The sequence below is a fragment of the Adiantum capillus-veneris genome, chromosome 10 (assembly GCF_014529385.1).
Source record: "Adiantum capillus-veneris isolate H3 chromosome 10, ASM1452938v2, whole genome shotgun sequence".
Classification (NCBI taxonomy): Eukaryota; Viridiplantae; Streptophyta; class Polypodiopsida; order Polypodiales; family Pteridaceae; genus Adiantum; species Adiantum capillus-veneris.
In genome coordinates this window covers 133409739-133481827 of record NC_140940.1, presented here as the reverse complement: position 1 = coordinate 133481827, position 72089 = coordinate 133409739, and the positions used below count along the sequence as shown (strand labels likewise).

Below are 72089 nucleotides of genomic sequence, written 5' to 3'. Positions count from 1 at the left end.
GAGAGGTTTGATCAAGGTACGAGAGAGATTAAGGTTGCGTGTGAATGGTGGAAAGGGAATTTTTACTACAAAGGGAGGCTCTTTTGATGTGGGTTTCTTCATAAGGAGAGAGTCTCTGTCATTGTAGGAAATAAGGGAGAAACAGTTATGGAGAAGATCTTGTGGGTATCCCCTTGCTCTAAGTCTATGGAAAAAATGGGCACGAATGGTAAGGAACCCATCTAAGGAGCTCTCTCTAATGACATATCGTTCCAGTTCCGAGATTATAAAAGCGACTTTCTGGTGGGTGGGGTGCCAAGATTGCCAGGGAATGTAGTTGTAAGAGTTAAGGCTTTTCTGAAAGCAGTGAGAATCGACAGTCCTTGAATGAGAAAAGGAGGGTCCTTTGAAGAATTGAATGTCAAGGATGGAAGCTTATATGGAAGAAATGACTGGAGAAATTTTGATATGGTTCTAAAGTGGTGACCCATAAAGCTTTAGGATTTTTTCAAGAGCAAGAAAGGAGCCTTGCCAAATGCCAAAGGCATCGTCGATGTATCTTTTGAAATAGACGAGAGAGGGATGGGAGGGAAGATTGATACTATCCTCTAAGTGACAAAGAAATAGGCAGGCATAAACGACAGCAAAATTAGACCCCATGGCAGTGCCTTTGATTTGTCGCCAACAGTTTCCTTGGACAGAAATCTAATGGTGGTTAAGGACAAGAGAGGCCAAAGAGAGGATGAGGTTCCTTTTGGGTAAGGAAAAGTGGTGTTGGATAGAGTCAGAGAGGGCAAGCAAACCTTGTTGTATGGGGATGTGTGTGTGTGTGTGTGTGTGTGTGTGTGTGTGTGTGAGAGAGAGAGAGAGAGAGAGAGAGAGAGTATCTAGGCTATGGCGATCGTGTGTGTGTGTGTGTGTCTGAGAGAGAGAGAGAGAGAGAGAGAGAGAGAGAGAGAGAGAGAGAGAGAGTTTCTCATCTATAGATTTGCCAAGTTTTTGGGGGAAAAATTCAAGCATTGCTCTCACCTCTAGAGAGAGAGAGAGAGAGAGAGAGAGAGAGAGAGAGAGAGAGAGAGAGAGAGAGAGAGAGAGAGAGAGAGAGAGAGAGAGATAGGAACAGAGGCTCTTGAGCCCTTAAAAAAGCTAAGTTATAGTTGTAGTTGGTGCCAGACATGGTTTGTTATAGCTCAGTGCTAATCCATATGTGGTCGAGTGCAGAGCTGTGTATTGTGGTTGGATGGTGTATCAATTGATGGAGTCCGTACTGGTGCATGAGGGTGGATAGCGTTTTGTATGTGCTGGGTTGATCAAGTGCGTCAATGTTGAAATCTCCCATTATGATCAGTGGGGACGAATGATGCTCGTTGAATGAAGGAGGCTAGAGATGCTATCTAGGAACGTTGGGAGTGATGACGTCGGTGCCCTGTAGAGCGAGACGACTATCGCCACGCGCTTGTTTGTGCAATGGAAAGCTGCACGAACTGTTTCAAGAGTGTGGTTTATGGATTTGTGTGTTTGCGTGGGTATTAGGTTGCTTTTGTGGAGAATTGACACGCCGTGTAGTTGTGTTGAGGATATGTTCTGGAATCCTGGAATGGTGATCGCATGTAGTCGAGTCTCTTGGAGACAGAGCACGTCACAGGCCATTAGACTTGTGTCATGGATGATATTGTCTGCATGCTTTCTAAGGGAGACGACGTTCAGTGATTGTACAATGTAATGTGTATCTTGGTGGAGATGTAATTGCTTTTGGATGGGAGAATAAGTTGCTTCTGTTCTCAATCTATGGAGCTCTTCAAGGACACTTGGGTCGATACAGACATTGTTGGGGAGTATGCTGTCTATCAAATCATTAAGACTAAAAATTTTCAAGGCCAACAGATCCCTCCATGCATAGTCTGTTAGAGCAGGCTACAAAAAATGGATGTTGCATGTGATCACGTAGCGTACCTGAGGAAAGTTTGGTGCATTTTCTTGGTGTTGAGCTATTAACATGAGTTGCATCCTAGCACATTGCACCCTCGCCTGCCTGACTTCGTCTTTGAGAGAGAGAGAGAGAGAGAGAGAGAGAGAGAGAGAGAGAGAGAGAGAGAGAGAGAGAGAGAGAGAGAGAGAGAGAGAGAGAGAGAGAGAGAGAGATGGGGGGGGGGGGGGAGGTAGGGAGCTACGGACATCAGCTTTTGTGGCTCCTATTGGACAGAGAGAGTTGTTGCCAGTGTGTGCAGAATCTAGTTAGATTCAGAGTCTATCTTGAAGAAAACCAATGAAATTCTACAAGATTTAGAGTAAGTATTGACATACCTCAAATTATGACCTAAAAACTCAAAGAGTTTTAAGTGTGCCCTAGTTTTCTTTGGCTAGGGGAAATGTTTTTTGGCATGCTCTATTTGCAACTACATCAGCTTTTGCAGCACCTCATTGAGAGAGAGAGAGAGAGAGAGAGAGAGAGAGAGAGAGAGAGAGAGAGAGAGAGAGAGAGAGAGAGAACACTCCCTTATGATATGCTTAGTGAGGACTCCCCATAGGTCTTGTGAAGGGCATTTTATTTGGAGGGCCCTTCATCGCTTAACACAATTTCTTACAAGTTAGAGCCATAATAGCTGCTTTGGCACACGCAGAGAAGCGCATGCCAATCAAGCATCTTACTTGAAGCAACCAATTTAGAAGGAGTATCAAGAATGTGGAGGGTGGTAACACATAAGAAAACAGAAGGAGTCACCAGACTTGGCATTGTTATGCATGTTAGTTGCACATCGAGAAAATCAAAAGCATATGGACCCCACATCATGCAAGTAAAGGGCCCGACAATGGTGCCTTTAGAGGGCCGATGGGGGATCCCTCTATTCGCTCCACCCATTACAATTTAAAATTTTAGAGAGAGAGAGAGAGAGAGAGAGAGAGAGAGAGAGAGAGAGAGAGAGAGAGAGAGAGAGAGATACCCTACTTGAATATGTGTGTATGAGAGCAAGAAAGTCCATACTTGTGTACAAGATGGTACGACTGCCAACCAATATGTATAGACGCAAATTGGAGGAGAAAAGCCTCTATCTCTTAATAAGTGTAATAAGGTGTGTGTGTGTGTGTGTGTGTGTGTGTGTGTGTGTGTGTGTGAGAGAGAGAGAGAGAGAGAGAGAGAGAGAGAGGTGGGGGTGAGGGATTGAAAAAGAGTACTAAGAACAATAGCACAAGGTCACAAGATCTATGCTGCAAGTCTTTGACGATTTGAGTGCCCACACACACACACACACACACATAGAGTGACATTGGAAGAACAATCACAAGTACTCTGAAATTTGTATCCATAGCCTTGAACTGAGGTGCATATTGTGCGTGTACGTGTGTGTGTGTGTGTGTGTGTGTGTGTGTGTGTGTGTGTGTGTGTGTGTGAGAGAGAGAGAGAGAGAGAGAGAGAGAGAGAGAGAGAGAGAGAGAGAGAGAGGAGGTGGAGGATAAGAAAAGATATTCCAACATAGTTGGAACAATCCCAAAGATTTGGGGGATCCACTTGAAACTTTAACTCAAGTTTTGGAGAGAGAGAGAGAGAGAGAGAGGAGATATGATAAAATTGGATCGATACAAGGGATGATACAGACAAGTTGAATGCAAATTTTGTGTGGTGTGTTATGTTGTGTTGTGTGTGTGTGCACGCATGCACACATGTGTGTGTGTGTGTGTGTGTGTGTGTGTGTGTGTGTGTGTGTGTGTGTGTGTGTGTGAGAGAGAGAGAGAGAGAGAGAGAGAGAGAGAGGACACATGATATAATTGGATCGATACAAGGGATGATACACACAAGTTGAAAACGACTTTTGTGTGGTGTGTTGTGCACACACACACACATGTGTGTGTGTGAGTGAGAGAGAGAGAGAGAGAGAGAGAGAGAGAGAGAGAGAGATTCATTGGAAAACAAGTTGTGTTGTGTTGTGTTCAATGATACACACAAGTTGAACACAACTTTTGTGTGGTGTGTTTTGTGTGTGTGTATGAGAGAGAGAGAGAGAGAGAGAGAGAGAGAGAGAGAGAGACAGAGATTCATTGGAAAACCCTAATAGAACTTATGTATTATCTGACAAGTGTTGAAATTAAGAGCTATTACAAGTGACCTCAAAGATCTAGCCAACAGGCCTTCTTTAACTCAAGATGTGTAGAGAGAGAGAGAGAGAGAGAGAGAGAGAGAGAGAGAGAGAGAGAGGGAGGGAAGAACTTCTAAATTTATATGAACACTTTCAAGATACCTCAAGACCTATGTGCAGAGTCTTCAACTTAAGGGCATGTGTGGAGAGAGAGAGAGAGAGAGAGAGAGAGAGGGGGTCTTTTATGATCTTCATCAAAAGTAACCCTATAACGTACTTGAGAGCATTCAATGGTGCATAATCCCACCTTAATTCCTTTGTTATGTTGGTGTTATCATCATTAATTTTATAATTGATATTACATGACAAAAACATAAATCCATCATTGATTTTTTGTGCTTTTGAAATAGAAGTTATTTTCATAAGAATAAAGGCCTTTTTTTTTGGGTGCAACAACCCACAGGTTACTTACTAGTTACTAGTATGTGACCCGCGCGTTGCTGCAGCCAAGAAGGAGTATCATTCAATTTTGTGTAACCTCCCCTCCCCCCTTCTTTGAAAGGATAACATGTGTAAGTATTTTTTATGCATCCAATTGAAGGTAGTGACAACCATATCTTAAATGCTTTATTATGTGCAATAATGCATTATGGTATCAACCTAAATGACACTGGCTTTGTGCGACAATAGAAAGTGCATAGAGAATTAAACGAACATAACAACTACATAACATAAATTTAAAAGACTACACATGAGGTTGGGGGGAGATGAAGAGAGAGAGAGAGAGAGAGAGAGAGTAGAATAAGAACATGGTTTTTTTACCTTTAGAGAGAGAGAGAGAGAGAAAGAGAGAGAGAGACGGAAAAAGGGAAACTAAAAGAAAAACAACAATCCACTTCCATTACTATAAGTAGTCTTTGTAAGCCCTAATATTCGTCTCTAAAGAAAGTTTTTTACAAGCCACTAAATCTTAACTAACAAAACAGCTGTAACTTCAAAAAACGACAGCCTTCGGGATGTTGCATTTGGTACTCGTGGAATCCATGGACCCACACAATGAACGCTCCTACCAAAATGACGACGCCCCTCACACAGGGTGTATAATACAATCCTCCCATTCTCATATCTATCCCTATAAGAGTATTTTGCATTGGCCGGCAAGCGATCTCCGAGCTCGCGAACCGTATGTGAGTTGAACCTGCATCATGATTCAAAGCCACACTGATATGAAAGTACCCTTGGAGTCCTCCGAAAAACTCATGCACTTCCATTAAAATGTTATCACGATAATAGTGATTCCTGCAAGCCAATTGGTTAATTACAATAAGTTCAATAAGCAAAAAATATTTAAAAAAGCATTGTGCTTCATTGGTGTTCCTTACCTAACAACTTCAAAGTTTTCAATAATGTGTACTACATCATGCGTACTAAGTGGGCCTCTCCAACCAGGTGGATCTAAATGAGAAAATTGTTAGTTTGAACACCAAGCTAGAAAATTTTCAAAGGATATACTTAGATTCTACCATAGATAAGAAACGGCGGATGATGAAGCATCCAGCTAAACGTAGATACTGTCCAATGCCTTCTTTGACGTGGCATCTATAAATACAATATTTCAACCCCGTCCAAGAAACATCATAATATCAGCTTTTCATGACAATCAAAGTGTATAGAGAATCGAATCAACATAGCAACTATAGTATGCGATCCACATGTTGGTGTAATCCAAAAGAGCACACTATTGATACCATTGAAACTTTGAAATTTGTAACAAAATCTTAGTTCTCGATCACTCATAGACATGCATAAAGATCTACATAAATCTACTCGTTTATGTGTACATAAGCCATAAACTTTCAACATTTTCACATAATGAGATGGAAAAACATGAAAAATATCACGCATATGCAACAACTTAAAGCAGAGGCAACACATAGTTTTGAGATTTTAAGAAAAGAAAATAACTTCAAATGCAATACCGATAAACCTTCAAACACCGACAGACCTTATTTGCAATTTACATTTCCACTCCATGCAAAATGTCAAAACAATCAAACAAAATAGTTAGTGGCAAATGATGCTTTGGTGGAGTTTCAATTGGTAATATATAATAACTATAGTAACATTCAAATGTCCTACACTATCATACATCGATGACCCTTTTGTAAAAATAATTCCACAAACACTATCGTCTTGTTTGAACCTTCCACAATTAGGATACATTATACATACTTTGTGGATACACATCATAGTAGGGTCTCAATGGTCCCTAATTTCCAAAAGCAAAGGGTTTCATGGGAGGAAGTTTGTTGTTTGCAAAGAGAAAACAAAATTTAGACACGTGCATATGCATCAATACAATAAAATATCCCATTGAAGTGGTTTGATGTGCATGACCCCAATCTGAAGTTGTCTACAATGGTCATTACGAACTAATAATGGGGTCCAAAAAGTGCTACCCAATTATTTGAGAGTACAGAAAGTGAACCAAATCTAAAGGAGTAAGACAATTTCTACTTGTAAACCTAAAGATAACTTTCAGAATGAAATGTAGATAGTGGAAAAATATCATGGAATCTATCAAGCTTCCAAGTATTTCATTGCAACGTCCTTGAATCTCACATAGCTAAGCATAGTTGTAACGATGGAAGCCTCTTTTCTAAAAACATGCTACCTTATGTCCCCAAGCCACAAAGGTAGTACCTCATATTGTTTTGACCAAAAATATCATCTCAACCAAAGTCTCAAAACTTAATTTAAGTATACTATATGGCTTCATGCCATGTAGATCAAACAACACAAGTAATAAAAAAAAAAAAACAACATGTTCACTAATTTATCCTACCAACGCAGTTCAAAGCAAGGTATGCTTTAGTACATCAACATACTAAATCAAATTAACACACACAAGTACGTGCTTCAACTATTTCTAGTAGCCAAGGTTGAACGTTGTTGTATGGCACGGCCATTAGAAGCTCGAGCCATCTTTGTCATCAATGCATGCAATCGATTCAGATGGACCTTGAGCCGGGTTGCCTCTCCTTCTAAAGCAAGGACCTGGTCCTTAAGTGCATCAATTTGGACCTGGATTTCCCTATTGGACATGTGTGAGCTTTGCATTGATTCAAATTGTTGCTCCATGCACACCAGCGTGTTGAATTGGTTCTCCTCAACCTGGGCCATTCCTCATTAAAGCGTTGTGCACATAAACGCACCTCATTGCAAAGGTCTACAATTTGTTGGCCATTCGCTTGCTGAGCCACGTCCAAAAGCGCTTCCAAGTGTCGTTCAAAGTCCAATTGCCTAGACTCACTACGGACAAAGAAGTCCCATAATGCAGCCATGAATTCATGATTCCCATCATTTACCACAGGATTAATAGAAGAGGATTCCACACATCGAGCACTTCTCTTTGCCGCTCGAACATTGGCAAACCTTGGAGGAGTGGACTCAATACCATCCGACTCGGTCTCAACGATGGCATTTTTATTCATGTTTTCCATAGTTATACCATCAAAAACTACATCACAATGCATATAAAGTTGAACTATGTGTCAACTACCATAAAGGAAGCAATCCCTTGCACAATATTACGAACATAACATCTTATCATACAAAAAAACATAATCTACACAAAGCATAAGAGGTGCAAGTTTAGGAAAAGACACAGAGAGACTTTAATGTTTTCCTCAAGCAACATGCATGATTTTCTCCCTTCCTTATTACACATCTCTCTCTCTCTCTCTCTCTCTCTCTCTCTCTCTCTCTCTCTCAACATAGCAACCTTTCCTCTCACAAACGTGAGGATCAATGCATAGAATTTTTGTGCTTAAATAAAGATCTCTAAGATATGAACCTAATATCTTGGATCCCTCAAACTCAAATCGCAAGTGGAAAACTCTATTGCATAGAATTACAAAGTCATAATAAACACCAAGACATTTAGAAATGTAACCAGATTTTCAAAGAACATTGCCTAAAATGGATCACAAGCATAACAAAGCTATTGATATGTTTGTCATACACAATCAAGGACATTATCGTGCCACAAATGATCTAAGAGGCAACATCAACGTAGCTCGCTTCATCATGCAATTGGCAATCGGCTTGGAGTTTCTCCATTCCTAAATTAAGGACCGTTTTTCCATCCCAAGGTTGATTATCTCCTGGATTAACAAACAATAGTAGTAAAAAAGGGAGACTTTTTTTAAATAATACAATTGAAACACCAAACACAACAATTTACACATACCAGTTATTGCCACACACTCCTTCCTTACCGAGTAGACACCGTACTCAACGTCGGAGGAGTATGCCAAAATACGCAATGTAAAGATATCGATAGATGGCAACTTCGTAAGGTCCGTAACACATAAGGAAACAAAAAAACCATGAATCTTACTTTATGCCAAGTGATTTCTAATTTCATGCACACACACCTGGTTTTGTAGTGCTTGCGGATGGTTCTAACAATTTTTTTGTGCGGCAAAGGTGCACACCAAAAAAGTGGCTCTGCTTAAAATAATGGGAAAAAAAAATCAAGGTCCCAAAGATAACACAAAAAGTCTCCACATCATGTCTTAATGGTGGACAAAAACATACCAGCATGTGGATGATCTTCTACATTTAATAGAAAGGACACCTCGGAGATGTAAGTCATTTGATCCATGATCTATATACCCAAATGGAAACCACAAAATAGACAATGTGAGGAAGGAACAAAACCTTCACATGACATAGTTTAGTATATGTTATGGTGAGAGGTAGAAAATTAATTCACAAAATATTTTATGATTTGAAACATATACAAAGAAGAAGACAACGATGAGAAGGATTGGAGCCTTTATATGGCATTGATTGATATCTCATGGTACATAATGTTTATTGTTAGTGCAATTGTTTTGTAATTACATCAACGTCATGTAGGAGAATTTTCACTCCAGCAGTTGAGCGTGCACGTGACACTGCAACATACAATTGTCCATGAGTGAAGACCGTTGTCACCAGGTATAGGCCCAACATGGTAATGCTTTGGCCATGTGACTTATTTATCGTCATACAGAAAGAGGGATTGGAACCTTCATATGGCATTGTTTAATATCTCATGGTACACAATGCTTGTTGTTAGTGCAGTTGTTTCGTTTACATCAACGTCACGTAGGAGAATATTCACTCCAATGGTTGAACGTGCACGTGACAATGCAACATACAATTGTCCATGAGTGAAGACCGGTGTCACCAGGTATAGGCCCAACATGGCAATGCTTTGTCCTTGTGACTTATTTATCGTCATACAAAAAGCCAACCTAATTGGGAACTGCCTCCGTCTAAGAACGAATGGCAACTTTGTACCAGAATGCACAAAACATATTCGAGGGATGAAAACCCGAGTGCCTACCCGTGTACCTGTAATAACTTCTACCTCCAGAACTCTTGCATGAAATGCCTTGCACACCAAGCGTGTCCCATTACATAGACCTCGACTTGGATCAATGTTCCGTAGTAGAATTATTCGGGCATTCATTTTCAACTCCAAGCAATGTGTTGGAAATCCACCACCCAAGGTGAGACTATTTAAAAACTCCACAGAGTATAAGAAAGGATCGTGCATCGAGTTTTTTGCCACAGAGTCAGCACCAAAGTATTGCACAACATCACCTTTCATTGTGTACAGGGCCTTAGCATTGAGAATATCAACTTCAAAGTTTTTTGGAGCAAGGATGGCCCGCTCTCTGAAGTATTCTGCATGGACCACATCTTTATCAATTTTCGAATAGATGCAACCTATCAATACATCCAATGAGGATGAAGAAAGCACCATGTGACGGGGGATTTCTATCATTTGTTCATCACCAATTGTCAAACTCCCATTTCCTACATCCATAAGCCATTCTCTATAAGCAGAATTTGCAACATCACCACCTCCCACACTCATGTTATGTGCCAATCTAAGAATCTTAACACGATTCCATAAGTGCGATCGACAAAGTGTAGCATCAACAATGTCAGCACGCGCTCCCTAGAACACCACTGGTAAGATCTGTCTGAAATCTCTCCCAAGAAGCCACAACACTTTTCCACCAAATGGATTTGTTGAGCACATGATATCTTGCAAAGACCTGTCCAAAGCTTCGAAGGCATATCAATGCATCATAGGAGCCTCATCCCACACAATCAACTTGCACATTCTAAGCAATTCAACAAGTTGACCTTGAACAGGGATATTGCATGTGCTACAACTATCAAGGTCCAAGGGTATCTTGAATCTAGAATGTGCAGTGCATCCATTTCGCAATAGCAATGTTGAAATACCAGAAGATGCTGTGGCCAATGCAACTTCTCCTTCTACACAACAAATAATTATACAAATAAGTTTTCCCAGTCCTCCCTGCAGGACCATGTACGAAAAAAATAGCCCCACCATCAATAGTCAATCCATGCAACACTGCCTCAAAAGCAATCCTTTGATCTTCATTTAGACTCTGTTCCATTTCACGTGACATGGATAGCTCTTGCATTGTGTCAATGCATTGCTCTTGGAAAAGCAAGCTATTTTCATCACGTGTCACAAAACGTTCATCAGGCATTGGAATTCCAGGAAATTCAGTTAAACTTCATCCAAAAGTACCAAGAATGTTATGAAAATCTCTCAATGCATACCCTTCAGCAACCTATGTACAACCATCTAACGACTCATATCTCATCTCCAACATGTGTTGATAGTCCTCATACAAAAAATGTCAAAATATTTCCCATAAGAGATGAGGAGAGGAGGGTTCACAAAACAATAGAATGGTCACAAACAAATGTCTCAATTGCAAGCCTGTATGTGTATTGCAAGCTTCCTCCATGCATCCGAACCATTCCCCGTCATCTTCCAAGATACCCCTTGCAATGCATGCTGCCTCGAATGTTGGAAACAATACACCATTTGCGGAGCGTAGATCCTCAAATGATTTACATCCTTTACAAATAGTCAAAAGCAAATGGACATAATATCGTTCACCTGCAGAGGGCTGCACAAAATATATCCGCCCAATAGTGTCTCCATGACGTCTCTTTGTCTATTTCTTGGAACCCAAATTTCATACCCACTTTTGAGGAAAATCAATGTACAAACTATCGTTTGCTTCACGATTCTCCAAGTTGCATGTGAACCACTCTATCAAAGTGGTCTTCTCTGCATTATCTATTTGCAAGACATCATTAAGTCTATCATTATCTAGAAAAGTCACCATTTGACCAGTCGGAACATGCACGCTCAATCTCTGAACAACTGGTGCGTCATTGTGCAAAGTATATTCAAAAATTCTCCAGCAAGACTCACATGCAGATACATAGCGGCCATCCGTGTACATGTCTATCTCATCAATGTTCTCCCTTTCTGCATCACGTACCGATGTATGGAATCTTATAGTTGCCCTATCATGCCCCTTGTAGATGCACTTATAGACATCCTTGACGGCTGAAATTGTCAAGCATACCTCAACATTGATATGCGCATTAAATAGTGTTGACAAAACAGGATTATATGGCACAACCCATCGGTTATCAATAGTAGAACCCCTAACCTTGGCGGTGAAGCCATTGTTTTGTCGCACATAAATGGGGTAGCCATTATTATCCATGCTTGTTTGCTCACAAAATGAACGTGGATATTTTCTAATACATCGGCCATCAACCATGCAAGGAGATGAACTATTGAACTCACCGCATGGACCATGAATGTTCCAACTAACAATGATATCATGCAGCACTGGAAATCGATTTTTATATGGCAGCTCTGCACAAACCATCTTGTCATAGTCAAATGTTGATTGAGGCTTACATCGAGGATCTAGAATCAATAGTGTATGAGAATGTGGAAAGCCTCTCTTTTGGAACTCCACGACAGACATGTAAGCCACCACTTTCCCAAAAATATCTTTCTTTAAGATATACTTCATCATGCTCAAGTGTTTCAAGAAGAAAACCCTGGTGGTTATGTCTGGTCGATCAGAGGAAACCTGTCCTGGAAGTAATGCCTCATTTATTTCTGGCCATTTGGGATTACATGTGAATGTGATAAATAGGTCTGGCTTTCCCTTTGCACGCACAATTTCCATTGCATCTTGATACAATTGGTGCATGTGCCGATGAAAGATGAGGGTAAGACAATTCTTCGACCTGCAGACCGTCCAAGTACAACATCACTCCCAGACACATGCACCATGTCAACCAAGCCTGCATACATTTCTGCCCTCAATGTCTGCTGATTAGTACGGACCCATGCAAAAAGACATTCCTCGATGGCACAATATGCATCAACCATAAATTGTTGAGGTAAACCACCCCCACGAAGCAAGCATGACTCTGTATCAGCACGAACCTGTAGCCGATATGCATAGTACTCTCTTTGAGTGACACATTGTCGACCAACCAAGGCATCCAAAGGGCCATGCACATTATCATAAGGAAGCCTGATATGCCATCCATCTTCTCCCCGTGGAAAGAGAAGAACATACAATAGTGGCATGTACGACCTGTGTAGATTTGAAATCCTTTGCAGCCTTCCATTTTGACAATGTCTCGATGGCCAACTGTTTGTACATCCCCTTGACCTGGCATAATCGCAGCAACCTCATTGCCAACAGGTATCAAGTACTGCCTGGAAGTATTTCTTTTCTCACAAATTGTCATTTTGATCTCCACACCAGGACTGTCACGTAACATTCTACCAACATTGTAGAAGGCATTCGCATACGGATTACATGATCGCATCATCATTGATAATGCTTCAAGAGTGGACAAATTCAAACCATCCAAGGCACTCATACAATTCCGAACCTCATGCTCAATATCATATACATATATCTGTGCAAATTTTGAAGCCCCTGCTTCATGTGGTACAAAAAAACCAATTCGATGGTACACACCGCCATGTACACGAAAGCAATATGCACCAGACCTACCCATCAATGTCTCATCAATGGTAGCTCCAAGAGATGCAAATGCCATAGCACTATTGTAACTCCTGATGTTTCTTCTGAAAGACCTACTCAAAGCATCACTATTAGTGAGTAGCCTCTCCAATACATCTGGCGGTCTTGCAAGAGGAAAGAGGGATATTTTCCCACCTTTGCAACAATATTTTCCCATTGATGGTGTATCCCCCTTCTTCATTTCACACGGCCAAAGACGTGCACCACAAAACTCACAGAAGGAGAACATGGTTCCTGTATGATCTTTAGGCAATGAGACATGTATCAATGGTAGCATGGAAGGGTGGACACCTCGTAGACATGGATAGGCATGTAGAGTGCAAACAATTCCTCCAAGTGATGTGTCATGAACATACAGGACCTGTTCCTCATTTTGAGCGTCTATGAGAGGGCAAAAGTGTCCGTCATGTTGATGGCGCTACTGTCTTAAGTTGGAGGTGCATTGCCTTGCCCATTGTCGATGATATCTTCTTGTCGCATCCAAACATGAAAGGGTGTGTTGTCTTCATCCTTGTCCTTGCATGACAGTTTGCAAAGGAACTTGTGGAATAGTAACACCACCATGGATAGAACCCTCCACAAATGTGGAGGGACTCCTACCACGACCATGGCCATTTGTTGAGCATGGCAAGACATCCTCTAGCATATAATACCCTCAACACATCACCATATTAATTGGAGTATTATACCCAAGGAAGGAATAAAGAGTGCGCATGAGTTCAAGGCTTGTTTGATAGATCCTTTCTGTTGCTTTAACAAACCTTTCCTTTCATGCATCCTCCCACTTCTTCTATCAGTAAGATATATTAAATTTAATAGACATCATAGGATAAATTGAATATGAAATGACACCATTGGAGTTGAAGACTCAGTTGTGAGACTTCTTGAAGGTTATTTACCATTCCCTATCATTGGTTCTCTCTATGACATCAAGAACAGATTTTTCATGGGTTCTTGCATGAAGAAGGAGAGAAAGCTTGAACCACCCAAGTGTGGTAAGAGTGGTTTTGTTGGTTTTCTCACCCAATGTGGTAGATTGTCTTTTCCAATTCCTTCTCCAAATATTGTAGGTTGGTTCTCCCAATTCACATTGAAATAGTATGCTTAAGTATCAAGACTCATCGGCAAGTCTATTAGCATTGCCCATATGACATTCAAAACCTGCCCCGTAATGGGGTCTTCCTATTGTGCTACAAAACGTTCTTATCATGGCTACTTGCATGAAGAAGAAGAGGAATCTTAAAGTTTGGTAGATTGGTTATCAGAGTTTCTTGCTCCGTTGCAATAGACTGGCTCTCCCAACTCCCTCTCCATTTTTGACTACTATGCTAAGAGCAAGAGTTTCAAGGGGTCTTGCTTGTCTCATGCAATATTTCTCAGAATAACGTAAATGAGGTAAGGAGCTCTACGTTTTCCATTGTAATATGAGGAATCACTTGGGTTTCCTTTGAAATAGAAAATTTTGGGGTTAGTTTTTGTCATAAATTTTCTTGACCGCTCTCTCTCTCTCTCTCTCTCTCTCTCTCTCTCTCTCTCTATCTATCTATACCTCACAATGCTAGGAATTGCATGTGCCATGTGTTTTTTTTTTTTGAAATATAGAATGCCTTCTTTTATAGCAAGGAATGTTGAGATGAGGTTACATTTGGACTCTTTTATCTCTCTCTATGGTGCTAGAAAATGTGTTTATCATGGCTACATACATTAAGGAGGAGAGGAAGCTTGAAGTTTGGTAGATTGGCTATCAGAGTTTCCTGCCCCATTGCAATAGATTGGCTCTCCCATTTCCTTCTCCATTTTGGACACCTATGTTGCCCGTGATTAAGAGGAAAAGTCTAGTTCATTGACATGTGGACATGTGAAGGGGCCTTACTTGTCTCATGCAATATTTCTTTCTTAGAATAACACAAATGAGGTAATGAGCTCTACGTTTACGACTGTAGTATGAGGAATTACTTGGGTTTCCTCTAAAATAGAAAATATTCGGGCTAGTTTTTGGCACAAACTTTCTTGATTGCTTTGTCTCTCTCTCTCTCTCTCTCTCTCTCTCTCTCTCTCTCTCTCTATATATATATATATATATATATATATATATATATATATATATAGTTTTTTAGGAATTGCACGTGCCATGTAGTTTTTTAGAAATATAGAGTGCCTTTTGTCATGAGTGTGAATCATGCACTTGCCTGATGTTAAGATATGTTGAGATGAGGTTGTATTCGACCTCTTCTCTGTGTGTGTGTGTGCGCGCGCGCGCCTTACAAGGTTAGGAATTGCATGTTTCATGTGTAAAAAAAAAAGAAATAGAGTGGCTTTTCTCATGAGCGTGAATCATGCACTTGCCTGATGCTTGGAGATGTTGAGACGAGGTTCCATTGGGCCTCTTTTAGCAATTCAATATGTATAATCAATTTAGACATCATGGCAGCGTGATAGAACATAGGTGTAGTAGTCCCAGTGGCCCCGAAGGCTATGGCGCAAAGGTGTAGAGAGGTAGCTATTGGTCAAAAGTGAGAGAGAGAGAGAGAGAGAGAGAGAGAGAGATATTTTAGCAGGGCGATACACTAAATCACTCCAAAAGAAATCTTAAAGCTCTCAAGTATTGTAGCATTGATATTTTTTATCCAAGTGCTCAAAAAAGAGCTAGGTTTAGTGTAATCCCACATAACTTTTACTTTTGAAATCATTATTTGAAGCTGAGAAAACTCACAAAGACATAGAGGATAGGTCGTGGCCAAAAGTGGCTATGATAGAAAGAGGGAGGGGGGAGGGAGATAGTTGTCTCAAAAGCTATAATTTTCCTTTAAACATTGTTCAAACCTAGGTTTAGTGCATTCTCACTTGCAAATTTGGAATTCACCTCTAAATTCCAACTGGAAAGCAAGAACACCTCCAAATCTCAAAGAAATTTAGGGTGTAAAAAACTTCAAATATAGGCAAGGGTTTCCCTTTGCCACCACCCATCTTCACCACTCACATTTTGGGAAAAATCATTGTGTATTGGAGTGCTCAAAGATTGGTTTAGTGTACTTCCATCCATGGATATATTATTTTAAAAAATAGGGCCAAATAATCTCAATCATGATAAAATCAACCACACAACATTGATTGTAGGTGAGACCATTTGAACCATCACCAAATTAAAGGCTTTTGCTTCTCTTTCTGGTCCCAAGGGAAAACACACCACGTCAAAAGACCACCACTCATTGACACACACGAAAAATCCAAGTTTAGTGCAATCCCACCTATGAATTTTGAGATCCACCTCTAAACTTTCACCTCAAGGTGATAGCACCTACGAAAGGTGATAGCACCCGTGTTTTGGAGAAAAGCATCCTAACTTAAGTGCAATCCCACCTACGAATTTTGAGATTTATCTCTAAATTTCACCCCAAGGTGATAGCACGCATGAAACTTGGAGGAATTTAATTTAGAAATCTCCAAATATAGTGGAGGGCTACCCTAATTCGTCGTGCCCTTCATCATTGGTGTTTTGAAAAAAAACATTTGGCTATGAGAGTGCTCTAAAAGATCAGCTTAGTGTAGTCCCACCTAACAAATTTTAATATTTACCTTGAGATTTTTCATTTTGACCTTGAGAACACCACAAGGTGATTGCACACACGAAACGCAAAGAAAATGCAATGTCAACAGGACCGGTTTAGTGTAATCCCACTTGACAAATTATGATATTTACGCCTAAAAATTGTGATTTTCAATTTTTCATTTAGACCTTGAAATCCCAAGTCAAAGGTGAGAATGGCATATAGTTTAGAGAAAACCTTCAACTTTAGTCAAGATTTTCCTCCGCCTTTGTCGCCTCGAATTCACTTGTGTTGCCTTGGATTTGCTCACGCTTTGCCTCGGATTTGCTTGCCTTCAACCTTGGACTTGGCTTCTTGCTTTGGGCCTTGTCAATGCCAAAAACCAATAGATGGAATTAGCATCTTATTCTCTCTCTCTCTCTCTCTCTCTCTCTCACACACACACACACACACACACACACACACACTCACACACACACACACACACACACACACACACACACACACACACACACAATGTGTTAGGGAAAAATGTGTCTCAGCTTAACATCGTACCATTTTCTACCATTATAATAATAGACTTAGTTGTGGTGCAACTATGTCCACTATCACACGAATTCCTAAGCTTATACACCATCGAGGAAAACAATGCAAAAACACCCTAGTTTCCAAACTTTTCCCTTGTTAATAGAAGGTCCCGGTTGGCGGCAAGGGGAGAAGGCGAAATTCCACCCCAAAATAGAGAAAAAGTAGTGCAAAACCATGGAAATACAACCAAATTTTAAAAAAACTTTCGATCTAGCAATCGGAAAGCGCCAATTGGGGGCAAGGGGAAAAAGTGAAACTCCACCCCAAAAAATTGAGAAAATTAGTGCAAGCTTGGCAATAACTTGAGGGCAAAGGGAAAAGGCCAAACTCCGCCCCAAAAGCACGGGTGCAAGACAATCGTCAAAGTACATGGGTTTGCCTCGCAACAATGTTTGGAAAAAATGTGTCCCAGCTTAATATTCTGTGGTTCTCAATGTCAAAAATGCCAATCAAGGGCATTTACAGCTAGTGATCTCTTTCTAGAGTGCCTGGCACACCAAGTAGGCATTATATGTAAACTTTTATTAAAAAAATTCCCCTTGGCAAATTAAAGGAAAGGAATTTTGTATGAATGAAAAACGGTTTTCTATACTCCAAAAGCAAGGTGAGGGCAAGGGGAAAAGGCCAAATTCTGCCCCAAAAGCATGGGTAAGAGATAGCCGTCAAAGTACATGGTCCACCTCGCATGGCCTGCAGTGTTCAGGAAAAATGAGTTTCAGCACAATATTGTGCCGTTCTCAATTTCAAAAATGCCGATTGAGGGCAAGGGGAAAAGGAGAATTTCTACCCCGAAATAGAGAAAAATAGTGTAAAAATAGAAAAAATAAACTTTTTTTTTAAATTTTCCCTTGGCAAATTAAAGGAAAGGAATTGTGGATGTTTTAAAAGGTTTTTACACCTTAATGTCCAAACTTTCAAAACAACTATTTCCCAAAGTTTCATTTTAGGGCAAGGAAAAGGCAAAATTCCGCCGCAACATCCTGGATAACAACCTTTTTTTTTAATAAACTTTCGGTCTAGCAATCGAAAAGGGCCAGTTGGGGGCAAGGGAAAAAGTGAAACTTTGCTCCAAAAAATCAAGAAAATATGTGCAAAGCTTGGCAATAAGGTGAGGGGCAAGGGGAAAAGGCTAAATTCCGCCCCAAAAGCATCAGTGCGAGATAACCGTCAAAGGACATGAGTTCGTCTCGCATGGCCCGCAATGTTCGAGAAAAATGTGTTTCAACTTAATATTGTGCCGTTCTCAATTTCAAAATTGCCGATTGAGGGCAAGGCAAAAAGGAGAAATTCCGCTCCGAAATAGACAAAAATAGTGTAAAAAGTTCAAAAAATAAACTTATTTTTTCAAAATTTTCCCTTGGCAAATTAAAGGAAAGGAATTTTGTATGTCTGAAAAACGTTTTTTACACCCTAAATATTTTTTGTGCTGCTTTAAGACGATACTTGTCAAAGACATCATCTCTCCTAACTATGATATCCTCCTACACCAGACCATAAAACCGCTAGCTTTTGGAAAAAGTGTTATAGCTAGCATATATAATTTTATTGGACTTTCAAGAAAAACTTCCCAAGTTCCCCCTCTACTTCTTTGGAAATGGATTGAGGCATCGAAAGTACTGCTTCATGAGCATATATACCAATTTATCAAAGGTCTCATCCTTACGATAAAGAAAACATATCCAATTGAAATGATTGGAGTCATCAACCACTAACATCAAATAAAGGGCACTCTCAAGTGATGGAACTTGCATAGGTACACCAAGGCTCCAAAATCTTCAAGGCTTACCGAATAGAGTACTTTCATAAAGTCTCTCTATGTTGCTTCCCTCAGATAGTAAAACTACATCAATGCATTGGAAGTACTTCTCCACAAGTGTGTGCCATTTATAAAGGTCTCACAAGTCTCATCCTTATGGTAAAGAAACCATATCCATGCGAAACAATTTGAGTCATCAAAGAGCACCATGAATTACTTATATTGTGCCTACTCGCTCCTCTACTATTTTATTCAATTTGCACTCAGATTCTTCTACCATATTCTCTCCCAAGGATATCCTACCTTTACAAAAGTAAAGGTCGGAATTCTAACCCGCACCCATCAATCGCACTCAACCAATTTACTCCCATAACCACTCCAGCAAGCCCGTCGCCTTGCTCACATTGGCAATCTATGCAAAAAAAAGATATAATGATTTGCCTCCACCCCAAACTCTGAGTGTCTCCTATCCCAGTCCCCATCCTTGTGCGCATCTAACCACTCCAGCAAGCCCGTCGCCTTGCTCACTCTCTTGCCTTTAATGGCGAAAATAAAAAGATATAATGATTTGCCTCCACCCCAAAGTCTTTTTATTGTCTCACACACGACGCAAATGATTCGCCTTGGAAGGTAGACTCAATGGACCCTTTTAAATAGCCATACAATAGTGAGTGGAGATGTTATATTAAATCTGCAAAAAAAATGTACAATGCCAAACTGTGAATTATTGTCTCATGCATGACGTAAAAGCTCAAGACGCTAGCGAGGGTGGCTCAAGGATGTCTTCTGCAGCGCAGCTCCAATGCAACTACAGCAAAAAGCAAGGAGAAGGAAAAGCAAGAAAGCAGGGCGAAAAGCGAAAAACGGGTTGATGATGGACTCTATAGGGAAAAGTGGCGGGTGTACTGTGGCGGACTTGCAGCCTGTCATGCAGTTTCACCTTCAACCATATTCAACACGCGAAAGCTCAAGACGCCAACAATGGCAGCTCAAAAATGTCTTCTGCAGCACAGCTCCAATGCCTTGTCTCATGCGGGACGTCGTCGACGAGGGTGAAGAGGATGACTTTCTTCAACGCTGATCATTTGCATGAAGCCGGGGCTCTCCATGTCCCACACCTTGCAAGTTGGACAGAGACAACACACGGCACACATACGATACGAATCCACCATTGCTCTCATGGAGGAGGCAGCAGGAGTTGGTTGAGAGAGAGAGAGAGAGAGAGAGAGAGAGAGAGAGAGAGAGAGAGAGAGAGAGAGAGAGAGAGAGAGAGAGAGAGAGAGAGAGGGAGAGAGAGAAACCTTACTGACCTCGAGCCGCACACACAACGAGCCGCGCACACCCCCGTGATGTTATCTTTCTCTCCCCCTCTCCCTCTCCCTCTCTCACGCACAAACGTTAAAATTCTCTTCTTCTTCGCTCTCTCTGTCTCACTCTCACACGCAACAGCAGTAGGGGACCATCGACTGAGAATCTCAAGCTACATGAAAAGGCTGGCCAAGGAGAGCTAAGAAGGGTAGGCTCCTTGAGATCTTCTCTCGCTCTCTCTCTCTCTCTCTCTCTCTCTCTCTCTCTCTCTCTCTCTCTCTCTCTCTCTCTCTCTCTCTCTCTCTCTCTCTCTCTCTCTCTCTTTCTCTCTCACGCATACGCGCTTGCCTTGATTGGGCTCTTCATCGTCGTAGCCTTGATTGGGTAGTGCATGCACGGAGGGCAGACCTCACACACACACAAACTTGCCTTGATTGGGGAGGGCATGCATGGTAGGCCTCACACACACACACACACACACACACACACACACACACACACACACACACACACACACACTGTGACTCAGGCCGGCTCGTCGAATCCATTAAAGGCAGCATGCACGATGAACAGTCTAACCCATCAAGTCAGCGCCTTTTTTTTAGCCTTTTTTTTTTTTTTAAGCCAACCAAAATGTCCACCCCTCGAGCATGCGACACGTTGAGGGGCTCTTTGAGCTTGAAAATCTCAAGCTGCATTATAGAAGTATAGAAGTATAGATGTACACAACACCACTACAAAATGCAAGAGCAGGCCTGGAAATTGCAAGGCACCCTTGCACGTCCTAGGGAAGGGCAACCTCCATGCCTGCCCTGGACATAAGAAAGGCAATCCTAGCCAGAACCCTTCGTAATGCAAGGCAAAAAAATTTCAGCCCGTCCAATCTAAATGCACTCCAAAGCCATACTAAGCATGTTAGCCATATAATTGCATTGTGCTTGACCATTGTACACTGTGTGACATGCTCTCACAATCAAGATACGCTACATGCCCCATGATCAAAGTGAACCAAGGCTAGGAGGTACAATACTTTCAACAAAACACAATTAAATTTCAGGTTGCATGACACCAAATTCAAAAATCGTTGGGATCTTCTTGCCCTTGACTCGTTGCTGCATGATTCAAATGAACCACTACAAGCTACAATCCTTACCTCCAAAACTCCGACAAAACACATTCAATTTTCAAGTTGCATGACAAAAAAATCTGAAAATTATCAGCAGAGCCTGCATTTCAACTTCATGGATAGTGCATTTTCATCTTCCTTTGTTGGCTCTTCATCATGTATTCGCAAAAGACAATAGTGCTCCTGTAAAAACAACTTGATATACAATGTTTCTCAAATAGAATTCCACAAATGTAAACTCTTTGAAAAACCAAAAATTCATCCAAGCGAGTAAATGAGATGCTTCGACCAAGAATACTCATGACCATCAGAATTTTTAATTCAGACAAGACTTCACTTGTCAGAACATGACATGATCAAAGGCTACCACGGTCCATCGTCAATTCTATGAAGACCAAACTTTGTTGATATGAGTATTAAGGAGGGAAATATAATGAAACTAGACAAGCTAAAAAAAATCAATCAACCTTCAACAGTGTCATGTTACGTGTACTAACACTCTCAGCAAGCTAAAAGAATTCATACTTTTGCCATGGACCAAAATTTCATGAAGCCAATAAATAGTACAAAGAACATACAAAATTCTATCAGTCACATAAACTGTGCTACACAATATAAGAATGAAACATAGTGTAAAGCATACAAATAGGTACTCTTTAAGATGTCATCATTGAAAGCCAAAACTTACATGACAAATCGAATCACTTGCTGGAGTTCAGTTTTTGTCATCTCATAAGGTAGGCATAAATACAAAAGACTTCATCCAAGTTTCCAACATAGTATAATGCAAAATCTCAAAACTTTTATGAGGGATTCTAAGAGCTTCATCGATAATGATAGCACTCAAAACATAGCATGGCAGCCATCTACGCAGAGACATTGATTGATATTTTTTTATTGTTGCTCCATAAAGAGAAAACCTCATCCCAACACACGTCAGAAGTGGCTGAAGGTCCATTCAATCCAATGAACATGTAATTTTCGAGGGTTGTCGTACTCATGCTTGTTCTATGGGCTGATTTGATGCAGTTTTGAAGAGAGAATCCTCGTTTAGCCGGAGCCGTATTTACAGGAACTATGGAGAGAATTTGCCAAAGCCTCATCAAGTTTGGAAATGAGTCATGCATAGTGATGTCCACTTTGCATGCTTCCCACCCTTCACGAAAGTCTTTGTATTTAAAGTTAGTATACATTACTGTTGTAAACGAGTCAAGCTCTCCCATGCATCTTTCTGCAACAACTACCAGTTTTCCATATTGCTTAAGTATCTCCGACAACCATTTCTTGCTACAATCTTCAAGCATCAGTGCTTCGCTTGGATAATGCCTTGGGCTGAAAAGCTTGCAAGCATCAAAGATTGGCATGTCTTCTTGCATCCTTGTCGTCAAATTCTCTACAATTTTTATGACTAACTCTTTACCCAAATGCATGCAATCTTGAAAAGCACCACCTCTGCTAGTTCCCTCAATTTTCTCATATGTCAATTTGTGAACATTCACATCGCCACCTGCATCAATAAAAGTGATCTCACCACCCTTTGTTTGCTCAACAAATTGCTTCAGATATCTTGTTCCACAATTAGTCGAATCTCGCAAGAACTTCTTCTTCAAGTTTTGAAGTGCCGCATCAACAAATCCTGAAATGTTAGCAACATCCACAAGATCTGACTGGAACTGACAACTCAAAATATTCAATTCTGAACATACATCTGCCAGAAAATGTATACATAACTGATTTGCATAAATTGTGAGTTCGTCATAAATGCTTGGCTTGTCTTTTCCAAATGCCATACGCAATGCATGCATAACCTTCACCGTGCGTTCCATCACTTGTCCACGTGATAGCCATCTCACAGAGTGGATACGCAACATGGCTGACTCCCGCAAATCTAATGCTCCCTCAATTAGCTTAAAATCATCCATCCTCTTCCCTGATGCATGAAGCCAAGTGTAAATACTTCTACTTAGCTAGTCAAGGTGTACAAGTTCTGGAAAAGAATCTACAACTTGACTTGCTACAAGATTTTCATGATGAGCAAGACAATGCACAAGAAGAAGATGGGGAACATCAGCTCTCAGCCTCGCAATAAGGCCACCTCTGTGACCCACCATGATAGAGAATCCATCACTAGCTAGCAAGTGATACAAGCTTTTGCAAAGCCACCCCCATCTCCTTTAGCAACTTAAGGAGAGCATCATACTTGGCTTCTGCTCCTCCATCATCAGTTCTTATGAGTTTCACAAAAGTGACATGATTGTCCCCCTTCCCTCCCTCTTTAAGAAAGCTAACATAGACAATCAGGTGCCCCTCTTTGCCTCGATTAGTACTATCATCAACCATTATGGAATACCAGGGACTTGCTTGGATTTCTCTACATAGAGCATTCCAAAGAACATCCCTGATTGCTTGCACAAACTCCATACCAGCAACTCTATTAATGTAAGTTCCATAATTTGCATGGTGGGGCATATTTGGAAGGCCTTGCTCAATCTGATGAAAGCAAAGCTTCTCAAAGAGCTCCATTGGACCAGCAGACTTCACCACAAAGTACGCTTGCCACATAACTGTGATGACACGTACTTTCTCCTTGTCTTCAAAGGTGGCCACATAATCAGGGAGCGGGATGCAAATCCGCTTTTCCTTATTTGCCCACTTGAAGACGACTGCCTTATGCTCATCCGATTCACTATGCTAAGTCAAGGCTAGAAGTTGGAATGTGACAGACCCTTTTTTTGCAAAAGGGTTCTTGTGCTTGGAATAAACACACCACTCACATTTAATTCTCAACATCCCTTCAACAACCACTAGATAAGCCCAAGGGTGCTCAAGTTTCCAAGCTGGTCTCCATCTTCTTTGCTTCTTAGACTTAGAAGATGGTTCCAAGCTATTGGAATCTTGCACTTTTGGACGGACTTCTTCATCGTCTTCTATGTCTATCTCTGGCCCATCTCCAAAGATCTGTTCTAGCACTTGGTCTCGTTGTTTTTGTAGTTCCCTCTGCTTTTGGTTCTATCTTCCACAGCTTTGTAAAAGCTTGAGAGATCTACTTGATTCTTTTTCTTATCAATCTTTTCTATGCCCATAACTATAGAAATCTGTACTCATACTCACAAAAGAAAAATGCTTCTTATTAAAGATGCATGCTATCTTACAATCAGATCACCTTCAATGAAACACATTTGAAGGGAAAAGGAATTATAGACTTCAAAAGAAAGCTAACATACCAGCAAAGAGAGAATGCCTTGATCTTTGAGTCAGTACAAAGCCACAATCCAAAAGCCACCTTGATAAAGATTCGATTTCCTCAAGTTGAACTTTTGAGGTTGCATAAGCAAAAAGAATTTATGTATGCGACAAGGTTTGGACCGTATGAAACAAAACATTGTCTTTATAATCACTCATAACCAATTGCTACACAAGCGATGTCTCATCTCTCCCTATTTTGAACAAAGTTAATGTCTCTTTCTATTTCCCTTATGCATACTCATGTGATAGACCTCTCTTGCACGTGGAAAACAAATGAAAAGAATCTCGATTCTCTCCTTAGAGACATCATTTGATAAATTATAACATTGTCAGTTAACATATTTGCGACAAGCCCAAATTCCAAGAGAGACGTATGTAATAAGTGTTGCCGAAGGCCATTCTCTACTCGGGAATCAATGCACCTTGCATGCAAACATTGAGGCAAACATATAATGTCAAAAATCAAGTGAGCACAACTAAAAAAACTTACTAGGACTCGACAGAAGAGAGAGCAAGGTTGTGATTCTAGGCACGGGCCAAGGGTTCACAGATGGACTACTCCAGGTCCCAGGAGCTGCTAATGCATGGATTGTAGTGTATGTCCAACATGGCTCGGGAAAATCGACTCACAATTGAGAGTCACAAACGAAAAGTTTCTTGCCTTCCACCTGAAAAACCAAACCCGCATGAGCAGAGAGAGAAGCGGCAAGACAAACCAAAGGGAGGTGGCCACTTTTGCCAAACCTGGTTTTGCTTGGGCTCGAGCCTCGACTTTGAAGTTTGATCTGTTTTACTCGGAAGCAAAGCAGGGCTGCATCCCTCGGCCAGAACCTACCAATGCTTGCAATCGGAGAGAGTGATTGAGAGATGATTGAAAATCAAGCTTCGGGAGCAGATGGCAGAGAGCGAGGGGTTCCCAAATTGCGAATGGTAGAGAGTTTCTTCGCGAGCAGATAGCAGGAAGTGGTTTTTTCTTTGCCCGTGCTTTTTAAAAATTAGATGGTCTATCGTCTGTCTCACACACGTTTCAAAATTGGCAAGCATTTAAAAATAATCTTTTCCTATGTAAATTGTAATATGGCATGGTCTGGCACACCTGGATACTATGAACCTATGCTCCCATAAGGTATTAGACCTTCAAGGGCAATTACTAAAGCTGCCCTTCCTGAGGAGGGGCTTGGTTCCCGCATGCAAGGCTTTTTGGCCAACTGGCCCTTCGATGGGAAGAGCTAAAATCTTTTTGCCATGCACATGCAAGGCTATCGACAAAGGAAGGGCGGGCAGGGTTGCATTTCTGAGAGTCGGAGTCGGAGACATTGGGGCCGGGCAGTGAATGAATCAGAATCAGAATCAGAATCAGACAATGCAGCAGCAGCAGCAAGAGAGATAAAGCTTTGGCGCTAGCTTTCATGGATGCTTATTCAAATTTGCAAAAGAAATCACGCGCACAGCACAGCGCATCCCATCATGCCCATGACTCGTGCTGCCAAACGTAGACTGGATGCTTTTGAGAAAACGGAAGAAGCCAAAAACAGAGCGTCCTACAGTCGAGTTCGTGGGTTCTTTGAGAGCTCGAGGAACGAGCCCCTTGTCCACATCATGCTTCCCGGCTTTTGAAGCGTTTTTACAAGGGACAGGCTTATGAAGCACGGTAATCCTAAGTGTTGCTCTCATGCATGAGAGAGAGAGAGAGAGAGAGAGAGAGAGAGAGAGAGAGAGAGGGGTGTTTCTTACCTTAAGGCTTGTGTCTTTCTTAATCAACTCGGCAGTGTCATTATAACACTATGCTCTTCACAGTACCCATAGAGCAGCCTGATGCACCACATGTAAGGATTATTTTTGAATGGTGCCATAGTTAGCCCTATTCTCCTTGACATTGGTTGGAAGTCCACTAGAGTTTTTAGTCTGGGGGAAAGTGGGGATGGGTTAATCCCGGCTTCTCGCCTTAGGAAGCCTGGCCTTATTTATGGGATAAGCTGCCATGCTCAACCATCACGACTTGACTCCTAAATACAGGGAAAATATATAAATGAGTAAGTGGCTGCCCTCCCTCCCTCCCTCCCTCCCCTCCCCTCCCTGGGGTCTGGGAAAAATACCCAGAGGGTCTTGTGCAGAGCCAATGACATAGGACCTCATGTTGCCTGACGGTGGTTGAGAATGACGCGAGCAGTGAGAGAAATCTGCCTCACAATGGCCGGGCACATCCACAACATAGCCCTCACTCCCTATCTGACCTTTTGAGTGAACGTGAATATCTTGTATGCCGGGAGATGCCAACCTCGGACAGCCCTTCTCAAGTCCTGGATTTAGAACAATCAAGAGGTTTGAGTGAGCTGGAATGACTGATCTTGGAAGAAGCATTGCCGGTAAGGCGATATAATCTACCGTAGAAAATCTTTGCAAGTGACAACTACAACCATAACTACATTCCAGTGGCATCGGACACCAGCCACTTGAATGCATCTTCAAGAGAATTGAGAATAAACTCAACTCATAACTTCAGGTAAATCTGGACTGATTTGCTGAAAGTACTGCGCAATACCGCTTCCCAAAGTGACCCCACATCAAAAAACATAAACAAATGCAACACTTTGTTCTTGAAAGCCTGCCAAGTCCTTGGAGGGTGCGGCTTGGTAGCTAAAGAACTCCACCAGTGCATAGCATTATCTTTTAGAAAACCAATGGCTCGAGAAATCCTTGATTGCTTAGTATAAATCCTTAAAGCATAGATGTTGTCAATTTGTTGCAGAAACAGTAAGGCTTTCTTCCTATCTTTCACGCGTGAAAAGGTGAAAAATTTGAGTGTAGATCCACCATCCTTGAAATCTTTGGGCTGGTTTGGTGCAAATCGAGGATGTGGATATAATAGGGATAGTTACAGGGAATGGCCATTTTTAGGTCGCCGTTCCGCGTTCCCAATCTAGCTTCCCGTTCCGAATCCCCGTTCTATGTTTCATACGTGAGTGTCTGAAACAAGGAATGGCATTTCATACCGGTTGCCGTTCCGCGTTCCGCGTTCCGCGTTCCGCGTTCCGCGTTCCGCGTTCCTGGTAACTACGAGGGATATCCATACGAGCTCCAACCATTGTATCCAGGTGGTGGTGGGGGAGGTGGTGGCAATGGCGGTTGCACCGGTTCAAGGTCGGAAGATTGCACTTGTTCTTGAAAAACTCCCCCGATTAGGTTGTTGGTTAGAGGCCCTTGTGTCGTAGGAGGGGGTACTCCGTGAAGCAACAAAGGTGGCAACACGTAATCCGAGAAGTGTTGAAATCTTTGCAGAACCGAACTAAGGATGCCTCGAAAGTATGTTGCGGAGTTCGTCGAGGAGGAACTAGAGGTACTCTGTAGAATCCAAAAACGCCATCTTTCTTTGTCTATTCTTGGGAGGACCAATATGCTTTCAGAAAAGCATATGACTGGAGCTCTGATACCACTATAAAGGGGCAGACACCATGTGCCACTTGAAAAGAACAGACTAAACAGATTGAACAGACTTTAGGCACTTCTTCAAAACAACTGAACTGAAAGAGAGAGAATCCACACGAGACACGGAGTGGCAGAGTTCCACTTCAAGATTGCAATGGCGCCAGATGATGACGCCCCTTTCAATATTTCTTTATATTGCTCTGACAACAAAGTACAACTCTGTGGCTCTGCTTTGCTTCTCCACGCGGTAGAATGCTAGATAGAGAGCTCACATAGCATATTTGAAGGCCCTTGGCCTATCCAAAAGCAGTTACATGATTCCAAGGTGTCTACCATTCAGGAGCACATCACGAAGTGGGATCTTTCGGGATAAAATCAATGCTCTACCTTATTTCAAGAGGATGGTGTATTTTTATTAGAGTGCAATCGGATCACCCGTAAAGGGCTCTTCATAGGCGGAGGTTATGCATCAAATCGCGTGCACCGGTCGGAAGTTCTTGTGATTCACCCCATCTCTAGTTGCCACTCCTAACAAAATGTCACGTGACACATCCAACCCTATGTGTCCGCGGACAAGCTACAGCATGATCAGGGTTCAATGAGTCCAGTCAAGTCTAGATTAGAAGTGATTTGGCACTTTTTGTGAGTCTATTCGTAGACCGTGCATGCCCAGTCACTTAGTATAAATGCATATCCTCTGGTTGCACACAGCATGTTCATAAACATTCCCATCAGAATCCATCAGAATCAGTCAGGGGAATTTTCCAGTGCATTTAGCCTATTTTCCCTATTTTTGACATTTTTCACTTATTAATTTAAGTGACTTCCCAACAAAAGTAGGTAGGGCAATTTGGGTAAGAAAATATATAAGCAAACCAAAGTTAGCACTAAATGGCAGAAGAGGCAGCAGGAGCTCCACGCTCAACAGGCAACTTCTCAACAGCCACCCCCAAGAGAGCTAGCGTTTTTCAGATCCAGCATCACCTAGCGTTTTTCCCCCTCAGATCAGCCTCGGCTACTGCAAACAGCAAGAGCACCCAGCGTTTTTGCAAGAGATTAGCAGATCAGCCTAGCGTTTTGCATTTTGCAGAACCACGGCAGCAGGAGGACCAAAATTCAGCCCTAGCGTTTTTGGTTGCAGATCAGCCCCGGCGTTTTGCACCTTCATCGCGACAGAAAGTCAAGTACCATTAGCGTTTTCAGTTTTCAGCAGTTAGTACTCGCAGATCAAGTCCCGAACCTCGCAGACCTCACCTTCCCGCAGCAGTTCCTCGCCACACGGTCAGTTTTCGCCAGGTTTATAGTTTCAGCCCGGAAAACGCAGATTTCAGCATCTGCGTTTTCAGCGCGTCGTCGTCGCATCGTCGCCATCGACATCGTCATCGACATAGAGTCAGAATTCAGCAGATAGAAGATTAGCAGATTTCAGCCCATAGCGTTTTTGGACTAGTCGCAGATTTCAGCCCATAGCGTTTTTGGATAGCAGTAGAAAGATTGCAGATTTCAGCCCTTAGGTCGACTTCGTTGTCATTGTCGACATAGCCTAGACTTGCATCAATCTCATGCATACCATTTGTACGAGATTGTGCAATCATAAGTAGGCCACTCTCGTCGACGAGAGTAGGGCCTTCGGAGGAGGGTTTTACGTCTCTGGTGTCGTATCTCTCTTCTCTCTCTATCTCTCAGTCTCATACACTTGCACGCACGGTGTCCATTCACTTTGTTTGTGATCATAGCATTCTCTCATTAAGAACGGAAGGCTCTACCTTCCATAAGAACAAAAGGAACCTTGAGCACAATTCGGAGCACTCATCTTGAGCAAAGCGCAAACATTCATTCCGCTGCACCTAACATTGGTATCAGAGCTTTGGCAGTGTTTTGTATCACTCAAGGAAAGAACCACAAGAATCACAAGAATTTTTTTTTTTTTTGCTTGTTGCGGTTGCACGAACCCAAGTTCGCTTGGGCTTGTCGATTCCTAATCGTGTTTTTCAAGAGTGACAGGAATCTCAAGAAAGAAGGGCTTGTCCAGTCTCCCCTTGTGTCTCTTTTCACTCATTGAGAGCGGACCGTGCACTTAGCGTGTAACAAACTTGGACACTCCAAGTCAAGAATCAACCGCGACAGCACCAAATAACCACTTCAAAACAATTCACAGATCACAATAGATTTGCACTGGCCCGGCGGAGTTCCGTGCCTAGAGATATTGGCCCCAAAGACTGGCGCCCCTTTCGGTATTTCTTTTTGTATTAATCAATCATCAAAGTACAAGAGAGCGGTTAGGGTTTCACTCTCAGACTCTGCGTCCAGATGCTCTCAGAAGTGAGGCCCTCACCACTAATTTAAAGGTTACAAGGGATGCCCAAAAGCAGAGCCCCAAAAGCTTTTAAAATCAAAAGCATCAGTTCTCTCTCTCTCTTAGAGAGTCTTTTCTCTTTTTTTTTTTTAATAAAAAAAAGCAAAAGCAAAATTCGCGTCGCTCATCATTTTCCAAAAAAAATAAATAAAAAAATCCGCCTCCGCGATTTTCGGAATTTAGGGTTTTTGGCAAAAATTAGGGTTTGCAGGAATTTTAGGGTTTCTGGCAGAAATTAGGGTTTTTGCTGTCCGCCACGTCATCACTTTGTGACATACCCCCCTCTTGAAAGCATTGTAATCGACCGCGATTACGCCTGCAAAACCGACAAAAGCCATAAACCGTCTTAGCAGACACTGACTGTTAGTACCTACGTACTAGGAACACACATCTAGCAAATGTACAAAATCGACAGTCACATCACATGACATCACAGGACATCACCAGACATCACAGGACATCACATGACATTCAACATTCATTCGGATCTTAGACCATGATTTATCGGCAATGTAGCTAGCAATCACATCTAGGTCCAATCGGGACCTCATCGATGTCCGATTGACTAACCCCTATTGCAACCATGTCTATTCGAGATCAATCAGACCAAAATGTTGCAGTCATTTCGTCTATCAGTTCCTGTACTCACAAGAAGTCAAGAACAAATCAGTATCATAATCAGGAATTCCATTTCATAAAGTCATCCAGCAGAATACTGTCAGCTCTCAGTATCCTTGAAGCTCAAAGAGACATCAGTGACTTTAGTATCAAAATCGAGGCATCTGTTGACAAAGGAGTGGAGTGACTCCCCTCTTGTGCATCCCACTGCACCAGATCTTCGGCCAAGCTGAATTCTGGGTTCCATTTGGAGTAGACTATGCTAAACCAAAAGCATCGAGGTAAAGTTTCACAATCTGAGGAGTATCTGCTAGGTCCTCCTCCTCCATCCACTTCGCATCAAGTGCAGGATAATTCTTGAACTTAACCAAGAACCGCCTTCAAACTTTACCCTTATTCTTCGTATCCTTATGTGCCAAAATCTGTTCAGGAACAAGGATCTCCTCGTTTTCTTCCACTTCGGTTTGCTCATCAGGCTCCCCATCATCAGGCACATCACCTTTAAAAGGTTTCAAGAGATTCACATGAAATGCATTGTGAATCCTCCAAGTATCTGGCAGTTTCAATCGGAAGGAGACTTCATTTATCTTTTCAGTAATCTGGAAAGGGCCGTAGTATCGCATACTAAGCTTTGGAAAAAGCCTCTCCTTTCCCTTGTTCTTTCGTAGGCGTGCCTTCTCAAAACGTAAGAGCACCCAATCATCCTCCTTCAATTTCATGTCGCGACGACGGCGATCCGCTGTCTTTTTCTGTCGTTCTTGAGACTTCTGCAAAGTCTCGCGAACCTTGGCAAAAGCCGTATCCAGATCTCGCGTATATTTATCCGCTTCAAAGATCTTATCTTTCGTGCTCAGGAAGGGTGGAACCTTCGCAGCACCTTCAACAATCTCAAATGGCGCCTTACCCGTCGACGAGTGTATCGTGCTATTGTAGGCAAATTCCACCAGAGGTAAATATCTTTCCCATTGAGTCTTCTGATCTGAGATATAAGACTTCAATAAATCTAGAACCACTGAATTGGCAATCTCGGATTGCCCATCAGTCTGCGGGTGGAACGATGACGAGAACTGTAACCGCGTGCCAATGTTCTCCCAAATTGCCTTCCAAAACAAACTCGTAAATCTGGGGTCTCTGTCGGAGACAATTGTCTCAGGCATGCCATGTAATCTGAAAATCTGGGCCACAAACAGTCTCGCTAAGTGATCCGGCTTGACTGTTTTCTTCACTGGAATGAAATGAGCCTGTTTGCTAAATCTGTCAATAACAGTCCAGATACCATCGTGACCACTCTGTGTTCTCGGGAGATCAAAAATGAAATCCATCGCTATACTTTCCCAGGGGCGGGTGGGTATGGGTAAAGGCTGTAACAATCCCTGTGCTTTATGCCTATTAAACTTAACCTTCTGGCATACCAAGCAACTGCGCACAAACTCTTCCACATCTTTCTTGAGTCTCGGCCAAAAGAAATATCTCTCTACCCCTTTCATGGTGGTAGCAATGCCGCGGTGACCCGTAAAAGGTGGACAATGGCATTCAGTCATAACCTTTTCCCTCAACGGCTGTGTAACGCACAACATAGTCTTTTTCATCAAGTAGCCTTCCCGAAGGGAGTATCCAGCTACTATCTCCCCCTCCCGTATCCGTGTGAAAATATCTGCAAAATCTGTATCTGTGGCATACTGATCGACCATATCCTCGAAGCTCCTATGATGTATCGCGGAAATAGCCAGAACCAACGGTTTCCGAGACAAAGCATCTGCCACCACATTCTTCTGTCCCTGCACATGGACAATCTGGAAGTGGAACTGTGACAAGATGTTCGCCCACCGCATCTGTTTTTTCCGAAAGCTGCTTCTGTGACAAGAAGTAGCGCAAACTCTGATGGTCTGTAAAGACAGTAAAATCCGCTCCGAGTAGGTAATGCCGCCACTGAGTAAGAGCATGGATAACCGCCAAAAGCTCTTTCTCATAGATCTGTGCTGTCATCTCCGGCCTAGAGAACAAACGGCTCTCGTAAGCTATGACATGGCCTTCTTGCATCAAGACCGCACCCAGACTACGACCACAAGCATCACAATATACTTCGAATGACTTCTGCAAGTCCCGCAAAGTCAAAATAGGTCCCGTAGTCAATTTCTCTTTCAATGTCTGAAAGGCAGTCACCTCTGTGGGTCCCCACGAAAAAGGTACTCCTTTCTGTGTCAAGATATGCAAAGGGGAAGCAACCTCTGCAAACTTTCGTATGAACCGCCTGTAGTACGAACATAGTCCCAAGAAGCTTCTAACTTCATGGACATTCTTCAAGTCGGGCCAATCACGGATAGTCTCTATCTTGGCCGGGTCCATTCGCACTCCTGCTGCTGACACAATGTGTCCCAAAAAGTGTATCTCTAGTAGGAAAAATTCACTTTTCTTTGCATTAATCACTAACGTGTGATCTCGTAATGCCTGAAAGACTTGAAGCAGATGATCTCTGTGTTCTGCCTCATTCTTGGAGAAAACAATGATGTCGTCAAAGAAAGTGCCAACAAATAGCCTGTACTCTCGAAAAATCCTGTCCATCATCCGGTTAAATGTCGCAGGAGCATTGGTTAAGCCAAAAGGCATCACCAAAAACTCAAATAACCCAAAAGCCGTCCGAAAAGCTGTCTTGTAGACATCTCCTGGTGCTATCTTGATCTGATGATATCCACTCTTCAAGTCAATCCTGCTAAAGCACGAGGATCCCTGTAACCTGTCGAGTATATCATCGATCCTAGGAATCGGAAATCTGTTCTTGATGGTGATTTCGTTGAGAGTGCTATAATCGATACACATTCTCCAAGATCCGTCTTTCTTCAAAACCAACAACACTGGAGAGCAATACGGTGAAGTACTAGGCTGGACAAGACCCTTTTCCAAGAGGTCTTTCACTGAGTTCATAATCTTTTCATTCTGTACTCGGCTCACACGATAAGGTGGCCGATTCGGTGGCGTGTTTCCAGATATCAGATCAATGGCATGATCTTCAAGCCCTCTCAAAAGCAATCGGCATGAGCATGGAGAAAAAAATCTTGGCGTTCTTTTCTTCAGGTCAAAACATATTCAACTTTTATCCATCGTTCAGTTCTCCCAAAAGAATGAGTAAGAAAACTGAAGTTCATCAAGTACAATCTCTAAGCCCTTCATTTATCAAAGTCGCTTTCTCGGCCCGGTAGTCAACCACGGCGTAGTTCTTGTGGTACCAAGGGATCCCGAGTAGAACGTCACTCACGTGCCCTGAACACCCCTGTCATTGCAAACGAAGTTTGCCAATGCTCGGTGTAATGGCAACATCCCATCCGGGTACCAGTTGAACTACCTCTGCCTATGGCGTCAGTCTGTCGGGCGTAGTTCCAAATCGAGCCGCCAATTCCAAGTGAAAAGAAGTTGGCCTTGGCTCCTTCAAAAGAGCTTCCTGATCCTTCACTTTGCCCCAAAAAAAACGGCAAAGTTTGTACTTTCATTCATTTGATTCGGTGCAAGTCCCACGCCATGTGGTACCAGTTCTGCTTTTCTATCTGCCTTTTCTGCCACATTCCTCAGCTGCTCTCGAACTCTCAGACCTGTCGTCGTCTTTATCATTCTGTTCTTTCTGTGCCTTATCAGGGCACTTTGCGGAAATATGTCCATGTTCCCCGCATCCAAAGCACTTCCTCTCTCTGATGAAGCGAGCTGTCTCCTCAGGAGTAAGCTTGGGTCGTGCATCCTTTTTTTTTTCCTCTGGGTTGCTCTTTTTCATTCTACTTTCATTCCCAGAAGTCTGTTCGGCTCGTTGTGTCATGGCCTCATCTGTGGGGTAGGTCAGACTGCCAGAGTGAATGGCAAAGCCCCGCTTCGCATGACTCATCAACTCCTGAATAGAAGCTGACTTCTGTTCCAAGCAGTGATCTCGGATCTCTGTAGGTAGACCCAAGGTAAACCGCTCAATCTGTTCTCTGAATGAGATCTTCTTGAATGAAGAGGCGGGTAGAAAAGAGCTCCAGAATCTTTCACAATAAGAATTCACTGTATCGCTCTTGGTCATCCGGAGATGGTTCCAAGCAGCTTGTATATCTCGCTCAAACTCTTGAGTAAACCAAGAAGAAATAAAAAGCCTCTTGAATTTCAGCCATGTAACTGGCACAGTCTTGCTTAATAGAAGCGTGGACTACCAAGTACGAGCATTCCCCTTAAAGTAAGAGGCAGCTCTCCGAATCTTGGAGTGCTCTGAATAGCGTCCTCTAGCGAAAGCGATGTCAAAGACACAGCCTTCGAAGCATCTGAGTCTCCTGAAAAGTATCAAACTTGATCGAGTGGCCACCTTCCTTAAACTCTCGGACTTTCTTGCTTTTATCTTCGAGAAAGTCATACTGGTTGGCTTTGTAAAAATTCTTCTTGTTCGCATAAAACTTTCCGTCATCGGAACCTGAGCTGTCTGTAGACGAGTCCTCAGTAGAACTGTGAGTCTCTGGGCGAGATTTAGCCTTCTTTGCCTTTCTCTTGCCCTTTCCAAAGCGTTGCTTCTTGCTTCGCTTTTTACCTTTTCTGTCTTCTTCGCTCGAATCCGAGGAGCTAGAAGAACTGTCAGAAGAAGAAGAAGAAGAACTGGGTAGGTCTTCAAACTTGACGCGCTTCTTCAATTTCTTTGCCTTGTCAAATGTCGACCGACGACCTAAATATCCCGGGAAGTCAAGTGCCTTTCTTCTGCTTTTTGCCGTGCTTTTTTGGCTTTCTTTTGCGTGTCAAAAAGCTGAGCAATCCGTGCATCAACCACGTTCTCCAGTTCCTTCTCCGTATATTTCTTGGAGGCAGAAGGTTTCTTGAGAGCGGGTTTCGGGAGTGGTGTTGTGGTTCTCTGCCACTCCATCTGTACCTCTTCCAAAGAGGTTTGATTCATATATTTTGCCATCTTCGGGTCCTTGGCAAAATTGAGCATCATCTTTGTTGCATCGCCAATCAATTGACGACGCTCCATCTCTGTTTGCTCCGCCTGAGTAGGCCTAGGCGGGCCATACTCTCTGTCTGAATCTTCGTTGTGATCCCAGCCCGCATCTCCAGATGCAGAGGGAGTCGACTGATCATTGCCTGAAGCCATAGGTGCCGCGGAAAAAAAATTCGGGGATCGGATTTCCCGTAGAAGAGAAATCGGCCGTGCTCTGATACCACTGTAACAAACTTGGACACTCCAAGTCAAGAATCAACCGCGACAGCACCAAATAACCACTTCAAAACAATTCACAGATCACAATAGATTTGCACTGGCCCGGCGGAGTTCCGTGCCTAGAGATATTGGCCCCAAAGACTGGCGCCCCTTTCGGTATTTCTTTTTGTATTAATCAATCATCAAAGTACATGAGAGCGGTTAGGGTTTCACTCTCAGACTCTGCGTCCAGATGCTCTCAGAAGTGAGGCCCTCACCACTAATTTAAAGGTTACAAGGGATGCCCAAAAGCAGAGCCCCAAAAGCTTTTAAAATCAAAAGCATCAGTTCTCTCTCTCTCTTAGAGAGTCTTTTCTCTTTTTTTTTTTTTAATAAAAAAAAAGCAAAAGCAAAAGTCGCGTCGCTCATCATTTTCCAAAAAAAAAATAAAAAAAAATCCGCCTCCGCGATTTCCGGAATTTAGGGTTTTTGGCAAAAATTAGGGTTTGCAAGAATTTTAGGGTTTCTGGCAGAAATTAGGGTTTTTGCTGTCCGCCACGTCATCACTTTGTGACATAGCGGCCGGCCAATCAACGTGAGGTGGAAAAAAGCAACCTTGGTGTGAGCACAAGGCCGCCAAGGGGTGCGGCTGCAGAAAGGAGTAGAACTCGGGTGAAGAGAAGATCCTTCTCAAACACGGTTTGCAAGCGAAAGAAAACCTCAAGAACCTCACGAACCTCAAGAACCCAAGAACCCAAGACCCCAAGAACCCAAGTTCCTCGAGAACTTAAGAACCAAAGATCATAGTGCATGACCGTCACCCGAAGCGGAATGGATACTTCGCATATATGTGATGAGCATGAGAGAGGCGACGAAGAATTTTCCCCACCAGGCGATTGTTTCGACCCTCCCCCTTCGCCATCTACGCCACAAGTTGTACCAACTCCCATGGAGATGATGGTCAAGTCAATGTTGGACATGATGGCGGCACAACAAGAAGCGAATCGCATTGCGCTGGCACAACAAGAAGCGACTCGCATTACTTTGGAATGCGAGCGCAAAGAACGAAACGAAAGAAATGCAATACAACAACAAGAAGCGAATCGAGTTGCATTGGCACAACAAGAAGCAAATCGCCTTGCTTTCGAACGTGAGCGCGATGAACGAAACGAACGAAAAGCAAAAAGGGAGGCCGAGCGAGAGGCTCAAAGAGAGCTACGCACTCAAGAATTGCTTCGACAAGTGCTAGCCTCGAAGTCCGAACCAGCCAAAGATTGTGGGAGTTCATCCAGTGGCGCAAGCCACGATGCGGATTCCAACCATCCAGTCACAGAGAAGTTGACTTTCAGTAAGTATGATGGTAAGATGGATGCTACGGTTATTCATTCTTGGTTGCATCAATTTAATGCTTATTTTGCGACAACTAAGAAGACAAGAAATAGCAAGGTTTTGACGGCAGCTATATACCTTGCCGGTGATACCATGAATTGGTACCACGCATGGCAAGAGGCACAGTTAGCCGCGCACCTAGAGGAAGCCGACGAATTCACGCCCCTTTCCTTCAATTGGGCTTTCCAAGACAAGCTCAAGGCGCGGTTTATGCCACCTCATTACCTCGCACGATTGAAGGACGATTGGCGCGCTCTCAAGCAAAATGGTATGCCGGTTATGTCTTTTTCTAATCGTATTTTGCAGCTAGGTACCCAATTACGCAAGTCGGATGATGAACGCAAAGAGGCATTCCTTTCTGGATTAGACAATTATATCAAGTTTGATGTAGAAGTCTTCGACCCAATCGATCTCAACAAAGCGGTAGCGATTGCTCTCGCACAGGAGATGAAGCACAACAAGGGAAAGCCTAAGGAGAACAAGACTTCCACAAGTCGCAGACTTCTCAGAACGGTAAGAACGGTAAGAATGCTAACTCTTCTAACCAATCTTCCAATAGTCTCTCAGAACAGAATTCTTCCAATGAATCTAAGGGTAAGGCTAACACAATTGCTAAACCTTAGCTTACTCCAGATGAAAAGGTAGCACAAGGAATTGTAGGAGGATACATCACGTCGGAAGAGCAAAGCACTTATTCTAAGGAAGGTCGTTGTTTTCATTGTCATATTAAGGGTCACATAAAAAGAACATGTCCTAAGCTTGAATGGAATGAATCTAAAGAATCCACAGAATCCACTTCCTCTGTCAATGCAATTAATGATAACACGAGTGTGTCCCAAGTTTCTCATGACCCTCCCATTGATGATTCTCTCATTAAATGTTATGGTCGTATGTTGGGGCAGCGTTTTGTCATATTGTTTGACCCAGGTAGTGTCACCAGGAGTTGTATTTTTCCTGTTGCCTTTCGTAAATAAGTACTAGATATTTTTATTTATTTTTATTTCTACTTGTTTTCCCTGGAACCCTTGAAAAGGTGCAAGTGGACATTGCATGGCCAGTGTGAAACGGCCGTGGCCGAATAGGTTTCTCACATCGGGAGTCTGAGTCGGTGAGTCTGGGACTTGTCGGGCCAATTAGCACTGAATTCTGATGAGTATGGAAGCCTGTGTGCGCCAAATGAAGTCTGGGCCACTCGGAAAGTCACTTATAACTTTATAAGTCAGTGGGAACTAGGGAATTAACTCAAAAGGGGCAAACTGGACACATGGCGGCTCCAAGAAACGGCCGTGGCCGAATAGGTTTCTCACATCGGGAGTCTGAGTCGGTGAGTCTGGGACTTGTCGGGCCAATTAGCACTGAATTCTGATGAGTATGGAAGCCTGTGTGCGCCAAATGAAGTCTGGGCCACTCGGAAAGTCACTTATAACTTTATAAGTCAGTGGGAACTAGGGAATTAACTCAAAAGGGGCAAACTGGACACATGGCGGCTCCAGGCAGTTTTGCCACTTCCAGCATGAAGAGGGGGTGCCCAATTTGGGAGAGGAGGCTGAATTTTACACTAAGTGACCTACAGTGTGTGTGTGAGTAGTGGGTGCAAATCTACAACTTTAATGGAAAGCTTGCCTTCTCCTCTGTCTCATGTAGCGCGATGATTTGCTCTCGTGCATCTCTCTCTCCCCTTTGGCACATATGGTAATGCCCCACTAGTTGGGCTACTTAGATGAACATGTACAGTTCTGGGGGTTTATGCGCGTTTGCCAAGGCAAGATCCTTCTGAACAGGAACCAGATTAGCTAATTGCTAATCCCCCACAGGTACGCACAGTTCCATCTCGAAAGATTGCGAGTTCGGAGAGTTTTCTCGCGTGAAAACTCGTCCAATTCACAGGGGAACTGTCCCATTGCGAGCGGGAGCCCTTGGGACACGTGTAGGTATGTTTGCTCCACTAAAAACGATCCGAAACAACGAATTACAGCCTGCTGTGTTTTTCTGCAGGTTTAGGGTTTCGCACCTAAACTGCAAGGGAACCCCGGGGGAGCCTTGTGAGAGCCTTGGGATGCGTGTACAGGCTTTTGGGCACCCGGCATTGAAAAATAGGGAATTACAGCAAGCTGAATTTCTGTGACAGCTCACCAGAAAGCTTCCAGATAGCGAGGGAATCCGTCCTAGACAAGTGCTTTTGACATACAGGGGTTTTTGCATCGTTATGTTGCCAAAATTAGGTCGAAAACCTGCGTTTTCAGCCCTCGCCAGGTTTGGACAGCTTTGTGAAAGCTTGTGCTAAGCGGTCGGATCGTCTACCTTAATTTGAATAAAGAAATACTGAAAGGGGCACCAGTCTTTGGGGCCTACAGAGTGTCAGTCTCGTGTGCGTAGTGACATTCTAGTCGCTGGACGCAACTGTGTTCTCTTCCCTTCTCAGTGCTCTGTGTAAAGTTAACAGGTAATTGAAATAGTACTGTCCTCTACGTTGTACAGGCCGGTTACATGGCTCCATCGACGGGATAGTCACTTTTCTTCAAAAATGCAGCATGGATTGTTGTGGGTGAAAGCAACACAGAGCTTGTCGTTATGGCAGAGAAGAGAGACCAAGTACCTGAAGAGGGATCTTCCTCACATGGCACGGAGAAAGTTCCTTCAACTCTTCAAGAAGAGGACAGGTTGTTTAGAACTCAACTGCGTTGCTGCATGGACATGTTTCAGCAGTTGGCTAACAACCCAAGAATGCAGGAGTTCTTACAGGCTCCGACACAAGGTTTTGAGCCTCCTACACATGGCATGACTGAGCCGTTGCAGGAAAAGGAGATTTCAATGCGCAGAGGACTCATGATGCTCGAGGGAAAGCCCATGTGGTTGAGCAACTAGCGGTGTCCAATGATCCAAAGCAACTTGCTTTAGCTAGAGAGGAACCGTTTGTGAATGGTCAAGGGAGTAATGAACACGCTATGCGTCAGACCCTTCCATTACCTAATACTTATCCTGGTTATTTTGGAGGTGGTTCAGTGTTTCAAGCTATGGCTGGACCTTCCACAGGTTATATGCCAGGGAATGTGTTGAGGACAATGCAAACAGACATGGGTAACCCTATGTACGCGAACATGGGTGTCCAACCAGGTTTTCAGGGTGCCTACAGCCAGTTTCGAGTGCCTGGAACACAATTTGGTATGGCTGGTTTTTCGCAGCCATACGTACAAAATGTAGATATGACAGGTAAAACAGTTGATGCGAGTGCTGGAATGAACAATCATGGAGCACCACTGTTACAGGCACCTGTTTATGATAATGTGGCTCCTTTGAGTCAGCTGAAGGATTACAAGGAAGGTGGGCAGGGAGTGAAGTTTGAAACTTTCAGAGGAGCTGAGGATCAATTGAATCCTTTGACCTTCATACAACAGTTCGATGTAGCTTATGCTGGAGGAAACTTCACGGAATCTTCAAAGATAATCAAGGCTGCCACTTTCTTGAAAGGGAATGCGCTTCAATGGTGGACCGCATTGTTGAACCAGGGTCAAGCCCCAACAACGTGGGTCCAATTCAAACAGCTTTTTGTGCCTGCATGGTTGACAAACACTTTTGAAGTGGATGTGATGATAGAATGGCACGCGTTGAATGCTAAACAATGTGCGAATCTGGAAGAGTACAATAAACAGTTTTGGGCCGCACTGTTGCCAGTCACCTCTTACAGGTTTGTGCCATTGTCAGAACAGATTGAGAAGTACTGTTGCGGATTGCCCAAGAAAATCAGGGACTACTGCACAAAGACTAATGTCATGAATATGTTTCAGGAGTGGCCAGCAATCTGTCGAAGGGAGATTCCGATGGATTTAATAGCCACAAGAAAGGGTCCCAGGGCAAACAGTTTTCAGCCAAGGGCAATGTTGCAGCAAAGCCTTCTGAGCCTCCCACAAAGAAGCCCTCCACTGACGAAGGTGAGACGTCCAAGAAGCAGTCTAAGTCTTCTTCGGGACGAGGACAAGGACAAAAGAGGCATTTTTTTGGCAAAACTTTTGAAGAACAGAAAGCTCTTAGGGAGGCCAAGAAATGCTACATTTGTGAACAGGAGGGACATTTTGCAAACGAATGTCCACAGAAGAAGTTACAGGATAAGGATGACAAGTCAGACCATAAAGGGAAGAAGCAAAAGCCAAGTGTAGGACTTGTTCCAGATTTGGTTGGAGACCAGCCAAACACAGATGCCACGGAGCTGTGCAGAGCTTGGGGCAAAGTTAGAGACCAGACAGTGCTGGTTTTCTTTGATCCAGGAGCTCGTGCAAATTTCATATCACCAGAATTGGCATCAAAGTTGGGCATTCGTGCAGAGGAGATGGGTATGATAGGGGAAGCAGGTTTGGCATGCCCAGGTCATTCAGAGCCTGTTACTCCCATTTTGGGGAAGCTTCGTCTGCACATTCAGAGTTATGTGGATGCGGAAGAGTTTCATATTATGCCACTTGAGGGCTGTGATGTGTTACTGGGTATTCCATGGTGTTACAGGTTGCATGCTATGGTGGATACTTACAACAAAAAGATTACCCTTGTACATAGAGGAAAGACTCATGTCCTTGATGTAAAGCTTAAAGGCGAGTCTGTTAGAGTTGTTTCTGCCTCTGCTATTTCATCTGTAATAAAGAATCATCTTTCTGCGTACTTGATCTTTGCAAAAGAAGTACCTCAAGTTGTATCTAATTTGTCTACCTTAGATAAAGACAGGTCAACTTTTTTGAGTGGTTTCAGTGATTGTTTTTCGGTCTCTTTGCCAGGGGAGTTACCTCCTGAGAGACCTGAGGATCATACTATAGATCTTGTGCCAGGTTCTAGTCCACCGAGTAGACCACCATACAGGGTTAGTGCAGCCCAGCAGAAAGAGATTATGAGTCAGGTCAACGAGCTTTTAGAGAAGGGGTTGATTCAGCCCAGCTCATCCCCTTTTTGTTCGCCTGTACTCTTAGTGCAGAAGGATGGTTCATGGCGCATGTGCATTGACTATCGCGCCTTGAATAAGAATACCATCAAGAATAGGTTCCCCATACCGAGGATAGATGACATTCTTGATCGGCTTGAGGGAGCGTCATTGTTTACAAGGATAGACCTAAAGAGTGGCTACCATCAGATACGCATTAGGCCAGAAGATGTCCATAAGACTGCGTTCAGGACAACATTTGGTCTCTATGAGTTTCTTGTCATGCCATTTGGTCTCACAAATTCTCCTGCCACGTTTATGGGCAGAATTTTTAGACCACATAGAAACTTCGTGGGTACCTTCTTTGATGACATGATTGTCTATTCGAAGTCTGAAGAGGAGCATAGGGATCACTTGAGTGCAGTTTTCAATGAGTTACGTAAGAACAGGCTACTCATTAATGCGAAGAAGAGTGAATTTTTTTGCAAGAGATTCACTTCCTTGGACACATTGTTTCAAAGGATGGGGTACGCATGGATCCCGCTAAAGTGGAAGCAATTAGGTCATGGCCAGACTTGAAGTCCGTACATGACATTCGAAGCTTTCTAGGCTTATGTTCCTACTACAAGAGGTTCATCCGAAATGTTGCTGAGATTGTTTCTCCACTCCATGCACTACAAGGAAAAGGAGTTACTTCCAAGTGGACAGCCAAGGAAATTTTAGCATTCAAACACTTGAAAGAGAAGCTGACTTCAAATCCGGTAATCATTTTGCCAGATCTTTCGAAAACTTTTGTGGTTCAGTGTGATGCGTGTGGCCATAGTCTTGGTGCAGTTCTATTGCAGAATGGCCGAGTAGTCGCATATGAGAACAGAATTCTTTTGAAGACTGAAAGGAACTTGCAAGTCTATGAGAAAGAATTGCTGGCAGTAATTCATGCTCTCACTAGTTGGAAACACTATCTGCTAGGGGCTGATTTTGTTGTCCAAACAGATCATCAAACCTTGCGATATTTTCTCACACAGACGAAGTTGCCTGAGAAGCACATGCAATGGGCAAACATCTTGTCAATGTTCCATTTTCAGATTGTGCATGTGCAAGGGAAAAAGAACGTGGTGGCTGATGCGTTGTCACGAAAATTTCAGCAGTGTCAATTCCGTACCATTGTGAACTAGACGAAATGAAGACACAATATGCTGAAGATTCAGATTTTGCAAGGATCTATGACCAGCTTGTTGATGGGCAACATCATGAGCACTATATGCTTAAGAATGACTTTCTCATGATGCATGGAAAGTTATGCGTCACCAAACAGCTACGGCCAAAGATTTTGATGGAAAGTCATGCTCCACCTTATGCTGGGCATCGTGGAATTGATGCGACAGTGAAAGGGGTTGAGGCATTCTTCTATTGGCCAGCTTTGCGTCAAGATGTTGACACATTTGTAAGATCATGCTTAGTATGCCAAAAAGTTAAATTTGACAGACAAAAGCAACCGGGATTGTTGCAACCATTGTTGATCCCAGATAGGCCATGGGAAAGCATAGCAATGGACTTTATCTTTGATCTTCCAAGGACGCAAACAGGCAATGACGGGATTTGGACTATCATTTGTAGGTTCAGTAAGCAGGCCCATTTCATTCCTGTGAGGAAGAAGATAAAACCAAAACATGGTCAAGATATTCATGAGCAATATCTTTAAATATCATGGGATGCCTCAGTCAATTGTCAGTGACAGGGATCCACGTATGACGAGTCTTTTCTGGAAGGCATTGTTTGAGAACATGCGCACTACGCTAAAGTTCTCTTCTTCGTTTCATCCGTGTAAAGTGTGAGCTTTGTCCTAAGGTGTGAGTCAAGGAGAAAAGAGAGGAGAGTGGATTTATCCCACATACTGTGGAGCAAAGCTGTAGAGCTACTTAAAGCTCATTTCATGAATGAATAAACAATAACTTCATTTTGCACTACATGCTTGTCTATGGTGAGCTTGTGCTAAGCTAAGTCAATACTCAAGATTGTGTTTATGAGTCCAAGCTAATTCTATCTTGGAACCTAATTCACTTGAGTGATAACCTTGCTTACACACACACTCACGCATTGACACTATGTTTCTTTTTCATCCACCATAGCTAGCACGATCCAATTCCTAACATTTGGTATCAAAGCTATGGTGTGCTAGCTAGGATTGTTGTTATGCATTTGTGTGTTAGTACAATTAGCATTACTCTATCATCATTAGATAAATCCATTTGATTTGCTCTTCTATTGCATACCGCATGCCTAATTAGTATTCCATTGGCTAGCATGAGCATGTTCTTGAGCTAAAGACTCTTGAGCCACTACTCATTGGCTTATTGGAAGATTAATTAGCATAAGATTTCATTAATTTGTCATTAGAAAGTTGCATTTTGCATTCAAAATCTGCTCCTCATTTTAGTAAAATTGGCATTTACGATTGGTGTGTGTGCGTAGCTTGTCTCGAGAGCTTTCCATTGAGCCCAAGATTATTGCATTCCGATTGTTCTTCTTCACGCTCCAAGCTTAGCTTTTTTCACTCCCATTCTCTGAAATTTTCTGTTGTAGATTTTTTTTTTTGATTGTGTGTGCACCTAAAATCATTCAATGCTCACACTACTTGTTTGGTGGAAAAGTGATTCCAAGACGTTCTCTTAATGCCACTCAGTTGACCCACGTGGTGGGAACATTCCATCTTAGGTGTCAATTTCTAAAGGGATAGAAGGGTTGCTGATTGGTGGAATCAGATTGGCGGGCCTGACTCATTGCAGCATCCCAAGCTACCCGTAACCCCACGCTGTCGCCCCTTCCTTGCGCCGCTTGGAGAGCTTTATGAGCTGAAGAACCGTTTGCAAAATCGACGGTTTTTGCTTGCTTGAGTTGTTGCACACACACTCTCAAATCGAATTTTTCAAAGGCATCGAAACCTTCTTTTGCAACCGACGGTCTGGATTCTATCTCAATACATCCTTCATCTTTGGCCTTGACTCAATCAGCTTGCATAGATGATTTCGCCCCTGCTAGCGCCCTCCATCTGCGGTGCTTGATCGAGCTGCAGCACGAGATCAATTTGCTCATCTAATGAACGGCCCTGCTCGGTTTTGTGCCTACCTTGCCATTTTCTGTGAAGTTGATTTCTTACTCTAAGGCCTTTAAAGATTAGTTTGGCTTCATTTAAAAACCTCAAAAAAATCAAGTGCTCAAGTTGTTCAAATTTTTAGTCTCGGCTTCGGCTTCCCAGCTCGGCTTCACTCTCAAGCCACACAAAATTTTCACTCAGCTTCGGACTTCGAGCTCATTTTTGACATCCTTAAAACCAAATTCAAGGCTCGACTTCAATTTCTTAAACGACGCCACTCGAAGCATCAAGTTTATACGGCAATTTTTCGTCGACTTGCACACCGTTCAAGAGCCCACGACAGATTAATTTTGTCTACACACAACGGTATTCTTTTCTTTTAACCACACAATGAAGAGGAGCTTCACACAAGTGAAGAGTGACTTCACTCTGTGAAGAGGAGCTTTACATTGAAGGGAATTTCCAAAGTACACATTGATCTTGCAGCCAAGCACAACAACTTCTTGCAATGTATGTAATTGTATTTGTCTACATGGATTACATTATGTGCTTTTGTAATGGGATAGACATTGGCATCGGAGAGTCCCCAAATTGCTAAAATCTCTCCATGTGTGAAGATTTTGTGACAAAGTGTATGAGAAACACCGCATGCTTGGGCTCTCGGAGTATGACCAAGATGGAAGAGAGCATTAATTTTTGCATAAACCTTTTCATAGGATATTTTAGCATATTGTTGCATGTCATTATGACGCATGGAATAAAGTCTGATTGCACAACAAAAAGGGGGACAAAAGCACTCGTTCGAGGGGAGGATACGAAGTTAGACCATGAAGCAGTTGAAAGCAACAGTAGAAGCAACGAAGGCAAGAGACCTAACAGAGGGTCAACTCACATAGTAGAAGACAAAAAGGATGAAGACGAGAGCAACATTGTCTTTTATGAAGACCCATTTTGAAGATGCAAACTCTCTACTTGTAGGGGAGGTTTTTTTCCTGTGTGGATTTCATCATCCTGTGTGGATATCACCATTCTTTGTGGATTTTTCCTGTGTGCATTTTATCATCCTATGTGGATATCACCATCCTATGTGGATTTTGTTAGCCTGTGTGGATTTTACCATCCTGTGTGGATACCAGCTTATCATCTTGTGTGGATCATGCATCTTCAGTATCTTGTCTTAGTCCAAACCTCAAGGGGAGGATTGTAAAGTGTGAGCTTTGTCCTAAGGTGTGAGTCAAGGAGAGGAGAGTGGATTTATCCCACATACTGTGGAGCAAGGCTGTAGAGCTACTTAAAGCTCATTTCGTGAATGAATAAACAACTTCTTCATTTTGCACTACATGCTTGTCTATGGTGAGCTTGTGCTAAGCTAAGTCAATACTCAAGATTGTGTTTATGAGTCAAAGCTAATTCTATCTTGGAACCTAATTCACTTGAGTGATAACCTTGCTTACACACACACACTCACGCATTGACACTATGTTTCTTTTTCATCCACCATAGCTAGCACGATCCAATTCCTAACAATCCGCAAACTGATGGACAGTCAGAAGAGGCAAATTCTATTGTCCTGGACCTGCTCAAATGTTATGTGTCAGAGCACAAGGCAACTTGGGAACACCACCTTCCATTGGTTGAATATGCTTACAATAACACTGTGCATACGTCAACAGGTAATGCACCATTTGAGATAGTGGAAGGAGGGAAGAAAGTCCCGCCCATTTTGCAGACTAAGGACAAGATATTTGAGGCAGACAAGTATGTCCAAGATATGGATGAAACATACAAGAAGATAAAAATTACTCTTGAGAAAGAAAGCTGCTGATCGTCACCGTCGTGAACTTGTATTTTCACTTGGTGATTGGGTGCTTTTGCGCTTTGAAAAAGCCAGGTTAAGGAAAAGGAAAGGAAAGGAAAGGCAAGGAACGTTTGTTTCCTAAGCTCAGTATGCGATATTATGGTCCTTTTCAGATTTCAGAAAAGATCAGTGATGTGGCTTACAAGTTGAAGCTACGAGAAGGGTGGAAAATACATAATGCTTTTCATGTCAACCTTCTAAGACCCTTTGCTGGTGATGTGCCAGAGAATATACTTGATGAGGAACAACCCGATGTGGAAGAATTGGATGAAATCCTTGTTCCTGAACAAATATTGGCACATAAAAGAAAGGTTAGAGGAAAGGTTGCAAGACGCTATTTGGTGAAGTTCAAGAACTATCCATCGTTGGATGCCAAAGGGATGGAACAATCTAAATTGCTTGATTCACCTCAGCTATTGCAATTGTATCTTGAAGCCTTTTAGATAAAACCCACAGTGACTTGATGTAGCCTTTTTGGAGCAAGGCAAGAGCATGGTTCATGATGCTCAAGAGAGTAGTTAAGCAATTGTATCTACTCTTTCCATACAGAATTTAGCTAGAGAAGTTTGTGCGTCAGAGTACACTAGAAGGCTTCTATGCTTGATATATGTGTCGTAGCCAAGTTGGTGGGATTGTTTAATCGTCCAACGCTACATTTTTGGAAGCATGTATATCTTGGATTCCCATCATAGAATATATGTGATATCAGGAGATATTCGCATGTATTATTGGCATGCAAGCGAGGTCGCTTGCAGTATTTCAAGGGTGGGGTGTGTCACCAGGAGGTGTATTTTTCCTGTTGCCTTTCGTAAATAAGTACTAGATATTTTTATTTCTACTTGTTTTCCCCGGAACCCTTGAAAAGGTGCAAGTGGACATTGCATGGGCAGTGTGAAACGGCCGTGGCCGAATAGGTTTCTCACATCGGGAGTCTGAGTCGGTCAGGACTGGTCTGGCCAATTAGCACTGAATTCTGACGAGTATGGAAGCTTGTTTGCGCCAAATGAAGTCTGGGCCACTCGGAAAGCCACTTATAACTTTATAAGTCAGTGGGAACTAGGGAATTAACTCAAAAGGGGCAAACTGGACACATGGCGGCTCCAAGCAGTTTTGCCACTTCTAGCATGAAGAGGCCCCGGGGCGCCCAATTTGAAGAGGAGGCTGAATTTTACACTAAGTGACCTACAATGTGTGTGTGAGTAGTGGGTGCAGGTCTACAGCTCTAATGGAAAGCTTGCCTTATCCTCTGTCTCATGTAGCGCGATGATTTGCTCTTGTGCATCTCTCTCTCCCCTTTGGCACATATGGTAATGCCCCACTAGTTGGGCTACTCAGATGAACATGTACAGTTCTGGGGGTTTATGCGCGTTTGCCAAGGCAAGAGCCTTCTGAAGAGGAACCGGATTAGCTAATTGCTAATCCCCCACAGGTACACACAGTTCCATGGCGAAAGATTGCGAGTTCGGAGAGTTTTCTCGCGTGAAAACTTGTCCAATTCACAGGGGAACTGTCCCATTGCGTGCGGGAGCCCTTGGGACACGCGTAGGCGTGTTCGCTCCACTAAAAAAGATCCGAAACAGCGAATTACAGCCTGCTGTGTCTTTTTGCAGGTTTAGGGTTTCGCACCTAAACTGCAAGGGAACCCCGAGGGAGCCTCGTGAGAGCCTTGGGATGTGTGTACAGGCTTTTGGGCACCCCGCAGTGAAAAATAGGGAATTACAGCCCGCTGAATTTCTGTGACAGCTCACCAGAAAGCTTTCAGATAGCGAGGGAATCCGTCCTAGACAGGTGCTTTTGACCTACAGGGGTTTTTGCGCCGTTATGCTTCCAAAATCAGGTCGAAAACCTGCGTTTTCAGTCCTCTCGCCAGGTTTGGACAGCTTTGTGAAAGCTTGTGCTAAGTGGTCGGATCGTCTACCTTAATTTGAATAAAGAAATACCGAAAGGGGCGCCAGTCTTTGGGGCCTACAGGGTGTCAGTCTCGTGTGCGCAGTGACATTCTAGTTGCTGGACGCAACTGTGTTCTCTTCCCTTCTCAGTGCTCTGTGTAAAGTTAACATGTAATTGAAATAGTACCGCCCTCTACGTTGTACAGGCCGGTTACAGGTAGTATGCATGATGTGATCAGTCCCTCTCTTGTTGAGAGAGCCCGTCTCGAAGTTAGTCAGAGATCTCCTATCGAGGTCTCTGGCTTTCTTCCCGGTATGGACATTCTCATCACGGAGGAGTGCCTTGATGTGTTGTTTGCAATTCAAAAAGCTGCCTTCACTGGAAGATTTGTTGTCTCTCCTCTCTCAGGATGTGATATGATTTTGGGCATTCGATGGTTTCATGATGCTAACCCTCTCATTGATTGGGAGGCTAACACTTTCACTCTCAATGCCAAAAGTGATTCTCCCATTGTCATTCATGGAGAGAACATTGTTCATTCCCCCTCTCTCATTGCTAATATGCAGGACAAGATTGAAAGGATTCAGGAGAAGGAGACTCTCTCACTCTCTTTTTCTCCAAAGCATGACACAGGAATTGCATGATTGTGAGTAGCATGATGATTTGATTGACAATGATAAGCATGATGATTTGGATGATAAAGACAAGCATGATGATTTGCATGATCAAGATGTGATTTCTCACAAGCCTGATGAATTGCATGAAGAAGATGTGATTATTCACAAGGATGATGTGTTAGTTGATGCTTTTTCTAGCGAAGCTAACCTCGTTGCAGATTCGATCAATCACGAAGGATCGATCTTGGCTCTCGAGCCTAGGTTCAAAGAACCCTCATAGGAAGTATTATGTGTTCGCATGATTGATACGCACGCATTGTTCGAATGTTTCATTCGTGATCGTTTCTTGTATTTTAGTCAGCATCTTTATGTGATCCCTTTTCCTAGGCATGACATATTGTATATTGAGCGCGTTTCTCTCATGGATGAGCACGAATGTATGCGGATTTCTCATGAAAAGCTGAAAACTATGTATTCCACGTCTCTTCCTTGGCATGACAAATTCGTAGAACGACCACATGAAAATATGCACACCAAGCATGGGCATTTTCGTTGTGAATTGCCAAAGTTGATTGCTCTAGATCATAAAAGAAAGATTCGATCTCATGGTTTGCGTGTATGTGGTGAACGATTTGGCATTCCGTCTCTATGTTCATCTACATTGCATACACAGTCTTTAGAGAAGACAAGATTTTTTCCACTCACTTCACATGGAATGGGTATGTTCATGGTTTTGTGTCGGAAATGGTTTCAGGATTTTCAGCTATGGAGATTCTTGAAGATGGAAGAAGCACGACTCTAGACGAAGTTGAAGCATCGAAGGAGCCACAGAAGACTTTGTCGCTTTCGGCGTGGCCCAAAGAAGCAGGCATTGCAAACCTTTATGAAGTTCAAGTACCGCACGACCCACACATAGAGTGGCCGGCGAAGAGTCCCTTCCAAGATTCCGGATGCTATTGGCGATCTCCCTTGACGCCATACAGTTCGGTACCAGTACCTCACTTTGAAAAGGAGGGGATGTCACGTGACACATCCAACCCTATGTGTCCGTGGACAAGCTACAGCATGATCAGGGTTCAGTCAATCCAGTCAAGTGTAGATTAGAAGTGATTTGGCACTTTTTGTGAGTCTATTTGTAGACCGTGCATGCCCAGTCACTTAGTACAGATGCATATCCTCTGGTTGTACACGGCATGTTCATAAGCATTCCCATCAAAATCCATCAGAATCAGTCAGGGAAATTTTCTAGTGCATTTAGCCTATTTTTTCTATTTTTGACATTTTTCACTTATTAATTTAAGTGACTTCCCAGCAAAAGTAGGTAGGGCAATTTGGGTAAGAAAATATATAAGCAAACCAAAGTTAGCACTAAATGGAAGAAGAGGCAGCAGGACCTCCACGCTCAACATGCAACTTCTCAGTAGACACCCCCAGGAGACCTAGCGTTTTGCAGATCCAGCATCACCTAGGGTTTTTCCCCATCAGATCAGCCTCGGCTACCGCAGACAGCAAGAGCACCCAGCGTTTTTGCAAGAGATCAGCAGATCAGCCTAGCGTTTTGCATTTTGCAGAACCACGGCAGAGCAGGACCAAAATTCAGCCCTAGCGTTTTTTGTTGCAGATCAGCCCCGGCGTTTTGCACCTTCATCGCGACAGAAAGTCAAGTACCATTAGCGTTTTCAGTTTTCAGCAATTAGTACCCGCAGATCAAGTCCCGAACCTCGTAGATCTCACCTTCCCGCAGCAGTTCCTCGCCGCACGGTCAGTTTCCGCCAGGTTTACAGTTTCAGCCCGGAAAACGCAGATTTCAGCATCTGCGTTTTCAGCGCGTCGTCATCGCATCGTTGCCATCGACATACAGTCAGAATTCAGCAGATAGAAGATTAGCAGATTTCAGCCCATAGCGTTTTTGGACTAGTCGGAGATTTCAACCCATAGCGTTTTTGGACAACAGTAGAAAGATTGCAGATTTCAGCCCTTAGGTCGACTTCGTCATCACCGTCGTCATCGTTGACATAGCCTAGACTTGCATCAGTCTCATGCATACCATTTGTATCAGATTGTGCAATCATAAGTAGACCACTCTCGCCGACAAGAGTGGGGCCTTCGGAGGAGGGTTTTACAACGTCTCTGGTGTCGTATCTCTCTTCTCTCTCTATCTCTCAGTCTCATACACTTGCACGCACGGTGTCCATTCACTTTGTTTGTGATCATAGCATTCTCTCATTAAGAACGGAAGGCTCTACCTTCCATAAGAACAAAAGGAACCTTGAGCACAGTTCGGAGCACTCATCTTGAGCAAAGCGCAAACATTCATTCCGCTGCACCTAACACAAAAGGAATGTGCTCGATTCCCATTGAGGAGGCTTGTGAAGGGTCCCAGGTTTGTGGGTAAGAGGTCCACGAGATTGTCTCATAGTCTCCATGACAAGTGAGGGCTAGTTTCTTGTCTGTTAGGTTCTTCTTTTTGCCGGCTCCGTGTCACGATTGTGACTATGTTAACAACAATACATCTACTCCTAGTTGTAGATACGCGAAGTGCCATGCCAAGGAGGACCCCCTGCGCTTGGATGGTCACACCCTTTCACCCATAAGACATGCCTCTTCGCCAAAAGCCACACTCCTTCGACTATTGGTCACACCCCTTCGCTCTACGGGTGCGACTCTTTGCCCAATGGTTGCAGCTCTTCATCGAAAGGATGTGTCTTTACGTCTAAAGTCATGTCTCTTCACCAGGAGACACGTCTTTTCATTTATGTCTCTTCGTCTCCTATATAAGGAGCCCTTGTATCACACAATCAATCAATCAAACACAGAGTCTTCTAAGTCTTGTCTCGAGTACAATTCAAGTTTCTTAAGTCTTAATCATGAGTTTAAGTACTTAATTAAGGATTAGTACCTAGAATCCTCACAGTGGTATAAGAGCAAATTTTTTTCCCGGGACCTGAAGGTTGTGAGCCTCTCACCCTCACCATTACCCTCCCCCCTCCCTTCCCGCAGTTGTATGGAAGCAGAAGAAAGGTGGGCTTTCTTGATGGATACTAGCCGGCGTACTTAACCTTACCCGCTCCCGAAGCAAACATTGCCTTGCAGAAAGATGACGTGCATCTCTTACCCGAAGCTTGGGCTCATGTGCTTGCTGATTCTCTATAGGCGTGGCCTGGCAGCAGGTTCTCGTTCTGCGCATGCCTCTTCATGTGTTGCCTTCCTTGGTGAAGGAGCACACACCCCTTGCAGAAGATCGAACCCTCTCGTGTCTCTTGGCATGTCTCTTCTCTTAGCACACCCTTCAGCCAGGCGTCTCCTCACCAATCGCTGGCTGTTACGCTGGCTTAAAAGTTTACGCTGCTGACACGCTGGTCTCTTTACGTAAAAGCTTGCAGCGCCCAAGAATTAAACTCAGCAGCGCAGCATATTATTAAAATCCAGCCTTTTTTAAAAAAAGTGACCGGCCAAACGAAATTGGCCCGTCCACGCCAGATTTAATAAAGTTTGGACACCACAGTAAAGTGACAAATTATCACAGAATGACCAGCAGCAGCGTTTTGCTTCTTCTGCGAGCCACCTCCCCGATTCGCTCCCTCTCCCTCAGCGTTGGCACACTCTCCGCCACCACTTTGCGCGTGCGATGGCAGACAAATTATTCGATGTGCCCTTGCCGTATCTCTCGTATGTGAACGAGGTTCCAGAAGAAGACTTGCCGGTGAATCCTCGTCCTTCACAGAAGATCATTGTCATTCCAAATACTCCAGAGAAAGCCCGAACTCGAGCCGGAGGTTATCATTATTCTCGATTCCCCGACTCCAAAGCCGAAACCCGTTCCAGACGCAGTTTCCGCTCCCAGCTTATTCAGAGAAACAATTACTTCCGTTGAAGAGTCGGCATGGCCGAATCACAAGATGGCGACGACAATATTTTACCCGAGAACCCGATAACAATTTTCAAAAAGCAGATGATAGCACTTTCAACAAGCCTCGCATCGATTCATACTCGCTTGGATCAGATGCAGACGCAAACCTCTTCTCGGAGTTACCCAACAACTTCTCGACAATACATGCATCTTTCTTCGACGCTTCAGTGGTCGACCAACAAGAACCACTCAAACATAAGCCTTCGGAACCAAAATTTTCTCACCCAAAGCATGGTTTCTCAGAGACAACTAGACGCAAAGTATCATCGTGTGAGCAGCAAAAGTCTCAGCGTGAATATTCTTGGAAAGTTAGAATTCTAAGCAGCAAACTTCTTATTGGAATCATCAGCAACAAAAGCAGCAAAAGCAGCAATATGAAGCTTCCAACAGATTATCAGCAATATCAAGATGGGCTTATTTAGTGGCACATATATCCGACCCTAGTCGAGCACTCAGTCGTAAATGCCACGACGTTGGACAAGTTCCCCCTCGCGAGCCATGCCCTACATTTAAGTCTTTCTTATATGATGGTGGTAAAGTCGAAGATTTATTGATCCTTTCCTTGTGCAAAAGGATCCTTCAGAGGTCTAAGAGGCAACAGCTCCACCGACCTCCCCCTTCTCAATTGGAAGCCTAAATATCCGCTGAGAAAGCTGAAGATTCAGAAGATTCCAATTCTTGTGTGACAACGGACAAGCACATAAACCCTTCTATGGCCGTGATCGAGGCAGAAAAAGTCGCCTCATCACCGTCCTTGCAGAATACAGTCTTTGTTTCTGAACAGATACCAAATGCAGTGGTGAATGATAATTTTTCAAACTTGAAGACTCCAATTCTTGCCTTCAATGGTGCAAAGGATAATACAGATGCAGACTCTTGCAACACGACTTTAGTCGCTGCAATTGAATCTTTGTACATAATTTGTTCCACAGATAAACCTTTATAAATGGATATACCTTCAAACACTACCCTGTCTTAGTCTACGACATCCCTTCAGGAGGATTTTAAAGTTCCAGACAAACCAATGGAGTACCTTGCAGATTTCCAACCTGTGGTCATCACTCAACAAAAAACTCAAGTCAGTTTACCAATAATTTCACTCGAAGCAGATATAGATTCAATCTTTTATTGGACAAAGCTTGAATTTACAAAAGACTTTGACAAAGGCACTTATCAAGTTGCAGATATGATCAATTTTCAGTTTGGCAAAATAGTGATGGTCAATAATAGTGCCATGACGTGGGACTTAACAAGAGCTTTGGATGTAGAAGCACTACAACAATACATTTCCTTCTTCCCGGAGTTTCTACAACTACCTTGGGTTTTATTTAAAGAGGGAGGGAATGTCACGATTGTGACTATGTTAACAGTAATACATCTACTCCTAGTTGCAGATACGCGAAGTGCCATGCCAAGGAGGACCCCTGCACTTGGATGGTCACACCCTTTCACCCAAAAGACGTGCCTCTTTGCCAAAAGCCACACTCCTTCGACGACTGGTCACACCCCTTCGCTCTACGGGTGCGACTCTTCGCCCAATGGTTGCAGCTCTTCGCCGAAAGGATGTGTCTTTACGTCTAAAGTCATGTCTCTTCACCAGGAGACATGTCTTTTCATTTATGTCTCTTCGTCTCCTATATAAGGAGCCCTTGTATCACACAATCAATCAATCAAACACAGAGTCTTCTAAGTCTTGTCTCGAGTACAGTTCAAGTTTCTTAAGTCTTAATCATGAGTTTAAGTACTTAATTAAGGATTAGTACCTAGAATCCTCACACTCTGGCAAGCTTCCATTCCTCCAGTAATTGGCTGGACAATCTATTCGTTGAAGCGAAGTTTTAAACGATTGGCAGGTTTGCCGTGGGTACGTTCTTGATGAGTTGACATGATCATAGCCACTGTGACATGTGCGAATTATGGGCTGTTGGTCAGCGATCAATGTGTCCAAGATACTATTTTAACAATTTTGTTCAAAACGTAACTCTTGAAAGCTCATGGTTTAGTGCTATCTTTTTTTAAAGAAGCAATAGTATTGATTAACTTTGACCCTGTGAGCCGACTAAAGATGGTAGGCTTAAATCTATGAAAAATATAAAATCTTACCTAAAAAAGGTTGTTTTTGTATATGTTTTCTATTATTTCGTTTTGTGTGATTCTATTGCCTAGATTTTAATTCATACATTTTACTGAAATTATTTCTTCTTGTTTAGAAAACAATACCTTCAAACTAAGAAATTTTGTTGCTTACTTTTCATTGTTACATGTAGGTTTTGCGTGGATCACCGTTATGGTCTTTCCACGACCATTGTATTTGGCCAAATTTCCTCTGTCATTGTCACAAGAGAGAATCTGGCCATGGCATGCAAGGATGTCGGTCAGGTATTGATCAATGCCATTCGCTCTATGCTTTAGGGGGACACTCTTCTGGCATTGCCTGACCGACCATTACATGACTACGTTGTCCCCTTAAAGGGGCACGGGATGTTCTATGATGTATACACCGCATGGGTCACGGTGGATTTTCATAGTCCAGTGGAGCTGGACATGGAGTCTCTGGAGCTGCAGGCACTTTTCAATTCTCTCTTTCAAATCTATTGTTAGTACTTGAATTTGAATATGTAAGCATTGTTCCTTGACATGATTTTTGTAAAGTGAATGCAGTACAATAGCTGCGGCAATTTCCAGAAAGTTCGCGGCAAATTCAAGAAGGTAGTGCAGTAGATGTAGCAGGTCCATGTACAGATGTTTTTGCTATTCATGACATGAAATTCCACGGCAAGTAGTACAATAGCTGTGGCAGAGGTCCCATTTATAGCTTTTGTTTTTGTTGTTCATGATAGAGACCTTGGCAAGCAGAGAGGCTTGTTTGATGTCCTTTGGACTCTTCTTACATTCATGGGACCATATGAGCTTGCATTATTGCTATGCTATTTGAAAAAATGTCAAGTAAAATAGATCACTAGTCACGGTGTGGATAGTTAACAAAGCAAGGCTTTTGCTTTGGATAAATTAAGAACAAACCTTGTTCAAGTCGTGCTAAATCCCACTTCTTATTTTTGGCACCGTCCATAGTATATGTTGTCCTAGGCTTGTAATTTTGATATGTTTTAGGCTTTGTCATTTTCAAAGGCTTAATGTCACTGTGTTCTTCCTTTGCATTATCTTCAACTAGCTTCCAAGTACAACAAATTTTTTCTTGAGATTAAAATTTGTCATTTTTTCACTCTCTTGTGTCTTTTGAGCTTGTGTCCATATGTGGTCAAGTAAACTCATGTACATGGTTGTCGGTAATTTTTTTAAAAGTTGTGAGTTGTTTCCGCTCATAAGTTGTTTGTGCATTGACGTGATGGTTTAAGCATGTTGAGAATAAACAGCTGCACATCCTAAGAGCACACAAGTAAAATTGTTTTAAGAATGTCGAGAAATGGTACGCATTTGTAATTGGGAACCGATAAATTGTTACTTTTTGAAAATATTTGATTTTATTGACTGTAAATTTTACTTCTATAATGTCATAAAAAGTAGACTTTTTGAAACAAGCAGATGTATATATAATTGTTGTGTTATGTGAAGTTTGGGTTGAATTCAAGCTGAAATTTTTGTTACAATTTGCCAAGTTGAGGTTTGTTGTGTTGAACTCTTTTAGGCAAATTATATTGCTTAATTGTAGCAAACGATATAGTTGTATATCATCGTAATACTTAAAAGAGTGTTCTACTATTCAATGTCGTTCTTATAATATTGGAATTCAATTTTGGAATTATTGTGCTCCATTGTACTTTGTTGAAATCCTGTGGGCTTCACTTGCAAAGGGTACACCAAATGTAACTAGTGCTCCAATGTTCGGACGTGTGATAAATCTATGTAGATTAATCCGTGTTTATCATATCTCTTCGGAGAGAATGCCATTGCCTACTATGAAAGCCTTGGAAACAATATTCTCTTCGTATAGAAGCTTGTTGAATTGGGAACTAGGTCCTATACATTTGTTTGTTGGTGTTCGTTGATAACTTAAAACTCTTTTGTTGTTGAAAATATGCATGCCCATGTAGAATCTATGGGAGTCAGAGCAATTTATATTTTAAGCGTGTTTCTTCTTTGATCTTTTTATGAAAAGATTGAATTCACATGAATCATTTTGTATCGTAGATTGTGACAGTTCTGAAATACTCATTTGCTATTAGAAATATCGTAATTCCCCCCACATAGATCAATCAACATCGATGGTTTTATTTACTTGGTGAGCCCAAGGCTCTTTCACCAGTATCTGAACGCAGAAGCCACCACGTGGTAGTAGATTTAAAGTTTAAAAAACATCGTTGCAATGAAAAGCTCTAAATAAAAAAAAACTATGTGTGAAAAGCTACCAAGTGAATAAAATCAAAAAAGCAGTTTGCGTTCCTCGATTGCTCTCCACAAGCAATTCGCAGGTTCTCCGAAGCAGCTTGGTGCTTTGTCTGCAAGTTTGTATGTGGCCTTCTTTTGTAGTGAAGCGTCAATACCTAATTATAAGCCTACCTGCGCCTTCCTCGAGTAGCGATGCTAAGTAGCTTTATGTGCAACAAGACCTAGTGGCCAGTTGAATGGTATGCCCAGCTTCAACTACCTTACTAAGCTCGTTTTTGTAGGCGCAACTAGTTATGACTAGAATTATGCCACTCCAAGTATAGCTCATGCAGATTCAACAATGTTGTGTCCTCGGCCATCCTTCAATGTTCATGGAAATGATATGCAGCAGGTCCCCATGTCTAATTCCGATCAAGATTCACACCAATTCTTTCCATGCAGTTTGCTCGTGCAACAGCAACAAGCCGGGCAAAACCGGAAAAGAGTACCGGAGACCTTTCAAACCCTGCTTATATTTCGTAGATCATCAAGTTGGAAGGTACTTCGGATGCTTGTCGACGTGATGAGCACTCTCAAAGATCATATATTTCGTGCGGTCTACCCATTGCAGAGGTCTATTCTAGTGCTACTGAAATAGAAGATATCAAATTTCAATCGATGATCATTTGGCCTAATGTGGAGTCGAATCACCAAAACTCATTGCCTTGGCAGGTCTGTTCAGCACATGTTTTTGCCGATGCTATGAGACTGTTGGCAATGTAGATGGCAAAAGTTCCTATCCTAATCGAGCCTGAAGAAAATGTCGTTGAAGGAGTTGTAGCATTCATGCGTTCTTCTACTGCGCTTCTATTGAAAGATCACAACTCGCCCTTCACTGTTGTATGTCAAGGTGATGCCTGTGCAGCGAGAAGGGTAGTGGATAGAGACGATTGCCATGCTGTTCTCGTCTATGGATGAGAAGCCCACCACCTTGTAAGACAAGGGATCGGTGTGGAGGCATACATGATGATGCCCCCTCGCTCCATCACCATTGCGAATTTGCCATAGGAGACCTTGTTGAGGCGCTGTCGTTCTCTTGAAGGCTGTATTTGTTCTCCAGCCAAAAGCCAACCTGCAAGCACACTACTGGTCACCAAGCACACTGCTGGTCCCACAGTACGAGGAGGTCACCTTCTACCACCCTAACACACAAACATGGAAAAATTAAACACAAGGAGATTTCTAGTCGGGGGGGAAGGCCTCGTTAATCTTCGCAATGCTTTGGCCGTATGTCAAATCCCCTCGAAGAAATATGGCACTCTCTTGGTTGACATGTATGTCTGAAATGTCGTCTCTTGAAATGCATTGATTGCGGGATATGCCCAACAAGGACTGGGCCACGAAGCTCTGGCTCATTGGTTTTAGGATGCAAAGCGGGGGCACTTCTCACACTACATAGGAGTCCAATACGTCTATGATGCAGACTATAAGTTAGCTCTGCTTCTCTTTAAGTTTAATCTATATCATGCATCTTTTCTATTTGTCTTAACGTGTGTTTTGTGTCTGACAGGGAGGACATATATTCACAGCATCGGATGTTTCAATTGTAGAGGTGCGACTTCAACTCAACAACACTACAAGGTTCGTTATCTGTATCCAACACCCCATGACTATGTGTCTATGTGTTTGCTTGGCGCAACACATAAACGCTACGGAGCAGGGCCGCCAGCTTCCGTTCCTTATAATTTTTGGAGAGACCACAATGCTAGCTCTCCACCATACTTTTGTATGGCACCTCTACGTGACGTGCACTGTATACTTTGCAGTTTTAGCTTGTGACGTTTCATTGCAAGAAGATATGTTTAACTATTCACATTGCTTTTTTGTAGCTTGAGTCAACATTGTTCGCCGGCTTGCACAATTGGATGACATTCGTACACGATTATCACGTCGGTAGTGTAGTTTATTTTTTATAGTCTGTTAATTGACTATGCTTGATTGAGAATAAGATGGGTGTCTCAAAGATGGTTCCACGATTTAGGGACTAAATGGTCGATATTACTAGGTTGTATAATGCAATTTGCAAATAACTACAAAGTACGTTAAGTTGCAACCCTTTTGCTCGATTCAATTACCCTCTGTAGTAGCTCTTCGTATATGGAGCACTCTGGGACACAACTTGCTTCTTCCCAAGCTGAGCTATTATTGGTGCCTATCAATAGGTTCTACTCATTTTCTCATGTCACCACAACAAAACCCAAGGCGACAACAATCACAACCAACTAACCAGCTGCGCTCCAAAATCTGTCAGATTATGTACAGCAAAGGCCCACCAAGCAAGACTAGTTTGATAGTGGTGTGTAGACCTATAGTCTTACTTGCGCTAGTTAAAATTTCCGAGCTAGTTATAAGAGATATATTTGATGTAGTGAGGAATAAAAGTTATGTACTTTTACCCAAATAGGTTTGTGCATGTGTGTGGCATTTTGTCTCATAGGCCCACTAAGAAGGAAGAAATGATTATTTCCTTTGAAGGTACCTCCTCTGTGGGACATCATGATATCAACTTCTTCAATCTATAAATTTGTGTCAGGTTTCTTTCTCAGTTTGCTTGAAGTTCAAGATTTGTGTGAGGATCGTGTGTTTTAATCCTTGTATTTGTGTTCTCATTGATGAAGGCTTTCACAAGGGCTTGAAATTTTACAAGAGATTCAGGCCTTAAGGTGGTGGAATCAAGCATGGCTCCCCCTTCTTAGGTTAAGCCAAACCCTTGAATCATTGTGTGAACGTCGATAACTCCTTAAAAAAAAGGCACTTGTCGACACCCCATGACATGGTGATAGGGACCTTTGCTACCACTGAATTTCTTACAGAGCTTCTGTAGGTGAGCTGTAAGTGGGTTGTGTTGTGGGTGTGGGAGTTCTTGAAGGGTAATTATTCATGGAGTCACCTCTAAAGTATTTAAAAAAAGCATAGTTACCTCTCCATGTGAGACCCTTTAGGGGAATATCCATGTTAGTTTTTTTAAATGAGCCTTGTTGACCAGACCAATTTATAATTTTACTATTAATGGAAAATGTATGAGATTTTATGGGTTTTGTTGCTAGGGAGTCAATAGGTGAAAGGGAGATTGACAATGTTCTTTTTGTAGCGTCACATTTGGAAATGACACAATCAAAGGATATAGAATCCAGTGTATCACCAGTAGCTTCACCTTGCGAGAGTAGGTGCCCGGCCCCCCGGCTCACTAAAGTTCCTTGGACTAAGGTTTTGAGAGTTTATACAAGTAGGAAAATATGTGATTGATGGTGTAGGGAATGGTCCCCTTGGAATCCCTGCGGCGACCAAAGGGCGATCGGTGGAGCCGGGAGTCCTATGGGAGCAGAATTGCAATGTACTTGTTCTCATAGTTGATGCTAGTATTGTTCTGATTACACGTACCAATTGGATATCTTCTTTTATTCTATTTAAATGTCAACAGATATTGGGGTTTTATTTACTTTATTCACAACCAACTCAAGTTGATTGTGAAGTAAAAAACTGAGAAAGATGGTTGAAACTTTAACACTAGCAAAATTTGACAAAAGCTCCTTTATTTTATATGGAAAATAGGATGTAAAGTTGAAGTTCCAATTCTTTTTCTAAAGATGTTAACCTCCATGTAGAGTTAAATTGACTATATTTGAAGGTTATGGTGTGTCCTTCCATCCCCTACGGGCCATCAATAACCAAAAAGAATCAAAGTGCACAAAAAACACTCATGCAAAAGGACTCTCAAACCCATTATGACAGGCCTTCCGACATTAACTAGACTAACCATTATTGAGCTATTAAAAGCTTGACAAGAACTGGTGCTGTCTTGGCTCTATTGAACCCTCTCTTCTATTCCTTGCAATTAATAATATTCGAGCCACAGGTATAGATGCTTGAGTGCTTATCTTTGAAGGTAAAGAGGAGTAGCAACTAGGGCTTGAAGTGCCAAAGTACATGTAAAAATTTACACCTAAAATTTGCTAGTATGGCTCACAAGGTAAAAGAGATTGAAATGAATGTTGATAGCTTTGATTTTGCTAATGAAAGAGCAACTAATGATGCCCCTATGCTTGTAAACTATCTTGTTTCTAGGCTTCAACAAGGCCTGGGCAACCCATCCCTCCAAGGAGGAGTGCTACAACAATTGTGCACCCATGGTCTTCTCCAAACTCCCCACCATGAAGAGAGAGTAACAGGAAAGCTCTTGGTGAGACTTCCAAAAGAGGACTCTCTCTGATAAGGGAAGAAGAAGAGGATCCGTACGAAGGGTTCAAAAACTTACTACTTAAATGAGGAATCTCCCTCCCAAAGGAGAGCCCAAGTTTCAAAGGTAGAACCCCTACCGAAAGAACGAGAAAGAAGTGAGTCTCCTGCCACCTTGGTGGAGATGGCTCCACGAATACGGGCGGGCAAAACGCTCTCCAACACCCCCTGAACGGAGAAGACCATCACATAAATCTCTACACCATAATTCAAAGAGGGAAGAGAGAAAACAAGAGAAGAAAAAGGCGAGAAAGAGGTCACCCTCTTCTCCATCTTCTTCATCCTCTTCCTCTTTTGAAGAAAGTGATGGTGCAGACAAGAAGGAACAAGGGGAGAAAAAGGTGAGAAAGAGGTCACCCTCTTCTCCATCCTTCTCATACTCTTTCTCTTCTAAAGAATGTGATGGTGCAGCTCTCGAACCACCTAAAAAAAGAGGCCATAGGAAATCCTATGCCGCCTGGAAGAGGTCGTCCAAGCTCAAAAAGTTCAAAGAGGGAGGAAAGAACATCTCTTTCCTTACCCACAATGGCACTTTTGGTGCTACGGACAAAGTCTTGGCCTTTATCCAACAATTCGATGTGGCGTTTGGAGATGAGGGCTTCACGGAGTCCTCTAAGCTACGTCATGTAGCCATGCACTTTCAAAAGTCTGCCAGGCAATGATGGTCTAGCCTACGAGCAAACAGTGAAGCTCCACGAGCATGGAATGCTTTAAGAGCTTCCATCATGAAACAATTTTTGGCTATCGATGCCAAAGACAAAGTACTCACCGAATGGTGAAGCTTGAAGCTCTCTCCCTACGAATCTATTCACAAATATGTAGACAAGTTTTGGAATTTACATCTCAAAGCCACTGTCTTCAAAAAGATGGATTTTGGAGAGAAAAAACAACAATTTTGTGCGGGTTTAACTGAGGATATGGCGGAGTATGTTAACTCCCAAAGGTCATGCACCATATCTGGCTTGAAGAATCAACTCCCAACAAGGGGCTATGAGAAATCTTAAGCCCACGAAAAACAAGGACCGATGAGCCTAAGGGGAAGGAGAACGTCCAAAAGTCTCCCAAAGGCAACGCCAACAACAACAAAGCTAAGGAAAAGGGAGTTTATAAAGGCAAAAATAAACTCTCTCCTGAAGAGCTAGAGCGTTATCAAAAAGATAACCGTTGTTTCAAGTGCGGGGAGCAAGGGCATGCCTATCATGCTTGTCCCCAAAAGAATACACGTAATGAGCCTCCTAGATCTACCTTGGTCGAAATTCAAGAAGAGGATGCTCATCACAAAGGATCTCCTCTATGCCATGCTTGGGGAAAGGTAAGAGAACATGATGCTAGAGCGTTATCAAAAAGATAACCGCTGTTTCAAGTGCGGGGAGCAAGGGCATGCCTATCGTGCTTGTCCCCACAAGAATACATGTAATGAGCCTCCTAGAGCTACCTTGGTCTAAATTCAAGAAGAGGATGCTCATCACAAAGGATCTTCTCTATGCCATGCTTGGGGAAAGGTAAGAGAACATGGTGCTTTTATTCTCTTTGACCGTGGTTCTACTCACAATTTCATATCCACAGAGTTGGCCACCAAGCTAGGTATTCAAGCCTATGAGATGGGAGATGTCCTACCTACTGATGGTGCTTTCAAGGGGGAAGAAGCCTCAGTCACTCCCTTAATTGGGAAATTGAGACTCCACGTCCAAAGCTATGTGGACAAGGAGGATTTCTTCATCTCTCCTGTCAAACATGAGGATGTAATCCTAGGGGCACCATGGTTTGATTGCATGGCTGCCAATGTTAAATTCCTTGAAAGGAAAATCTACTTTAGGTTCAGGGGAAAAGATATGCACATAGATGCTAAGGAGTTGGGTAGTACCATACCCATTGTACATAAGCAAGATTTCAATGTCAATAAAGAGCTCTATTTCCGTGTACATGATTTTTGTTAGAGATTCTCAAAATGAACCTAATGTTTTAGCAAAAGAAGATATAACCGATCAAAAGGAATTAGAGTTATCCAAGTTCCTCAAGGGATTCCAAGATGTTTTTATTGACGACATCCCTTGTGAACTACCTCCCAAACGAGGGGATGACAACCATGCAATTGAACGTCTTCCAGGAAGCTCACCGCCTAATAAACCTCTTTATCGATTTTCCCAAGTTGAACAAGAGGAGATTATGTGGCGAGTGTATGAGTTGGTCGAGAACGGCATGGTTAGGCCTAGCTCACCTCCATTTTGTTCACGAGTGTTATTAGTGCAAAAGAAAGATGGCACATATTGTATGTGTGTTGACTATGAGCACTAAATAGGATCACTATCAAGAATATGTTTCCCGTTCCACGGGTAGAAGACCTATTTGATAAGCTACAGGGGTCGACCTACTTCAGTAGGATTGACCTAAAAAGTGGCAACCATCAAATAAGGATAGTTGATCATGACATTGGAAAGACCGCATTTCACACTACGTTTGGTCTTTACAAGTACAATGTCATACCTTTTGGCTTGACCAATGCACAGTCACATTTAACCACCTGATGAAGAAGCTATTCAGACCTCACCAAACCAGATGGCATACAAATGGATCCATCAAAGTTAGAGGTAATAAAAGTATGGCCTAATTCAAGGAATCTGCATGAACTAAGAAGCTTTATAGGTATGTGTGCATACTATAGACGCTTCATAGAAAAGTTCTCACAAATTGTGGGACCATTACATGACCTAACAAAGAAAAATGTGGGACCATTACATGACCTAACAAAGAAAAATGTTAGGTATATATGGTCCACCAAGGAGAACAATGCTTTCAAAAGGCTTAAAGAGACACTTATCTCTCAACCTATGCTTACACTGTCGGATCTCTCAAAGCCATTTGAGGTCCAATGAGACGCTTGTGGTGATTGCATTGGAGCTGTTTTGCTCCAAGAAGGGCACACCATAGCCTATGAAAGTCGAAGGCTCGACCCTATTGAGCAAGATTTATGCATATATGAGAAAGAAACTCTTAGCATTTCTACATGCTCTAGATTCGTGGAAGCACTATTTATTGGGGACTCCTTTCATTCTGCAAATGGATCACCAAAGCCTTAAGTACTTCATGACGCAGACCAAGCTCTCCAACAAACCAATGAGGTGGGCGAATTTCCTTTCGCAATTTCATTTTCATATTGCTCACATTGCTGGCAAGTGTAATCAAGTGGCCAATGCACTCTCAAGACAATCGAGAGTGAATGCGGTATCCATAGCAACTCACAATGATCTATCTTCGATAGATGAGTACGCTATCGATCCCAATTTTAGAGATGTGATTTCAGCCCTTGCACTAGGGAAGAAGGAAGAACCATTTACCCTCCTACAAGATGGTTATCTTCTCTATGGAAATAGACTATGCGTTACTAGCTCATTACGTGAGAAAATAATGTATGAAGCTCATGCTCCTCCTTATGCGGTGCGTAGAGGGATTTAGTCTACCCTAAAAGGGATAGAAACATATTTCTATTGGCTTGCCATGAAAGCAAACATACAAAAGTATGTTTCAAAATGTGTGGTATGCCAAAAGGCAAAGTTTGATAGAGGGAAGCAACCTGGATTGCTTCAACCTTTGCCAATCCCTAATTGACCATGGGTGAGCATATCCATGGATTCTATCTTTGGATTGCCCAAGTCTACCCATGGGAATACAGGAATATGGACGATAGTAGAGACAGGTTTAGCAAACAAGCACATTTCATACCTATCAAAAAGACTATCAAGGCCCATCAAATGGAAACCCTCTTTCTATCACAAATCTTCAAATACCATGGCTTGCCAATGTCTATAGTGTCGGATAGAGATCCTAGAATGACTAGTAATTTTTGGAAGTGTCTCTTTGAGATTTTAGGTTCAAGGCTAAACTTCTCTTCGGCCTATCATCCTCAAATGGATGGCCAAAGTGAAATAGCTAACCCAACAATTCTTGATCTACTAAAAGCTTATGTCACAAAAGTAGATCAAAAGTCCCAATGGGAGAAATACTTATCTTTAGTAGGGTATGCTTACAATAACACTGTACATACTTCCACGGGAAAAGCACCTTTTGAGGTGATAGAGGGAAGATAAAAAAGTGTCCCGCTACTCAAGGTACATGGGAAGATCTTTGCTGCAGATGAATATAGCCGAGACCAGCAAGAATCTTTTCAAAAGATTATGGATGCTATATCCATCTCTCAGCAAAGGCACTGCTGCTGATAAGCGTAGAAGAGCCCTAGCCTTTAAACAAAATGACTGGGTCTTGCTTAAGTTTCCCAAGGCTCGATTAAGACACACGACGGACAAGAATCCTACGGGACATCAAAAGTACTATGCTAAGTCAGCAAAAAGGTACTATGGTCCCTTTTAGATTCTTAGGCCAATCAATGAGATGACCTATCAACTCAGGTTGCCCAACCATTGGCTCATACACAATGCTTTCCACGTGAGCCTACCAAAGACTTACAAAGGAGAGCCACCTCAAGAAGAAATCATTGAAGAACCATTGGAGATCGAGGACCAAGAAGAGGTGTTGCAGCCCGAGTCCATTCTCCGACATGAAGACAAGGTATTGAGAGGCGATAAGACTATCCGACGATATCTTATCAAGTTTAAAAATTATCCTTTTGAAGATGCTAGATGGATGCAAGGCATACACTTAAAAAATAACTTAAACCTTGTCAATGCTTATTACAATGATTCCCTAGAGTAAGCAAATGTAAGGCATACAATTAAATGATAACCTAAACCTTGTCAATGCTTATTACAATGATTCCCTGCAGTAAGCAAATGTAAATATGTTTAAATGAACAAAGTTTTTTGTCTTATAAGACTCTCGTTTTCTTTATTGTGCACAAATGTTAATAAGTATGCATGCTTAGGATCATGTTTGTGGAGACGACGTCTCCCAAACACCAAGTACAACTTGTCACTCTACTATGGAAGATTGATACGGGCTAAAGTGCAGACATGCTTGCGGTAACTAAGGCTCTCGAGCACCAAATGGACTAGTCATCCATTCTGGAACGGTGTCATAGGGTAAAATAGGGATCCTCTACCTGCTAGGAAACGGACTAATGACTAGGCTTTATCTTCTCTACCTCATAGTCGAGGACAACTATGATTTCAAGAGAGAGATAAAATGTCATAAAAACTAATATCTAATTCTCCCAAATGATTTTCTCATGTTAAATTGATCATTTAATATGGGGAAGTACCAAGGGAGTATAAGCTAGAATATTGGTAAGGTTGCCAGACCGGCCTATGTCAGGGATCCAAAGGGGGACAATCTGCAAAAGAGCAATGTGCTTCAATGGAGATTAAAAAGACCTAAGGTTCAGATCCACTAAGACTTCGATAGGCTAAAGTTCCTAAATTTAACTGTATTGTCCAATGGCCAAAGTAGGGGAAAATTGGATGGTCATGGGAAGACTAAAAAGTCTTCCCACATCCCTAGGAAGGAGGGGGCGAGCCCTATTAGTAGGGGATGAGAGAGAAACACACACACACATACACACACACACACACTCCCAAGCTCTCCCCAAAAGGAAGAATGGACACATGGCGGGCTCCTAGGCCAGTTGCCTCCAATTTTTCCTCAAATCCTCTTGGATGGCCATAGAGGTGGACCAATGAGAATTAGGCTAGAGTAAAATTAGTCTAATCAATTTAAAAATGCTTGATAAAATAACCAATAGAAATTAAGCTCCCTAGAAGACTATTCGACAGTCTATCAAGGGGTCCAATGAGCATCCACAGCCCAATGGCTTGCGTAATTCTTGTTGGGCCAAAAGACAAAAAGGTCCAATGAGAGTTTAAATGAATTATTTAATTACCTAAAGCTCCCACAAAAGGGGAAAGGGGGACACATGTCACAAGGCTATCCATTATCCTTCTAATTTGTGATTGGCTAAGCTCTACAGGGGCCAATGGGAAGCCAGCATGAGTAATTTGCAAGAGGGGTCAAACAAGAAGAGAGAGAGGCTGCATTTTAGTCTAACTCATTGCTACACACACACACACACACACACACACACACACACACACAACTCATGTGTGCAAGAAGAACTCCATCTCCTTCTCCAAGCGTTGAGAAGTAGAGGCCTACACCACAACTCTTGGCTATGGAATGCAAATCCAACAAAGAGCCAAGATTCAATGGCATGCTCATCTCCTCTACCATGCTAATTACTAAGCAAATCTATGCTATTAGAGTGATTATGAGAGGTGAATACTTCTTTCTTGTAAGATACATCTTCTTCCTCTCAATCTATCCTCATTCCTTGCTAGCTCTGACCATTTTTGAAGGTGGGTGAGGTTTTGGGACTGAGGCTAGGGACACTAGGTGTGTTTTTCAAGAATAATTTGGTGCATGAAGCTTCCATCTTCATTGCACCAACTAGTTTTTGTCAAGGAACACAAAGATTGTATTGTACCATTAGGAAAAGTTTGGACTAAAAAATGGGCCTTGTAAGAATTGTTGATGTGGCATAGCTTTCAAAAAGTGAGGATCAGTAGTTTTTTTGCAAATAAAATCCAAACTTGTCGGAGGTTGGATATTTAGAATGTACTCTTCAAATGCTATCTATTGATATATAGCATGCATGTATCGGATATTGCCTTCATTTAGATCTAGAAAAAGGTGATTTTAGATTACCGTAACAGTAACAAAACGTGGCTGATTGAAAAAAAATGGCATTACTTTCATAGAAGTCATCCAATTTTCTAACCTTGGCTCTTTAGAATCCATTTTTCAAGAACTTTCCAATGATAGGTTATATCATGGGGTTCTAAGCAATATTTAGAGGGGTCTACCGGGTTGCTTTCTTTTGTACAACTTTGATGACGTGGCACTCGTAAAAGGCCCAAAAATGAGTTCAAAATTTTTCTAATGAAAAGTCTCCTTTCATGGGAGAATCTATAATGCAAAGCCTTTATGGAGGGGGGACTGGCTCCATGTAAATCCGGTCCTCAAATGTTGTAAATTGTTCTATTTCTCTCTCTTTTCAAGTATTGTCAATGCCAAATTAGCTAGGTGTAAATTGCTATGTTGCTTTCTCAAATTAAGTACTCTCTCTATGCTCATTAGAAACTTGTTCTTAATGAAATGCTCACTATGTTATCAATTTCCGCTACACACAAGTTACTAGTGCATTAAATGTTACACACACACACACACACACACACACACACACACAGAGAGAGAGAGAGAGAGAGAGAGAGAGAGAGAGAGAGAGAGAGAGAGAGAGAGAGAGAGAGAGAGAGAGAGAGAGAGAGAATATAATTACCTTTGTGTTTAGCCTATAAACAAGTAACCATCATTGTTCATATTTGCATTGCCATTAACTTTTTGAACCATGATAACCTTGTTCAAATCTCAGCCCAAGATTAGCTTTTCAAGAAAAACCCTTTTAGAAGTTGTAAGAAAACTATCATACATGAAATCTTGCTCTAACTAGACTAGTTGACATTAGTGTGTGCTTTTAAGTAGTGTATACATGCATGCATAAATAACTCAACCAAAACATGTCCAAATTCTATATATGAGGTCCTGATAATGTCTATATTCAATTCGTAAGAGGGTTTGGTCATTGGAGTTTACTACTATGGGGTCTCATATATAGAATTTGGACATGTTTGGGTCGAGTTAATAGGAATTCTATATATGAGGTTTTTACCATAACTTGGGCTTGTAAAAATCATAGCTTGCTACGCCATATTTGTTTAAAGTTAAGGAACTTTTAGGGAATTTTCAAGTTGTACACTTACATCATGTCCCTTGAGCAGAAAATCAAGAAACAGATGCTCTAGCTAGAGAGAAGCTACAAGATGTTCTAGTGGTGGGTGCTATCAAGTTGAAACTGCCTCTCTTCCAAGGTAGAGATGCTATGCCTGACATCATGAGTTTCTTGGACACATGAGAGTGTCCTAAAGATCTTACTAAGGGCCAAAAGTAGTTGCTTGTGCGCAAGGCAACAAAATACCACCTTATCAATGACGACCTCTATTGCACGGGTAAGGATCAAATTCTTAGGCATGTACCTCTCTCTAGAGAAATCACAAAAATAATTTCAAGTTTCCATGATGGTGTTTGTGGAGGGTACTTTGTACTTGACATCCCCAGTAGGAAGGTTCTACAAGCCGGGTTTGTGTGGCCTAGTTTACAGAGAGATGTGCATCACTGGTGCAAAACATGCAAAGAGTGTCAGAAGGTTGGGGATAGGAGGCTCACATATGAGCCACAGACTCCTATCATCTCATATGGTCCATTTGAGAAATGGGAAATTGATGCCAATGGGCCTTTGCCAAGGAGCCAATCAGGTAAATTGTATATCATCATGGGTGTGGACAACATGACGACGTGGGCTACATGACCAGGTGGGCTAAAGCAGCTGCTACCACCCGGATTACAACTAAGGAAGTGGCTAGGTTTGTATTTGAAAACATTTGTTTCCATTTTGGCACTCCTCTTGAAATAATTTCTGACAGGGGACCAGGTTTTAGAGGAGACTTGGTAGGAGAGCTGATGGAGAAGCTAGGTATCTTACGAAGAAACTCAACTCCCTACTACCCACAATGCAATGGTTTGGTGGAAAAGGTAAATGGTATAATTTGCAAGATCATCACTAAACATGTAAATAATCACAAAAGTGATTAGAACAAGCACCTTATGGCTGCACTTTGGGCTTATCGCACTTCATTTCGCACATCCCTTGGGTTCACACCATATCACTTGGTGTATGGTAAGGAGGCTAATTTACCCATTGAAGTACAATAAGTTAGTCTCAGGGTGCTAGCTAGGCAGATGGAACACCCTAATGCTCATCTTCACAACCACATTCTTGATCTAAAGAGGCTTCAACTAGACAGAGAAGATGCTATCAACTATTATGCAGCATAGGTAGACTATAATTATATCAAAATTACATCTCTCTCTCTCTCTCTCTCTCTCTCTCTCTCTCTCTCTCTTTCCACACAGTTTTCTTCTCTTTCTCTACACTTTCCTTCTATCTCCACCCCTGCCTCCTCTCTCTCTCTCTCTCTCTCTCTCTCTCTCTCTCTCTCTGTCTCTGTCTCTCTCTCTCTCTCTCTCCAACTCCCCATCCCTCTCTCTACCTTTGCCTCTCTCTGCCTCTCTCTCTCTCTCTCTCTCTCTCTCTCTCTCTCTCTCTCTCTCTCTCCACCTCCTCACTGGCTCTCTCTCTACCCCTGCTTCTTGTCAAATCTGTCTTTATTTTTCAACCTTGCATTTTTTAGTCGAGCTTTTGCAATCTCAATGTCTTCAGGAAATATATCTAATTGACATATGTGAAATTGAAGAAGGTTTTATCTACTTATTCTATCTTCCCATGACAATACATTCCATGTAAGAACTACATCTTCAATTGGCATCACAGGTTTTTGACCATACAAAAATTCAACAGGCATGTAGCCAATGATTGAACTGTTGTACAGTAAGCCCACAATGCAAATGGCAGTATTCTTGGCCACTCTTCAAGCTTACCTTCACAAGCCTGAGCTAAAGCTTTGATTATTGGAGGATGCCCTCTTTCACTTTTGCCATTTCCCTCTGGGTTATAAGCACAAGTTAAAGCTAGTTTTCTAGAGAAGAATTCCCTTCCTTCATCAACATCTAATTCTCCTCTATCTGCAATTATCTTTCCCACATA

At 42.4% G+C, this 72089-nt stretch overlaps 1 protein-coding gene, 1 long non-coding RNA gene and 1 pseudogene across 2 annotated transcripts; 1 reads left to right on the top strand and 2 right to left on the bottom strand.

Moving 5' to 3' along the window:
• Positions 1-10194: 10194 nt before the first annotated feature.
• On the bottom strand, positions 10195-13262 carry LOC147449692 (uncharacterized). The gene is made up of 6 exons (XM_086521620.1): positions 12633-13262; positions 12284-12420; positions 11144-12218; positions 10857-11068; positions 10474-10664; positions 10195-10397 (listed from the first exon to the last, which is right to left on the bottom strand). The coding sequence occupies exons 1-6, from the start codon at positions 13260-13262 to the stop codon at positions 10195-10197; spliced, it is 2448 nt and encodes an 815-aa protein (XP_086377746.1).
• Positions 13263-22225: 8963 nt separating this feature from the next.
• LOC147449691 (uncharacterized) lies at positions 22226-23470 on the bottom strand (annotated as a pseudogene).
• Positions 23471-25707: 2237 nt separating this feature from the next.
• Positions 25708-56958, top strand: LOC147449690 (uncharacterized). The gene is made up of 2 exons (XR_015189553.1): positions 25708-26256; positions 56071-56958. It is a non-coding gene; the product is annotated as an uncharacterized LOC147449690 (long non-coding RNA).
• The last annotated feature ends 15131 nt before the right edge of the window (positions 56959-72089 follow it).

Bases quoted from the DNA above. Each gene is read 5' to 3' on its own strand.
- LOC147449692 (XM_086521620.1), bottom strand. From the start codon at position 13,262: ATGTTCTCCTTCTGTGAGTTTTGTGGTGCACGTCTTTGGCCGTGTGAA. The intron at 12,219-12,283 runs GTATGCAGGCTT...GACGGTCTGCAG, and splicing joins CAGACATTGAGGGCAGAAAT to GTCGAAGAATTGTCTTACCC. The intron at 10,665-10,856 runs GTTTGTGACCAT...TTTTGGATGAAG, and splicing joins GGCTTGCAATTGAGACATTT to TTTAACTGAATTTCCTGGAA.